The sequence below is a fragment of the Acipenser ruthenus genome, chromosome 2 (genome assembly GCF_902713425.1).
Source record: "Acipenser ruthenus chromosome 2, fAciRut3.2 maternal haplotype, whole genome shotgun sequence".
Taxonomy (NCBI): domain Eukaryota; kingdom Metazoa; phylum Chordata; class Actinopteri; order Acipenseriformes; family Acipenseridae; genus Acipenser; species Acipenser ruthenus.
The window spans coordinates 76240982-76313070 of NC_081190.1; the positions used below are offsets into that span (position 1 = coordinate 76240982).

Below are 72089 nucleotides of genomic sequence, written 5' to 3' on the forward strand. Positions count from 1 at the left end.
CCACCCTAGTGTATAGTGCACAGCTAAGCGTAGGATGGACACCCGAGCTGATGGGCATAGCTAAGAAAAGAAGAAATAATAGTGGCAGTGGGGGCACTGTATAAGCAGCACTTTTGTTTTGTAGTTTTATTACTGTGTTTTATTTTCCCTTTTTCATTTCGCCTTTGGTTTTCATTATTATTTTTGAGCACCTGTGAGCGCGCCTGCAATTACCTGTGTTGGTAACCTGTGGTCCTGATTACCGTTGCCGGTATACAGGCCACAGACAACAGCGCCCTCTGTGGGCTAAAATAAATCAAAAAGAAAATAAATATAACTGGGCACCTAGGCGGAGTTTGCAAATTAAATCTTCTGTCTCCTGTGTCAGCGAATACTCCCACCCTTCCACATGGAGTGACCGGGAGTAAATATTGAATAGCTGGCTTTGCGGGCTGAAGTGCCAAAAGGGATTATTATTGCAAAGCTGTTGCTGGAGTTTTGGAACTGTTCATGTCTGGAGCTGGAGAGCGGGTAGCCAGTCGAGTGCTGCGGTGAACCTGAGACAGCTTTTGAGCTGACCCGGAGCTGCACGTTGAACCAGATCTTAAGGATTGTGGAGACTCATGGAGGCCGAGAAAGCCAGGGTTGGAATTATTGCAGATCGAATCAGCTGGTTAACGAAATCAGGTTGCGTCGCAGGAGTTTTCTGTATTGGAGGAACAGCAAAAAATCTTTGTTGTCGGGTGAATCTTTCCATGGTGAATGCGAAAGAACAAATGCAAAAAGAAGGGTGAGTAAAAAAGTGATTATTTATGCTAGCGGTAATTATTCAATTTAGATTCAATTAAGCCCCTTGCACACTGGCCTGCTCTACCCGGGTCAGAACCTACCCCGGTCATGCAGGTCAGCTACACGATTTCACACTGATTTTGATAAAGAAGGGTTGACCTGAATGACATACTGTGGCCGTCTGGCTTGCAGTGGTGAGGTGGATGACGTCACGGACCAGGAAGTAACTGACACCAAAACAGTGGATGGGCGGGTGAAGCTGAATGCCATTGCACTCAGCGTGGATTTATTAAGTAAATAAACAGAAACAAAAGATTTAACAAAACACCAAACAAAAGGGCACGAGGGCCAAACGAATAAACAAACAAACAAGTAAGTGTTGTGCTGGATACTCCAGCACGTTTTAGCAATTGTTTTTAACTGTCCTTCTTTCTCTCCGCTCCCCGTACTCTCCTCTCTACACTCAACCCCGAGTGCAGAGAGCTGCAGGTTTATATACTCTGGCCGAGGGATTAACTAGTTGTTAATTATCTTAATATCCCTCGGCCAGAGTCTGCACGCGTTTGGTAAGGATGCATGACTGTCAGCTAGTTAAATAATCAGTAGCTGATCAGCCATGCATCCTCACGGGGTTTTTAAATATAATAAAAGACGCAGCGCTTTTATCCGCGCCGCAAACAAAAATACAAATAATAATAAATAGGGGCGGGACACTCCGCCACACATACACAAGGGTCATGGGTTCAATCCCCGGTCGGGGACACTGCTGTTGTACCCTTGAGCAAGGTACTTTACCTAGATTGCTCCAGTAAAAAAAAAAAAAAAAAAACAACTGTATAAATTGGTAATTGTATGTAAAAATAATGTGATATCTTGTAACAATTGTAAGTCGCCCTGGATAAGGGCGTCTGCTAAGAAATAAATAATAATAATAATAATAATAGATAGCAAGGCTGGGTGTATGGCCAAAATACCTTGACGCGTAACCACAGAGGCACAAAGAAAAGTAAAGTGAAATGTCTGTATTGTTTCGCTTGCATACACAGGGCTATGAAAAAGATAAGAACTACCATTCGAAGTAATAAGGATGTCAACGGTTTTAAGAGGGGGCTGCAGGCCAATTTAGCAAACCAGTTCAAACCAGTACTTAAGGTACAGTAAACAAATTAGGTGGTTCGGGGGTGGGGTGGGGTGCTGTCCCTCTGTGATTGGATAATTAAGAGGGAGCAGCAGGGATGTGCTTTGCCTTTTCGGCATAAATATGTAATGACTTACCAATTATATATTCTTATGTGAATTCATGTATCTTTAGAATACTTAGGTTTGTGCTTGAAATTAGTGTAATAAAAAATATATATGGTTCTATTAACATGGTCATCCGTTCAAACAAACTCCAATACTACTAAGAGTTAGAACATAAATAACAAGATACAGATTTTTTACTTTGGGTATGAAAAAAAAATGAAATATGTGCTAACCTTTATGTTAGATGGAATTGAGCTCAAATTACAAGATGGTTGCGTTCCAGACAGTAGAACACACATTTCAGTGTTAGTATCACCTGCCTGCACCATCTAGTGTCATAGTTATGAGCACTGTGACAACCAACCCCTTCTCCCTTACTGTACTGCTATTATGGCTTCCCGTAGACTTTTCTAATATAATTTTGTAGTTTCTTTGCTTAAATGATAGTAAATAAAAGATCTAAATTATGTTCGTGTAGGTTTTTTTTATGCCTCAATCCTAAATTTCTATGTACATATGTGCTGCATTGACCATGTAAATACCACCATATGACTGAAAAAAAAGTATGCGCTAGCTCATAAAATTTGCTCGAAAAGTATTTCAATTACATTTGTGCGCATCATTTACGCATGAGTTAGCGCCTAAAAAAAAGTTTAATGGAAACATAGCTAATGACCTTTCTATACATGAACTGTATAATTTGCCTTAGAGAGAAATATGAATGTTGATTAACATTTTCATTGGGTGGCTGGAGGTTTGCACACTGCAGCAAGGGCGGTGGCGAGTAAAGCTGAGACAAGTGCCAAATTCCAACTAAAGCTTTACTGAAGAAACCAAAACAATACACATGCAATAACAGGAACAATGCTCTTTTTATAAGCATACAGCACGTCAGCAATCCTAAACCAATAATAATATGCCATCAACACAACCCCCCCAAATCAGCCATTCAGAGCACAGAAAAACTGTAACATTTTATAACATTCATGCAAAATAAGCATCGAAACAGAACGCTTACAATTTAGTCAGTCCCCCGTGCCGCCCCCGCCCCCGCCCCCGCCCCCGCCAACACACACAGTCCCAAACCCCTATATGTTTTGCAGCTGTCTCTCAAATCATAGCGCCTCTCTGCTACAATACTTTTTAAAAGGTAATTTATGTAGAGTTGGATATGTACCTCTTTTAGGAAAATGTAACTACATAATGTCAGAACAATTATCATTATCGTTGCTTTTAAAGGTTTGTTTATTTCAACTGTATTCATTAGTTTTTTTCTTTATTACAAACAAAACTCCACACATTCCCACAAAAATGTGACAATACTGTATTTTAATTTAAACAGCAGCAGGTCCTTGATAACCTAAAACGTGTACCGTACAATATCCCCCTTGTGTTTATGACGTTTATTAGAAACGTTAATTTGACATGATCGTGTTGAGTTCCTATCTAATAGCACATGACCCAACACGGCTATTGAGGTTTTTTTTTTTTTTTACAAACTGTCACAACACTGCTGTGCAATTGCACAACACAAACACTCGCAGCTAAATATATATATATAATTGTTACTAAAACTTGGTGTGGCGCACAGAAAACACTAGTTCACAACCTACACCTTCCTTTCGTGGAACTTTTTGTTTAATTTTGCAGCTACCTTAGAAACGACTTGATTTGTGTTGATTGAACTTGTCGGAATACTGTTCTAATATTACATTAAATATGATAATAATAATTCTGCTTAAAAAAAACCCATAACATAAGATGCAAGCGCCTCGCTAGAACATCATCTGAAATGTACAGTCCATATAATAGTTTAAGACATATTTTGAGTTAAACTTTTGTCAGGTTTGTGACTTTGTTGCTTACATTTTTAACATGTATATACTTAAAAGAATGCTTACCTGATGTCTAATGCAGCTGTTCCTGGTAACGTGAACGTCTAAGTGGAATGTGTTGATTTCAAACTAGTTCTCTTTTTTCTCTCTCTCTCTCCTGCAACAGCAGCGTATTATTGGCCAATCTTAGTTTTGTGCTGGGGAGTGGCCCGCGATATGGATAATTTACTAAACAATTATTGACCTAACTAGTACTAATACACTTTCACCTCGTGTACTTACACAGTAACTTGTTAATCATTGAAATGCAAGTACTGTACAGATTTTTAAAAAAAAACAAATAACTGTTGCACCTTATGATAACAATGGATTATCAGTTTCGTATTTTCGACGCACTTAATTTGTAGTATGAAATGTCCATATTAGGTCTTGGGATGACGTACGGAGCCCGGGAGTGGAGTGGAGTGGGGGGAAGATTTTACGCACTGTGACGTGGCGGCTTGAACTGTGATGAGTTTGGTGATGTCTTGAGACTAGGGGGAGCGATCGTTCCCACGGGATACTTTGAGCAAGTTTCATTGAGCTCTGTATTCTATTCCTGTAGCTAACTAAAAGCAACAAACCTGTGCCAAGGAAATAAAGAAGATTGCTAGGAGGGACATGTCTTAGTTAAAGCTACACTGCAGTAGCATTAGCTGTTCAGTTCCAACGAATCATTTTTGCTGTATTAATTCTACACAAATAGCATTAATAAAATAATCTGAACAGTGCAAATACTATAACCTGGCCAAAACAACAGATTCCAACATTACAATAGCATCAGTAATAAAACCAACTTAAATGAGATGGATGCAGCGATTGTATCAATTAAATATGCGATTAAAACCAAGATAAACTGAATTATTCCTTTAAAATCTCAAAATCAATCATGATTATTATTTTTTTAATCACTTTACTGCCTAGTAATAATCTATTAAAATGTTTCTGTAAGTAAAAATTAACTACACTCCAAACTGGCTATATGTACTCAAAATCGCCCTATTAAGAACAGTGATGTTTACCTCACAATCATCCACCTACGCCACTGTCGTGCACGGCTCACTGGCCTCTAAACGTGTCGGTACCAAAATTTCTTAATAAGGGACATTTCAGGAAGGTTTAAGGAATATTTGTAATATACAAAACACTCCTTCCCACACTCCAGTTGAGGAAAAAAATACAGCAGGTTTTCACAATCCAGACGATCGACACAATTCAGACGGTTTTGCTTGTTATCTCCTCATTAACTGGTCATGTAGGAGTTCGAAGTGATATACGAAAGTTTTAGTACTGTTTAAGGAGGCTATTTTCTGCAAAAATTTACAGACAGGTCTGGTCTGCTCTAAAAGCATGTTAGCATAGCCTTCCCCATAGAAAGTGACATTTTGTCAGCATAAAACATGGATTTGTGCGTCTGTGTTGTGGCATGTGAGTCCATAAGAACATCTTGCTCCTTTGGTTGTTAGTAGCTTATTGATCCCAAAATCTCATCAAGCAGCTTCTTGAAGGATCCCAGGGTGTCAGCTTCAACAACATTACTCAGAAGTTGATTCCAGACCCTCACAATTCTGTGTAAAAAAGTGCCTCCTATTTTCTGTTCTGAATGCTCCGTTATCTAATCTCAATTTGTGAGCCTATCTATCTATCTATCTATCTATCTATCTATCTATCTATCTATCTATCTATCTATCTATCTATCTGCAATACCTGTGTTGGTCAGTTTCATTTTATACCTCCGAGTTAATTTTTAATTAATAAGTCGTCAGATAAATTAGTTGAAACCGGATTCAATACTAACGACAAGCCAACCCACCTGACGTTTGAAAAACAATTTGGTCAAGAGCAGTAAAACACATTATTAACCAAGCAGGCACAAGGTATTTTGCTTTATTACAGCAGCTTAGATTCACTCGTGTACCAGTTCTCTGCGCATGGAAACCACATTTTCACAAAATGTCACTAGTAAACTTCAAAAACAGCACGAGTACTTTACGCACAGCTAATTTACATATCAACCCCCACCTTTCCCATGCATTTGCATGACGTCGAGTGAAAAGCCCGGTTTACTCGAGTAAAATGAGCGAATGGAAACCCAAAAAAGCATTTTACACAAGACATTTTTCTCGTGTAAATGTCTCGAGTTAAAAAAAAAAACTTTTAGAATTATTAATGCTTGAATCAGATTGCCGCATAGTCTTCTTTGTTCTAGACTGAATAGATTCAATTCTTTAAGCCTGTCTGCATATGACATGCCTTTTAAACCAGCAATAATTCTGGTCGCTCTTCTTTGCACTCTTTCTAGAGCAGCAATATCCTTTTTCTAGCGAGGTGACCAGAATTGAACACAATATTCTAGATGAGGTCTTACTAATGCATTGTAGTTTTAACATTACTTCCCTTGATTTACAGTAAATTCAACACTTTTCGCTATATATGGGCAGCAGTGTGGAGTAGTGGTTAGGGCTCTGGACTCTTGACCGGAGGGTCGTGGGTTCAGTTCCTGGTGGGGGACACTGCTGCTGTACCCTTGAGCAAGGTACTTTACCTAGATTGCTCCAGTAAAAACTCAACTGTTTAAATGGGTAATTGTGTGTAAAAATAATGTGATATCTTGTAACAATTGTAAGTCACCCTGGATAAGGGCGTCTGCTAAGAAATTAATAATATATCTGAGCATGTTGTTGGCCTTTTTTATAGCTTCCACACATTGTCTAGGTCAGGGGTCTCCAACCCTGGTCCTGGAGAGCCCCTATCCAGCAGGTTTTATAGGTGTCTGTGTTCAGTTTGAGAATTAATATTTTATGCTGGACTTTGTCAAAAGCTTTCTGGAAATCTAAATAAACCATGTTGCATGCTTTGCAGTTATCCATTGTTGATGTTGCATCCTGAAAAAAATCAAGCAGGTTAGTTAGACACAATCTCCCTTTCCTAAAACCACGCTGACTGTCTCCCAGGATACTGTTACCATATAGCTAATTTTTCATTTTGGATCTTATTAGTTTCCATAAGTTTACATATAATAGAAGTCAGGCTTATTGGTCTGTAGTTACCTGGTTCGGTTTTGTCTCCCTTTTTGTGGATCGGTATTACGTTTGCAATTCTCCAGTCTGTCGGTACAACCCCTGTGTCAAGAGACCGTTGCATGATCTTGGTTAGCGGTTTGTAAATAGCTTCTTTCATTTCTTTGTGTACTATTGGGAGGATCTCATTTTATTTTAAGAGCTCCTAGTCCCTTTAACACTTCTGCCTCAGTTATGCTAAAGTCGTTTAAAACTGGATAGGAACAGGTCGACATTTGGGGCATGTTGCCTATGTATCCTCCTTTGTAAAAACTTGTGAAAAGTAATCATTTAATATATTTGCTATTGTTTTCCCTTCATCAATGATTTTGCCATTTGTATCAGACATTTTGCCTCCTCTCTTGAATGTTCTCTTGCTGTTATAATATTGGAAAAAACGTTTTGGAATTGGTTTTAGCCCCCTTAGCAATGAACATTTCTATCTCTCTCTTGGCCTTTCTTCCCATCTGACTTGTGCTTGCAGTTCCAAGTACTCTTTCTGTGTGCTTTGTTGTTGGTCCCTTTTAAACGCTCTGTAAAGTGCCTTTTTTCTCTGAATATTTTTTTAATTGCTCTATTAAACCATTTTGGCAATTTTGTTTTAGATTTAGATTTAGCATGATTGGTTAAAATGTTGTGACCTAAATGCTTAATTCTGGTGTAATTTTCTTTATCGTGCCTTGATTTGTGCCAGCATGACAATTAATCACTACATCAGCTTTCTCTGTCAACGCACTAATATTTTGACAGTACGGCCACAGCTTTGCAAACTGCCACAATTTTTTTTTCTTTTTCTTGGACAACACCAATGATCCAACTTGACCTAGAGAACCAGTAGGTCTTTATCATCTCTGACTACAATAAGACAGCCATCATAGGTCACTGGTCCAAGGGGTACCGTTACCAAAATATGGAGTTGCAATGTGAAATAGTTTGTCAGATACTGGTAGCTTCTGTTTAATGTTGGCAGGTTACTATAAATTATTACTATAGAGCATTACTTAATGGATTTCTTTTTCCAGTGTTTAAAGTAATGCACCATGTTGTTGCCAGTTGAGAGTTAATATTTGACAAAATATGTTGGTCCAGTACAGAAGGCTGTGTGGTCCTGTGGTTAAAGAAAAGGGCTTGTAACCAGGAGGTTCCCAGTTCAAATCCCACCTCAGCCACTGACTCATTGTGTGATCCTGAGCAAGTCACTTAACCTCCTTGTGCGCTGTCTTTCAGGTGAGACGTAATTGTAAGTGACTCTGCAGCTGATGCATAGTACACACACCCTAGTCTCTGTAAGTCGCCTTTGATAAAGGCGTCTGCTAAATAAACAAATAATAATAATATAATCAGTTAAGCATTCCACAGATTGCATTGTTAAAGTATATTTTGCAATAGGTGCTGTTACCTTTTTCACCATACATCTTGAGTCAACACTATAGAGGATATGCCAACAAAAAACAGGTGCAGTAACATACATAAAGTTTGTTTAAAAAGATACACAGTATGCTGACTGACAGAATGTATTTGCATTGCAGTGTCAAAATGGAAAGAAAATATCCAGTCACTAACTTTTCATGACATAACATAAAAAAGAACTCCTAGACATTTAGCCACATAGGGAGTATAAAATGTGTTTATTTATCAATACAATAATAAAACACTTTTGATGCTAAAGATTCACTCCTTTAAGAAATTTTAAATAACACAGAATCTGGGCTACCGAGTGCAGGATGCGCCCAATAGCCTGGAGATCACCGGTTTAAATCCAAGCTATGCCATGGCCGACCGTGGAAGGGAGTTCCCAGGAGGCGGCGCAGAATTGGCCAAGTGCTGCCTGGGTGGGGTAGGGGTTAGGTCGACTAGGGAGTCCTTGCAGAGTGAAAAAAAGAGGCCGGCTGACGGCACTCATTTCGGAGCCAGGTTGAATAATAATTGGACGGTCCAATAATTGGGAGAAAACTGGAAAATGAATACAAATAATTGATCATAAAAATAAATAAATAACACCAAATCTGTATCTAACAAGAACCAACACGCTCTCCACAAGTACAGTATCACACTCAATCAGTATATATTCTACATAACTTAAAAGGGCAGGGCTTAAATAGCAAATGGGAATGGGTATGAAATATCAGAGTTATCATTTTTTAACAATCAGAATGTGACGACTGAAACAGAAAATCCCACAAAGTGAATTTAAACAACCAGAAGAATACATTTGCTAAAATAACTGTTTCACACCCGTAACTGCTCTTGAACTAACATATTCTTCTCAGTGTTAAGAATCACTTTGTAGTCTGTTTGTCATCCTATCTGTGAGACATGTCCATTGGCATCAATAGAGCTCTCAGAATCATGGCTAACCCCCAAGAACATGTGGTACACCAGTGCAACCATTAACCTGTCCCCATGACTACCTTTAACCTGTCCTACCCTTAACCTAATGCATTCTGTATTGTTTACAAAAGGCCACAGCAAGGCTTAATAAATGTAGTTCATAGACAAGGGTAAACAATCTGTTACTATATGGCCACAATATTAATAAAGGAACTGTAAGGTTTACCTGTTACAACAAAGCGGTGGGGGTCAAGGTTGCCCCAATGGTTTCTTGAAACTTGGCTTGTGTTTTTGATATCTCCACTTGGCTGGGCACTTAGAATTTTTTCACATTTCTAATGTGTTTTTTCAGATATAATTTCTTTTTTCACTTAATGGACACACACACATTATGGGAATAGCAAAATTGTTCAATCTATATGGAGGCAATGTATTGCCATTTGGATAGGGTAAATGTAAATAGTAGCCTAGTTGTTGAAAGGGTTAAGATGTGAATCTGTGTAGCATAGCGGTTATGTAGTTGGAGTGAACGTATGACTAGTTACGGTTCAAATCCTGTCTTTTATATAAACACTGAGTGTACAACACATTAGGAACACCTGCTCTTTCCATGAAATAGACTGACGAGGTGAATCCAGGTGAAAGCTATGATCCCTTATTGATGTAACCTGTTAAATCCACTTCAATCAGTGTAGATGTAGGGGAGACAGGTTAAAGAAGGATTTTTAAGCCTTGACACAATTGAGACATGGATTGTGTATGTGTACCATTCAGAGGGTAAATGGGCAAGACAAAAGATTTACAGTAAGTGCCTTTGAACGGGGTATGGTAGTAGGTGCCAGGCCACATGAGTACATGCATCCATCATGCCACGTGTCAACATTGCAGGCTGGTGGTGGTGGTGTGATGGTGTGGGGTGTGTTTTCATGGCACGCATTGGGACCCTTGATAAAAGTGGAGCAACGTTTGAACGCCACAGGATATTTGAACATCATTGCCAATCTGGTGCGTCCCTTCATGGCAGCAGTGTATCCATCTCTTAATGGATTTTTTCAGCAGGCTAATGCCCCATGCCATGAACTGAGGCTGTTCTGAGGGCAAAAGGGGGTGCAACTTTAGGAAGGTATTTCTAATGTTTTGTACATGCAGTGTATATATATATATATATATATATATATATATATATATATATATATATATATATATATATATACAGTACTGTGCAAAAGTTTTAGGCAGGTGTGAAAAAATGCTGTAAAGTAAGAATGCTTTCAAAAATAGACATGTTAAAAGATTATATTTATCAATTAACAAAATGCAAAGTGAGTGAACAGAAGAAAAATCTACATCAAATCACTATTTGGTGTGACCACCCTTTGTCGTCAAAACAGCATCAATTCTTCTAGGTACACTTGCACACAGTTTTTGAAGGAACTCGGCAGGTAGGTTGGCCCAAACATCTTGGAGAACTAACCACAGTTCTTCTGTGGATTTAGGCAGCCTCAGTTGCTTCTCTCTCTTCATGTAATCCCAGACAGACTCGATGATGTTGAGATCAGGGCTCTGTGGGGGCCATACCATCACTTCCAGGACTCCCTGTTCTTCTTTACGCTGAAGATAGTTCTTAATGACTTTCGCTGTATGTTTGGGGTCGTTGTCATGCTGCAGAATAAATTTGGGACCAATCAGATGCCTCCCTGATGGTATTGCATGATGGATAAGTATCTGCCTGTACTTCTCAGCATTGAGGAGACCATTAATTCTGACCAAATCCCCAACTCCATTTGCAGAAATGCAGCCCCAAACTTGCAAGGAACCTCCACCATGCTTCACTGTTGCCTGCAGACACTCATTCGTGTACCGCTCTCCAGCCCTTCGGCGAACAAACTGCCTTCTGCTACAGCCAAATATTCAAATTTTGACTCATCAGTCCAGAGCACCTGCTGCCATTTTTCTGCACCCCAGTTCCTGTGTTTTCGTGCATAGTTGAGTCACTTGGCCTTGTTTCCACGTCGGAGGTATGGCTTTTTGGCCGCAAGTCTTCCATGAAGGCCACTTCTGACCAGACTTCTCCGGACAGTAGATGGGTGTACCAGGGTCCCACTGTTTTCTGCCAATTCTGAGCTGATGGCACTGCTGGACATCTTCCGATTGCGAAGGGAAGTAAGCATGATGTGTCTTTCATCTGCTGCAGTAAGTTTCCTTGGCCGACCACTGCGTCTACGGTCCTCAACGTTGCCCGTTGAGGACCGTAGATGCAGAAATGCTGAATTAGCAAGAACCACTGAGCTCAATGGAACGCGAGTAGTACTAGCAACATTCTTTTATAGTTCCATAGAGATGATAGTAGTATGATCTTCTGATTTCTGTCTCGCTATCATATTGTGCGGTTGTGTTTTAACTATTAACATTCTCTTAAACGGTTATTGAAAAATGAAACAAATGATACAAAACAGAAGCAGTCATCACTGGTGACTACTGGTCTGATTTTTTCTTTGTCACTGTCAAAAAACATGCGTAATTCGCGAGAGTGACGAGGGACAGTGAAAACACTGACTGCATTAAAATAAAATATACAATTTATTTTTAATATAGCCCTTCATAAATGAAATAAGCCACACAAATGCAGGCACTGAGTCAGATACATCTATTTTTTTTTCACCCAAAGGCATGTGTTTAAAACAAAATTTAAAATGTATATATGCATTCTTGGTATAAACAAGATATCTTGTTAAAGGCCGTGACATACTACATTTTTATGTTATTGCCACATGTGCCTGTGACAGAAAGATAATGATTCTTGGTGGCAAATCTTCCTCTCGACCTGTGAGGACACTAAGTAACGGGAACAGAATACTCTGGACTATGGAGATGGAGCTTCGGTACACTAACTCATTGAAATGATGTGGCAGCTGCAGATCATAAAAATCAGGTGCAATCGTTTACCAAGGGGCCATGAGTGACAGTATAACTAGGGGGTCAAAGCAAGGTTATCTGTTCCTTTGTTTTGGTTGTGTCATTTACCTGGAAGGACCTGTACTGTTGGTGAAATAAATCATGAGTGTTTGTTGGTGAAATAAAGCATTGAGTGTTTTCTCTAGACAGCTAACATGTTCCGGAATTGTCGCCAGAGGCCAGCACAAACCCGGAACAGCACTTCACTTGTACCACTGTAAAACTGTATTGCACCACAATCACTAATTCACGCACTAACCGGACTTGTGTATGTGTTTTGTGTTTAATGTGGAGATACAAGAACGGGACTATTATTTCAGGACCAGCTTGGGGAATTATAAATGTAAGTAATACACGCCGCTGTATTACTTACCAGCATTATTATTTCCTGTTTGTTTTTCGCCGTCAGGCACTGGACAAAAACAAGTAATAAAAACAAACCTTTTCACCTGGATTACAATTGTCTGTTTGTTCTTTAATCACCTGCACCTGTACACAATTAACCACTTTGCCACACTGCCCATGACAGAAATACCATATGTAATGGCTTTTCATGACTTATCTCTAAGGCCCAGGAAAATTCACGATATAATGAATTTCATGGAAATCGTGTATTTGACTGCCTACAGTGAAAAATATGCATTTTATTTTCCTTACAGTATTTTACATTACTCTTCACCTCCCCTGTTCATTTCATACTTTTATTAAGTAGAAGCAGCGCTACAGTACATGGTCCATGGTTACTATGGCAATGGGGTCAAACAAACACCAGCTTCGTGATTGGTGAATTCCTCATACTGTACAATGACATTTCTACATACTGCTAGAAATGTATGGGAGTGGGTAAAGGCCAGACGGAGACAAAAGTGCCCAGACAAGGCAGTAAAACTATCGTCATAAATCATGCATCAAATTATTACTCCCTCCCCATGCATTACGTACCAAAAGGAATTATCATTCTAGGATTTGTAGTTTTTGTTTTCTTCCAAGTACAGAACTTTTCCATAGATGTCCAATTCTACACATCCACAGCATTCAATGGATTTCACCAGATGCCTGGAAAACACACAGATATCTACGTCATTTTCTGTAACATTCACCATTGCTGTTCTGGTCAGGAGAATTCCATCAATGATGGCATCAGTTAGCCACCTATTGTTCAATAGGAATCCATGTATGCCACATTGATGGAAATGTTCTTCACTGTCACAGCTTTGAACTGTGGATATTCAGCTACACTTTTCCAAGGACCTTCTCTCCAGTGAATTTCATTGGTGTGTAAGTAAGAAGAGGTTCTTCAAAAGAATGAATCTCCTCTTTTCCCATTCCTGGCAATAAGGTTACACCCAATGTTTCATCCTGCTTCTCCAATGAGTCTGTCTCCAGTGTATCCTTTTGACGTGGTCTCTTTCTTCCTGGCTTAAACCTCCAGGCATTCATTTTAAGTTTAATCAAACTATACACTTTCTTTTGTGCCTTCTTCAGGCCAATTGACAATCTTGCAGCAAAAATATGGTAGCATGTCTGGATGCTGCTACATTAACATTTTTCATTAGGAAAAAGATTCACTACATAATCCTTATCTCTGAGCCCTTTAATAATAAAGTTAGCTGACTGTGCATGAAGAAATACGATGTTTTCTTTTAAAATCATCTCAGCTAATCCCTGTAACGTTTTCGATCTGCACTCTTTTATTTCTGGTTTCTCATCCTCACAGCTTGTTTTCCACTTGCCGTCTTGCAAGATTTTTATAATGTCCTTGAGTGCAACACAGTCATGAAGAAACTCAGTCTCTGCAGGGTCCATCTCCATATGGGCATGTTCGTTTCTTAGACAGTAGTTTCCACTTCCACAGCGTCCTCTTAAAACTTCCCTGTGATAAAACATTTGCAGAAAATAGAACGCATGAACAATGGCATCAATGTTGATTTCCTTCCACTGCGTGAGTCCTTTGAGCACAGCATTCATGCTTTCTGACACGTTTGTTGTTACACCACTAGTTGCAGTGTAAACACCCAAATCATCCAGCAACCACCTTCTACATTTTCCAATTCTTTAAGTTCTTTTCAAAGTACTGTAGAAAGCCTAAACTCCATTTCTTATCCAGTTGCTCCAAAAGGTTTACAAAGGGTTTCCAGTGGGCAAAGAACATTTTTTAAATATACAGCTCTGTCTGCCTTTGCTCCTTTGTGTGTTGTAACCCAGTGCTCCACGTCCTTCAATAAATGGTTCTAACAAATTCAATGTTTTGTATCTGGAAGTGCATTTGTTATGGCCTTCACAATTCCAATCTCTCTGTCAGTTACCACAACACAATTGCGCAGCTCAGGGATAGCATCCAACATTGTAGAGAACAATAACCTGTGCACTCCTTGACTCCTTTTTTCATTGAAAGTGTACCTGGCTGCTATATCTGCGTCCCACATCAAAAGTGACTGTGTCTCCCTGACCTCATTTTTTGGCAATGCAGTTTTTAAAAGGGGCTAGGTGGCTCTGTCCTCTCCTTAAAATATGGTTCCTTCCTGGCATCTGGACTTCGTACCAGAGGCTCTTATGAAGGCTCCCTTCGAACCTCTCCAATCATTGGACCCTAAATACTTGTCTTTTAAGCCAGCGTTTCTCCTGTTTGTGCTTTGCCAGCGGTGGTGATAAGGTTACTTTGTGTACTAACCCGGCTTTTCTGCCTGTGGTTGTTTCACAGTTTCACTTGATCCAGTCAGTGGAATTGGAGGCATTCCACCCGCCCCCCTTCTCTTCTGAAGCAGATCAAAGACTTAACACACTCTGCCCTGTCAAGGAGCTGAGCTGTTACATTGACAGGTCTCAATCATGGCGACGGACAACGCAGTTATTTGTGTTATGGGTTGCGTACTCAAGGTAAGGCACTTTCAAAGCAGCAATTGTTGCATTGTATAGTGGATACGATCCTGCTGGCTTACGAGCTGGCTAACCTACCCTCTCAAATTGATGTTACAGCTCACTCCACTAGAGGGACTATGACATCTTGGGAAGTGTTTCATGGGGCATCCCTGCCTCACATATGTAACGATGTGGCGTGGTCCACACCGCACACGTTTATAAGGTTTTACCGACTGAAAGTGGCTACTTCAGTGGCACCTTCTGTGAGGTCCAGAGTCCTTGATGCAGCTTGCCCTCTTGCAGAGCAGCCTTCCAGTTTGGCTCGAGCCACAAGGCTTGTGGCTGCTTTGGCTCACTGTACAGATTGGGTATACATTTCCTAACACGTAATGGCTGATATTTCGAGATTGAAAGGGAACGTTAGGTTACTTTCCGTAACCCTGGTTCCCTGAAAAAGAAATGTCAACCATTCATTTTGTGAGGTCGCTAGCTCGCCCTCATTGCCATTCAGAATCAAATGGCGAAGGTTGCTGTGTGACGTAGTGTCTTGTTCCCAGAATGTAACAGACAGGTGGTTACACCGGGCCTATCAGACAGCTTTTTAAATATGTGCTCAGGTCATGTGACACGAGGGTCATTTCCCAACTCGTAATGGCTGACATTTCTTTTCAGGGAACCAGGGTTACGGTAAGTAACCTAACGTTATTTATGCAACCAGAGTTGGGTTAAAGTGGAAGGGAATTTGCATGTAAATGTAATCAAGAAAAACACACTGCATCTGTTTGCAAATGCATTTGAATAATCTATCAAATGCATTTAGCAAGTGTTAGTATTTAACCAAATCCAAGTGCAATTAATTATACAGCTGTTAGTAATACATTGTCAAAGTAATCGCAGGGTTAATTGAGAACTTACAAGTGTTTGAAGTAATTTCAGAACACATAATTAATTACATGAGGAACATGATTAAATGAGTTTTTTTATAATGGGGAGCAGTTTGAATTAATAGAGAAAAGCTTCCATGTTTGCAATTATTGATGAGGAGTTTCAGTATATACAGTTGTAGTCAAAAGTTTACATACCCCAATGGAAATTTATAATTTCTAGAAATTTCTCGAAAACAAAGAATTTTAGGAAAAATCTTTTGTAGCAAAAGTTTTGCTTTTGTGGATGAGGAAAAAAAGTTAAAATAAATAGATGTCTTCAATTATTTATTTCAACAATTTTTTTGCAAAACTCCAAAAAATGCTAATTCAAAAGTATTTATACCCTTTGATGCTATGATAGTATTGTCTACAAGGTGCTAGAAAATGCAGAACCTAACTCTAGAAAAGTCTAGAAAATGCTCGATTGAAAGTGAACATTCTTAGAGAGTATAAAAGGGTTAGGCATAGGATGATTGCTGTCATTACCAATAAGTCAATATGGGAAAAAGTAAAGAGTTACCTTAGGCAGAAAATTATTTACTATCACAAAGTTGGAGAAGAATACAAGAAGATTTCCAAGTATTTGAGTGTCCCAATTTATAGTGAGTGAGACGGGTAAATTAATCTAGCCATCCCTTCTGGTTTTGATAAAAGAATATGACCAAAGACAGATACATCTCTCTGTAACCAAAAGCTTAGTAATAAGTTTGTTTTATCCAGTCTGTTGTTAAAATTCAAGAACTCTCTATTTTTTAGATTTTTGGTCATAATAATTCCCAAATACTTAACTTCATTTTTTATTGGAATAGAATCAATATTATTAAGAACACAATTATGAATAGGCAGAAGTTCAATTTTTTTAAGTTGAGACACCTTAGTGAAAGTTACAATTTTCTTAATAACTATAGATACTTGTGACCCGTTATTTATAAAAAGGGTAGTATCATCTGCAAACTGGCTAATGCTAAAAGTTCTATCTAGAATATTTAATCCTTGAATATCAGGAGAATGTTTAATTAGAATAGCCAGTAATTCAACAGCTAATATTAGTAAAAGATGGGAAATTGGACAGCCCTGTCTTATACCCCTAGATATTTCAAATCGAGGGGAGGTTCCAGAACTTAGAGAAATAGAACTATTAATCTTTGCATACATTAGTTCAATTGTTTTAATGACATTTTCCCCAAACCCAAAAGATTTTAAAGTTCTGAACAGAAATAAATGTCCCAGTAGTCAAAGGCTTTAAAAAAAATCCAAAAATAAAATGAAACCATCCTTCTTTATTAAATCATTATAATCTAAAATATCCAGAACTAGTCGTATGTGATTATAAATTTGTTTACCTTTTATAAAAGCTGAATGGGATTCACTAATAATATTATGTATGCCTTTTTTTAGTCTATTAGCCTTAACAAGGGCTAACATCTTATAATCCGAACATAAAAAAGTGATTGGACGCCAGTTATCCAATAATAAAGGGTTTTTACCTGGCTTAGGAAGTAAGGTCATAAGACCTTGTTTCATAGTACATGACAAGGAATTATTATCGATACATTCCTTAAAGGCCAAAAATAAAAGTTCTCTAATATCAGACCAAAAATGTTTATAAAATTTGGCATTTAATCCATCAGGGCCAGGTGACTTACCAATAGGTATCTGCTTAATAGCTTGATCTAATTCCCAAATTTCAAGATCTGCTTCAATTAGATTTTTAAAGTTTTCATCAATTTATGGTATAGTACCATTGATGACATTAAAATAAAATATCAGTATCAGTTAAGGAAAGATTTGAATTATATAAGTTTTTATAAAAATTTAAGATTTCATTGTCGACTTTATGTTCATTTATTACTTGTTTATCAATAAGGAGAGAATTTATTGATTTCTTATTTTGCCTTTGTCTTTCTAAATTAAAGAAATATACAACTTTATCACCCCATTGAGACCCCATTGAAAATTATACTGTATGTATGTATATTATACCTTAAATCAAAGCAGTAATACGTTTTTAACATTTTGAAGTAACCTATGAAACAAACAAAAAATAACAACAACAACTTGAAGTTCAAAGTTCTTATATCTTAGATCTTCTGAGTATTTCTGAGTTCTTCAATGTTGAACCTTACCGGAGGATGCTATCTAATGATCATCAATTGTTATATATATATATCCGCAGCCTCCTCAAAAAAAGGCTTTTTGACCCTTCTTCCTGGCTTAGCAATCCGTGGCCACAGTCTGGCTTGCTGTGGCAGGGCGAGGAGCCCTGCACATGAAAAGGGGGCAGGGCAAAGCCCTGCCATAAATGTGCAATTTGTTTTGTTGTATTATTATTGTTATTGTTATTGTTATTATTATTGTTATTGTTGTTATGATTTATTTATTTATAAATATGACAGCGTAGCCTTGTTTTGTTATTGTTTTATAAATGTGACGGCGGAGCCGTATATTTTGTTATTGTTTCGCACGATGGATGGAAAGCCCGGCATCGCCTGCGGTTGCCTGCTGCTCCGCGTCGCCTGGGGTTGCCTGCTGCTCCGCGTCGCCTGGGGTTGCCTGCTGCTCCGCGTCACCTGGGGTTGCCTGCTGCTCTGCATCGCCTGGGGTTGCCTGCTGCTCCGCGTCGCCTGGGGTTGCCTGCTGCTCCGCATCGCCTGCGGTTGCCTGCTGCTCCGCGTCGCCTGGGGTTGCCTGCTGCTCCGCATCGCCTGGGGTTGCCTGTTGCTCCGCATCGCCTGGGGTTGCCTGCTGCTCCACATCGCCTGGGGTTGCCTGCTGCTCCACATCGCCTGGGGTTGCCTGCTGCTCCGCGTCGCCTGGGGTTGCCTGCTGCTCCACATCGCCTGGGGTTGCCTGCTGCTCCACATCGCCTGGGGTTGCCTGCTGCTCCGCGTCGCCTGGGGTTGCCTGCTGCTCCGCATCGCCTGGGGTTGCCTGCTGCTGTGCATCGCCTTGGAGAGCTGTTTCTTTTATGTCTCGCTGATGGTCCCGCCTCGCCTGGGGTCGCTGACGGTCCCGCTTTGCCGACGGTCACTGACAGTCTCACTTCGCCTGGGGTCGCTGACAGTCCCACTTCACCTGGGGTCACTGACAGTCCCGCTTCACCTGGGGTCACTGACAGTCCCACTTCACCTGGGGTCGCTGACAGTCCCGCTTCACCTGGGGTCGCTGACGGTCCCGCTTTGCCGGGGGTCACTGACAGTCCTGCTTTGCCGGGGGTCACTGACAGTCCAGCTTCACCTGGGGTCGCTGACAGTCCCGCTTCACCTGGGGTCGCTGACAGTCCCGCTTCACCTGGGGTCGCTGAAAGTCCCACTTCACCTGGGGTCGCTGACGGTCCCGCTTTGCCGGGGGTCACTGACAGTCCCGCTTCACCTGGGGTCGCTGACAGTCCTGCTTTGCCGGGGGTCACTGACAGTCCCGCTTCACCTGGGGTCGCTGACAGTCCCGCTTCACCTGGGGTCGCTGACGGTCCCGCTTTGCAGGGGGTCACTGACAGTCCTGCTTTGCCGGGGGTCACTGACAGTCCCGCTTCACCTGGGGTCACTGACAGTCTCGCTTCGCCTGGGGTCACTGACAGTCCCGCTTCACCTGGGGTCGCTGACAGTCCCGCTTCACCTGGGGTCGCTGACGGTCCCGCTTCACCTGGGGTTGCTGACGGTCCTGCTTCGCATGGCAGCAGGAAATGCTGTGGCCAGAGCCCCACAGAGAGGAGCTGCCGGCCATGAAGAAGGGGGGGGGGGGGGGTCAAGAGACCTGCTCCCCCCGCAGTATTTTCGCTGCCCGATGGAGTGTGGCTGGAGCCCAGGAAGAGGGAGCTGCCAGCCACGAGAAATGGGGGGTGGAGGACATCCCACCATGGGCACCCCCATAAACACCTTGCTTCCCCCTCTTCCGGGACTTTGAGACTGAGGGGGGAAGCGGCCATTGGGCCAAGTGTGCGTTGCACAAGGGGGGGGGGGGGGGGGGGATATGTGGCAGGGCAAGGAGCCCTGTACATGAAAAGGGGGCAGGGCAAAGCCCTGCCATAAATGTATTTATTTATAGAACAGGGTACCCCTCTGCCCCTGTGCAATTTATTATTTTGTATTTGTTTTGTTGTATTATTATTGTTATTGTTATTATTATTATTGTTATGATTTATAAATATGACGGCGTAGTCTTGTTTTGTTATTGTTTTATAAATGTGATGGCTAAGCCGTATATTTTGTTATTATTTTGCAGCGTGGATGGGAAGCCCCATCTCCCGAGTTAATTAATTGTTTAATTGTTTATTTGCAATCTGAGTGAAGTATCCCATTATGAAAATAAATATTTATACCTATCAACACTAGTTGCTGTTTCCCACTTTCTAAATACCTCCGTGTTCTTACAAGAATAATGTGATTGTGGGTGGGGGTAAGCTCGGACCGTCACCCTGTTACACACCATAACAGTAAGTCAAAATAGTCAATATGTTTTTTTTTTTAAATATATACACTAAAATTGCTTCTGTGTTGCATTTAAAAAAAAACTATTAACAAACATCTGCTACAAAAGGATTACTGTATATCCCTGTAGCACTTCCGTTCTGAATGCAGACTATCATTCCATAAAAATAAAAAAAGCAGTTCGCCACATTTTAGACCTGCTTTTAAGTCACATATGTGAACGCGCAAAGGCGCCTTAAAAACGCAAATGTGAACGGGGTTGCAGACCTAAATATGCAGTGGCCTTGGGCCAGCCCAGTGCTAGCCGGTAGTGTGAACGGGGTCATAGTAGTGGAAAGTCAAGGCTTCAGAACTCTTTTGCTTCGGTTCGGAGAAGTTCAGCTGTCTCGCCTTCTCCATAGTTTGTTTTGTTTTTTCCGGGTATAAAAAAAGCTTGTGATACAGAGGGTTTGGTCACAGGTTTCTTTTGTTTAAGCGTCAGGTGAAAATATTAGAAATGGAAGTATGCTGTGATATACTGCGTACGACACGCACCTGGGATAATAAAAAAATAAAATAAAAATGAAAGTAACGCAAAAGAAAAGGAAAAAAAGAAAAACAATAAGGTCAAGATTTGATTACACCATTACTTGCTGCAATTTGTTTATATTGTAGACCTAATTATTTCCCAATTAGGGCTTATTAGAGAAAAAAAAATAGCAGTTACCGCTTAGTGCTGCTGCTCACTCCGCCATCTTGTCCCCCCTTCAAGGTTACATAAACTGAAATGCTTAAAAAAATAAAAGTAAAACTGTAATGAGTTACCAGCAGATGGCACTGCAGAAGCTTTTTATTTGAAAATGAGACATAATAATGGAGGTGCAGAATCCAAAACCATTAACAAAAGCTGTCTTTCACTCCCCACAATGTAATATATAATGAGATAAAAGCTGGCACTTAACAAGTATTGAAATACATGATTATCTCTTTTTTAAAATTCTTAATGCATTCTATTCTTGTGAAATAGCAAAATGTAATATTGTATTCAGGGTCAATGCTACATACATGATCACCACCATACACGATGCAAGAAAAGAAAAAAACACCTAATATTACTGATATGAGCTACATTTTAACCGTTTCAGGACCAAGCATTTTTCAGTGGGATGCTCCCCAAGAACCAGGCGTCTTTTGGCTATAGAAACCATAAACTTGTTTAAACTGAGTGATTGCAAAGACAACATTTATTCTCAGGGTCTTTATAAGCAATAATGGACACTACTCTCAATTTATTTAATCAAAATAAAAATTATAGTTATTCATTCCATTGTTATCAGTAATAAGGAAAAAAAAAACGTACCAGATACATTTAGTTCATGAAATAGTATATGCTTATGTCCACTCGTTTCTTGATATTTATAAATATTGTAAAAATATATATAAAAACACGAGACAGAATAAATGTTCAAATATAATTCAATCAAATACATCAGATTTACAGTGTTTCCTCTGTACTAGGAAACTCTACTAATTAGATAGATGTTTTAATTACTCCAGTATAATTTGAATATTAAACCACAAAAACAATATCTTGATCCATAAAAATATACAGTACAACATCAAATAGCCAGATTACTGGGGCATAATCAGTCTGTTAAACTGATATTCTGGATAACTGCTTTAAAAGCACATTCTGACTATGATCCAGCAAAACGTATATTATTGTATTACACTTTGAATAACATTCATAGTACAGTGTGTTACCACTGGCATGTATACACTGGTAAAAAAAATGTAAAAAAATGTCTTTAGAATTTCTTCTTTAATATTATTAATATGGGAATCTTCCATGGCTCTCAAGTATGTATTTTGCTTAAATGGTCTTACATATTTGAATGTATTTCTGTTTTAAAGACAGCATAGTGGATAATCTGAACAATGGATTTACAGTGTAGTTTTAAATAAAAACTAATGTACATATATACAGATTAATTATGACTCAAAATACTTATTTAACTCCAACCTGTGACATGTTTATATTTGACTTGGCAGCTCAGACAAAGAGAAACAAAATTCTGATCATGTGCTGATTGAACGGGAATTACATCAAATAGAACCATTTTCCTTCTGAAGGGTTGCAATCATCACAGCAGTGGATTGACTACAATCAAATCACAAAGCTGTTAATCACATTAATTAAGTTTGAAAGAAGAAAAGAGTTTGACCAAGGGCACCCTGGCACAGATCTTTAAAGTCAGTTTGAGTTGGCTATTTACAAAAACTGTATTTATTTTTTACTATGCTTTAGGAGGCATGGTTAATTTACTGGTTTCATATTCATCTGGCCTGAGGTGGTTTATGTGTATATTTACTTATTTATTTAATGTCATAAGTAATTGAGTATAAGTAAGGTTGGCAAACTTTTTTTTTTTGTTTTGCTTGGAAGGTCCACTGTCTACTTCATTAGGACCTATACTAGCAGGTAAAAACATGATGGAAGTATTTTTCATCAACATATATTACAAATACATACAAAATGAACTGTGGTACATTACAGCAAGTATTGGGTCAGTATTGAATTGGTATACAACACAATTCAGACTAGTAGCCATACTAGTACCCAAGGTTGTGTCCTGTAGGTGGATAAATGTATACCAACGTCTAATCAGGTGTGCTGTGATACCAGTCCACAAAATCTTTCGTCTTTAAGCTTATTTAAATTTCAGGCTACTGTAAACATACAAATAAGATGTGCCTTATTTTGTCATTTCTGATATTGATGATTTTGTCTCAGTTGTCTCTTAAGCACTTGACAGAAACAGACCAGAATAAAAACATACCAATTGAAAGGTGCCAATAGGGACGATGCTGAAGTTGGCTTCTTATTCGCCAGCTTCTTTTTCGGTCAGCTTCTTATTTGCTTTTTGGGCCGGGATAAATACATATGGATGACACAGAGGGATTATTATTATAGTATCCCTCAGTACTCAAATGAGGCTTGACAGCTATTTTTGCTTATGGAAGAAGAATGCTCACTGTTCCTATTAACTGTACCATTAAAAACAAATAATAATAATAATAATAATAATAATAATAATAATAATAATAATAATAAATAATAATAATAATAATAAAAGCCATGAAGATAGAAGATTAACATTTGCTTCTCTGTCACTGTACTGTAAGGTAACTTCATTATAGCTCCCGAGGTGGCGCGCGCTCTAAGATTTGGTGCCGCTTGTTACAATACTCAATCAGAACTGGATGTATTCATGCGACCAGCGAGTGAAGATACTTTCTCTCTGAAAAAACACGAAAAACAAAACCAAAAAACAACAATTACTCTCAACAGCAAGTTAAAATATGCTGCGTCTGAAGCGTGATACTAGACTGTTTCTACTGGTAAGTGCTTGCAAAAATCTATTTGCCACCACCTATTTGTCAGTTGTTCTAACTATGAAATTGTTTTATGTAGACAGTAGTGAAAGTTTTTTTTTAATCGTTTTGATTGTTACTTTATAAACCATTTATCTTTTACTTCACGTATGTTAGATCACATTGTAAATTATCTAGGATTGTTTAGGTGCATTGAATTGTTGAAAGCGTTTTAAAAGAAAAACGGTTTTTTTTATCTTTCTTCAGACACTTTTTCTAAGAGCTGCTTTTGGATGGCATGATTTAGATAATAGCGAGTATGACTGCTGGCCATTAGAAAAACCAGATGAATTTAACATGATAGACTGTGGAGGTAAGCCCCTTTATCTTATATTACCTCTGTCTCCTTCGTCACAATAATCTTAAAAACAAACAGTAATAATAATAATAAAATAATAATAATAATAATAATAATAATAATAATAATAATAATAATAATAATAATAATAATAATAATAATAATTGCGTATAAATCCAAGATAACGACTAAATGTTATAGTGAATGACGAAATAACTAGTGTGACATTGGTCGTTAGGGAAATCTACCAAATATTGCTTTGTGAATATTATATCTTAACATAAATTATATTTTAGTAAATCATACAACATATGTATAAACCATTTATGTGCATACTTACTGCAAACTATTTGAATAGAAACAACAAAGTATATATTTGTATTGTACAGTATAGAAATTAAGAACACATGACCACTTTATATTTTATATATGTATTCACATACCATATATGGTTTCTTTTACATACTGTACAACATATTTGTTATTATTTTAAACATGTTCTAATATATTTGAACTCATATACTGTATATATTGCATTTCCAAAAGTTATCCAAGAAGGGAAAGCTATATAATGTGGAAAATTATTCAGTGTAATATATGTATAATTTTAATGAAATTGCCTTAAAAAGAGCCTTCAGTTCACAGCATTACATTACATGCAGTTTGCATCCTTATAGGGGGCAGTGTATCATATGAAAACAGGGGGAAAGGCAGTTCATTTCAGTGCTCATGGCTAACCAAAGTGGCAGATTTTAGCAGAAAGATCACTGTTATGTGTGTGTTTCTTCCTTTCTTATCGTTTCTTACAGTTTGTTGCTGTACTGATTGATTTTTGATTTGTTTGTATTCATTTTGAACTTCGATGCAATATCTAGTTCTTTCTATGGGTTCCACTACAGAAAGAGGCATCTGGCATATTGCTTGTGTCGATGATTCCCCTGTTATTTAACCCTTATTTTGAAAGGTTATTGGCAAACTCCAAATACATTCAACTATGCTTATTGTCAGTTTTTGCTTTTTATCAAAAGGGGTTTGGCTGTACATATATATTCATTTACTGCTTTCTTAGCACCAGCCTCAATATGTTTTGGTAGTTTCCTTTGGGGAAGTTACAAAGAAAGTACTTTTTATTTTAATATAGCCAATGTTTCCAATGTTATTATCGTTTTAAATAATAAAGGCCATCACACCAGCATATACTGTAGACAGCAATGCCCTTATGAGCCCAATGCTGTGTCACAGTGAACTGTCCTACTCGCAAACCTTGTAATGGAAATTATACAGCACTATCAACTGCAAGAATATGCCACAATAGGGCACTTATAAGATGGATGGATGACCAATTAGATTGTAAGTAATAATTCAGTGGCTGTTAAAGCTGTTTACCAGCAGCTGTCTATATGTCATGTTATAATTAACAGTGTATTCTAAGGAACAGTGATGTCTTCTGTTTGAGGTCTGGAGATGGCTTGGGTACACAGACCACCAGAGAAAATTATGAGTGGAGAAGAATTCAACGTCACCTATGCAGTAACCACATCGGATGAGTTTTATCACTGGGCAGTAGAAAATGGTATCTTCTCCCACAGGTATTGAATGGGCTTAAAGGAGGGGGGGGGGGGGGGGGGGTAACAAAATATAAAAGTATACACTAGATATTAACTAGTGATTATTTGAAAAATGCTTACATTGATGTTTGGAGTAATATATTTAAAAAAAAATAAATCAAGAATTCGTCTCTCCCTCTTACTGAATGTTGACAGTAAATTGTACAAGCACTTCACTAATTCACATTGTTCAGTATTTCACTTATATTTGATGTGTAAGTCAGACATATATTAGTGTTAGGTTGCTTAGTGGGTTATTGCACATCACACAGGATGCTTTGTTTATGTTCACAAAAACACAACTTTCTTTGAGTTATGAATTCGGTAACAAATGATAAAGACTGAAAGGTTGAGTCTATCTTTCTGTTGCCAGTAATGCAGCATCTGCAAAAAAGTTCTGTGAAGAGCAAGACTGTCCTCCAAATTGGAAAGATGCAAATGGACAGAACTGCTGTGTACATCATGCAAACATACATTCCTGTCCACTGGGGTTTATGGTAAGAAATATCTTTTTTTTTCTGTGGCCCCTTTCCAATTTAAGCGATGCTTCAGTTAGGGATCAAAGGTAATATGTTGCATTGTGATATACTTTAACATTCCTTAACAGAGTAGAAAGTCTTTAAAATACCAATTTTTTAATGGGCTGTTATGCTTAGTGTATATGGGCATAAGGAAAACATCACCTATCTCTCCAACCTGCTGACCCGCTACTTCCCTGCATGCAAGCTGAGGTCCTCTGACTCTGGCTTGCTTGTTATACCCAAGCAAAAGTGCACCACACTCGGGGAGCGCTCTTTTAGCTTCAAAGCCCTGACTCTCTGGAACTCTCTCCCAGCTTTAGTGCTGTAGCTCCCACAGTCGCTTCCTTCAAATCAACTCTCAAGACCCACTTGTTCTCTCTTGCTTTCAATGCTCTTTAGCCTGATATCAGTTATTAGCTGTTGTCTAAATTGTTATTTCAGGTTTTTCACTCCCTCTTATTTGTATGATTCTGTATGACACACGCATCCACAATGTTTAGAATTCACATCCTAGCCCTGTATTTAATGTATTATACATGTATTTAATGCATTTGCATTGTTTTTTTACTGTTTGTATTTAATGTACTATGCCCTGTCTTTCACTGTATTTAATGTATTATGCATTGTTCCTCACTGTCTTGTAAAGCTATTTGTGATGGTGGTCCACTATGAAAGGCGCTATATAAAATAAATATTGATTGATATCTTAAAATGGGAGAAGCGAGGCATTTGGTTTAAGATGTTTTGTATCTTTGTTTTTTTTTATTTATTTATTTCCACTGAAACTACTGTACTACTGTACTGTGGCCTCAAAATGGTTCTCAAACAAGTATCCTCTCAAAGTTAAGCTGGTACAACAAAGTTTAATCATTACCCATTTTTAAGTGGTATTTCTTACCCATATATTTCTTACATATCGCAGGGGGACAAGTTAATTGTTACACTCCACCAGCTGAAATATCAGTGAGGACATTTTGAGAGGCCTTCTGAGGCCTCAGAGATGTTTAAAATGTCTGATTTTCTGAAAGTCACCAGTATGTAATGACTGATACAGAAAGTGTTATGCATAGTGACCCTAAGCAACAAGAAGAATATATTAGTAATACCTGTGAAATAGATATTTCAGACCATGTTTCTGTTTAGGTGAGTTAACCTCTGTATGTTTTGGATTTAGTATTTCTCTCAAGTGATTCTTTCCATCCAATCCAATGTTATGATTTTAAAGTTGTGTTTTTCTTTCACCATGCCCATAAATAAGTAAAACAATATATTGGCATTGACTCTGCATTTTATGAATGGAATAAATGTGCTCACCTGAGGGATAACATATTAGATATGAACTTCACAATCATTGACTTCATTTCTTTATGGCACTCAGCGTGAATGTGTCATTTTAATTGTCTCCTTCTTTGTTGTTTCTATGAAGAATAAAGGTGGAATATGTGGGCCGTGGATCCCAGATGATGGCCGGATATTTACTCACACCCTCTCTACAGCTGGAAAAATGACTCAAAGGAATTGGACTGCAAAGGTATAATAGTTGAATTCACTCAGATGTTTTTACTTATTTAACGTTTTTAATTAAGCATCCCTGTATGGGATGCTTGTCATATAACTAATTTTTAGCAACTTAATTTTTTCAGTGGACAAAATTTAACAGCACCCTGACACGTGTCTAAGATGGCCACCATGTGATGTTTTTTAGCAATGCTGCTCCTGCCACAGTGTCAAATCCTTCAATCTCAATAACTATGTGTTGTTGACCATGATATTGACCTCTGACCTAATATGTCTGCCATAGTGATTTGGATTCATCAGGATTTCAGTGGAGGTTCTGAACTCCAGCACAAACACATAAACAGTGTGCGTGTGTTTCACAAACACACCTGCTTTCCAGCCTTATTTCAATGCAAATTATTTAATTGATCCATTTGTAGGAGTATCTAAATACTGTACTACCCTCCCTGGCATTTTACATACAATATTTTTCACATGTATTCTTATTATCTAATAAATGGCAGCAGTACTGGCATTATTGTTTATTACATTAAACTAATGTAATAAATAATGAACGTGTATTGCATGCAATCACTTTCAAAGTACTGAAAAGAAAGGAAACTTAATGAATCTGTTAAGAAAATACAGTGAGAATTACAAGAACATTGAAACGAATAAGAAACGTACTCAAACGTTTAGTAGTTTATTTATAGTTGTATATGTCATATTTTTCTAAGAACAGCATGTGGATAACAACAAGATGGTGAAAAAACAGATGTTATATAAAAAAGAAAAAGGTTACACATTGGAAAGAAAAGGTTACAGAAATATTTAGCCAAATTAAGGGCCAAATTAGAGATTATTTTTTTTACTATGATTAGTTTACAAAAGATTAGTGTACAAACACCTAGACTCTTGGAGTTGCTAATTAAATAGAGACCTTTACAAAATAATAGTGATTAATGCATCGAAGTACAAAGGTTGATGTATCCCTGAACTAGATTAACTGTTTCAGAGTCCTGAACATTGTCCAGTTTGCTGTATCTATCACTTGTGCTATCATGAGCTTACTGTATTGATAACATTGTTGGATAAAAGTCTAAATTCTACAAATATTGAATTTTATTGGCTCTCATTTCTATTATTCCTGTAATCAACTGGATTTTAGACAGTTCTGACTTTGTATATCATATCTATTTTTTTTTTTTTCCATTCTGTTGTTATTCACGTATTGATGAAGGAAGGACAGTTCGTCCGGACGTCTATGGTAAATAATGTTTTACCTCAGTGATTATTTAACTTAGTATTTGAATCGTTATCCCAAACTGAAATTATGTCATTACTTTGATTAGACAGTAACGTAATGACAAGCAAATTAGATTGATTGGCTCAAGCTGTTTTTTCTTTAAAACATATGTGCGTGCATGACTGTGTGGTTATTAGCAATATGTGATGTTGCTAGGTTACTATCATTCTTTAGATTCTGTTTATGCTTGTTTCCAAGCTGACAAGTTATCCCTGTGGCCTGGAAACATAACCGTTCCCATGCTGCTCTTTTGTCTAGGACATACATTTCTTTCAAGGGGAGACTACTATGATACAATTTCAAAGGTTATTGGTCTAAACTGTTAATGAGGTAGACTGTTATAATCAGAGGGTTGATTTTAGCATTTTACAGCAACAGGGTATCCACCTGGAAAGCATCACTTTTGTTTAGGGCTAATCCTGGGATAACCACAGTCAGGTGGTTTGATGCAATACAGGGTGATTCTCCAGTGTTTTAAAGTGATCTAACAATACAGCTGTGATTTATCCGGGTGAGGTATAGGTTGATCAAGTGAACCCCACGTATTGATAACACATATGCAGTTGCCACCAAGCCCACAGATCTCACAAAGTGAGATAGATATGATCTATAATAACACCAGTTGTATAACTGGCATGAAGTTTCCAAAAATTATTTGTAGAAATCTGATTGTAGTAATAAAGTAATTTTACAAAAACAAATAAATAAATAAACAAATACATACATACATACATAAATTAAAGACTGAGTTACATTTGATTATCGGTTTGTACCAAAGAAATGTCAAAAGAAACAACATTAAGGTTTAAAATATATCTGGGGTACGTTCATAATCTAATAGGCCATATTTGGGTAGTGTTTACACCATTGTTTTATAAGATATAACTATTATAAACATTACACAAAATAACAAAAAACTGTTTTATAAGTACATAACAGCTATCAGAAGCTTTTGGGTTGCTTTGCCAATAACTGGCATAAGTTAGCAATCAACTGTATTAGAGGCTGCTATCTCACAGTTCCTTTTTCCTGTCTTGCCAGGTGGTCCTGGTTCACGTAGGGGTGACTTCCCTGATTGCTCATATCAGGGTAGGGAAGATGCAGGTTGCTCTGGAGGCCAAGACCACAGTCTTACCTGCTATAGGTACAGGTTCATTTTAATTGAAATAATTCCTGCTTGTGTTTCCCGTCTGTGTTATTTATTGACCCAAACTGCAACTGCATTAATCACAAACTTGAACCATTAATCACAAACTTGAACCAAGAAGTCAAAAAGACTCAGGGCCAGTCCAGTATAATTTAGACATATGGGGGAAGGAGAGAATGCTTTCAGTGTTTCATGACGGGTTTTTTTTTTTCTCACTTTTTTGCCAGTTCAGATTTTGTTCTTGCTGCAAATAATCGTCAATCAATCCATTGCAGTAGCACTCCCAGCTAGTTCAATTAATTCAGAACAGCTCTCAAATGGAATAGCTCTTTCATGCTTTGAAAGAATATTTGCTGCTGAATTTATTCATTGTATACAAATGGTTGTTTGAGCAGTAGCGCAGTAAAATTAAACCTTTTGTAACAAACATACTTTGTGAAGACAATAATTGAATGTATGTATTCTACCATAACAGTGCTCTCTAATTATAATAATACCCTTTATAAGGTGAAACTGGTTCTAAGGTGGTATTGCCATGGCTCTCATTTTCCACAAGAAGCAATGTCATTTGAATTCTCATTATTATGCAGCACACCAAGCTCCGCCACTTATCTACTTCTCCAAACTACCACATTGTAACGAGGGAGCACTGCACCTTGTTTTTGACCCTTTTAACAATCATCTGGATTGGATTACAAAACACTTATAACTATCATGTTATTGTTACATATTTCTGAAACTCAGAAGGCACCCGATGAGGATTTTATATTTTTTTCATATATAATATATATATATATATTAAACGCTATTTATATTATGCTGACTAGGAACAGAAACCTACCTGGATCACACAGAGAGCTCATTTTGAACCCGAAGTCAAATAAAGGCACAAGTGTATTATGTGTATTGTAAATGCCCTTTTTACAGAATTCCTGTAATAACCTCATTCTTCCTTCACCGTCAGTGTGTGGAGACGGAGTTTGTGATGCAGGGGAGATGTGTTCCACATGCCCTGCTGATTGTGGTGAATGTCCAATGACTGCAGCAATCAAGGTTGCAATATGCCTCCCAATTAGCTTTGTCTTCACTGGCTTCATCCTTACAGTAGTGGTAAGTTGTTGTTGGTTTTTTAACAGGAAAGACAAAAAAAAACTAAAACGTTCCCCTTTCTCCCCTGTCAAGAAAACGTTTGACTGGCAAATGTATCCAAAAACTAATAGGCAGCTCATTTGTCAGTATATTGTAGCGAACACCAAAACAGTTAAACAGCTCCCATATTTCCCTTTTCATTTCTGGGATTCTTATATGATAATTAATTTGGCAATCTTTTGTTTTGTTACATGGTTAGAACATGTTGACCAATTGACTTCTGATTTATAAAACAAAATGGTTACCATATTGTGACATATTTAAAATATTTTGTAACGATCAGTGCATTATTTTGACCCACAAGTTTAAATGTATGGTGATCATAAAGTCGGAATTTTATATAAAAACGGTGAGATGAAATGATAGGAACATTGACTAAGCTTACATCCTTCCATTTGCTTTGTGTTTTCCAGTGGTTTCAATATCAAAAACAAAAGATGTTTTGGGATGAGAGCTGGATAATTGACTTCAGTCAGATAAAACAAGGTCTGTAAGTATTTTGTTTCTTAATTTTCAATTATATTTCTGGAAGATTTGTTTTTTATACATAGATCTGTAACAATACAAATTGATGCATGACAGTGGTTCATATTTCTATCAGTATTTGATATATTGTTTTAGGAAATGTATAATTATGATTGTTGTGTAAATTAAGTTTATCAGGATACTGTATTCAAGATGTCTAATGAAAGGCTTGGAAATATTTAATAGAAAAACAAATACAAATGTGTGGAAATGGTTCTGAGACACCCATTTACAAGACAATAGAAATACTGTGTGCTATACAAAACCTATTTTGTACCTGGTTGACCAATGTCTTTATGTATTTCCAGTTACGACAGATGTAATCCAGTACATTGTGAATGCTTATTAAAATGTTATCTTGAAACACTAGTTTAATTGTAATTAGAGCATCTACAAAAATTGCCAATAATACATTTAAGGGCAAGTCTCGTTTTGATCGCATTTATCTTACTTGAATTCTGGTCCACTGGTTAACTATGTCCCTTTTTTATCTCTTAGTACCCACCTCCCATTTTTTTTTGTAGTAGTAGTAATAGTTCACTGGCATGAGTAAGAGCCGCAGCTTCTTCTTCCCAGAATCCTACAGGAAAATGACATTGTAGTGTAGCCTTAGTAGAGTTTACCTGCTTATTGGTGGGAGTGGGAGCCAGGTGCCATAAAACAAATTCAAGAGATGAAACAAGTTGGTTTGAACCGATTCAGGATACCGTACCCTTGTAACTGGAGTTTTTCACAGCTATCCCTATTGTCTATAATGGTCTATTCTAAAGCATTGGCTCACCACATAGTTGTAGCAAAATACTTAAATCTGATATGAGGCTTGACACCAGATGAATTCATGAGAAGTTGGTTTTGTCACGGGTTTTAGGTAAGAAAGAAACATATCTGTGCTGGCAGTTTTCCTTGTTTCTACTGCACTGCTAAATAATTTTGCGTGCAACATGAGACCACAGAGGTACAAGATCTCAAATGCCTGCAGTACCACACAGAACAGGAAGATATCTTTATATTAATAGAGTACTCATTAATTGGGTAAGTGCTGTAGTCTGTCCACCTACCAATCCTAAATGTTGCAATAATGATTTCTTTACATTAGTACATTAGAGTTTCAAAATCAATATCAGCCAGTGTAAAAACAAAAACAAGTTTAACATTCTTGTGTTCCCTGTGACAGCATACATTGCTCGGACCACCATGGGAAGCATCATGAGTGTCCCAATCGGAAACAGCGACTCCAATGCCAGCTGTATTACAGCTCTCAGCTCCTGCACAGGAGCTCTCAACACATCCCGAAAACAGCACTTCACCCAGACCGGGATATAGTATGTGATCATCTTTTTATTTTGTCAACAAAATGGAATACATTCACTCTTTTAACACATTCTCATTTTGTTGATCATTAATGAACATTTCTGTACTGTGGGTGTTGTCGAGTGATTGAAAACGAGACATTTTGTGTTTGAATTGAAAGTGATGGTCTCGAGGAGTCAAATGGGTCAAAGTTCAAGTATATTTTCCTCTAGAGGAATTATCACTTTTTGACATCACTACTGTGATATTATGCCTTTTTTTTTCGAATGGCTTAGGATGCAAATATAGCTTTCATCCTCAGGAAGTTCAATCTCCTATCCTCCTCTGAAGAAAACAGAGGTGGATGGAAAGACACCAGTTCCACAGACTGATTCATGTGGAAGGCTGTGATCACCTTGGGGAGGAAAGCAGGGTTTGTACGCAGTGACACCCTGCTGCCATCATCTCAAATATGAATACAGGAGCTGTGCACCGACGGCACCTGCAGCTCACTGACACGCTTTGCGGAGGCGATAGCCAAGAGGAAGGCTGTCTTCATAGACAGATGCTTCAACTCTATGGAATGTATGGGATCAAACGGGGCCTTCGTGAGAGCCTCCAGTACAACATCAAGGCTCCATTCGGGGAGAATGGCCCTCCTGGGAGGGTGTAACCACCGAGCGCCTTTGAGAAACCGGGTAGCCAAAAAATGCGCACCCGGAGATACCGAATCTACAGGAACATGGCATGCAGAGATAGCTGTAAATACACCGTCAATGTGAATGGTGACCTACCAGTATCAAGCAGTTCTTGCAGAAACTGCAAGATAACTGGCATGGGGCAAGAAACTGGGTCATGACTTTTAGTAAGACACCAATTCTGAAAATACTTCCACTTATAGGCATACAGCGAATCTGTGGATGGAGTACAACACAATAAAAACAATACGAGTGGGGAAAAACACTGCTGTTGTTGTTGTTTGATTTTTCAAAGGCCTGATGCACCGAGGTGGGAGGGCCGAGGCAGCTGGCAAGGTCTACTCTACAGTGGGTCTAGTAAAAATACAGTCCCATGGAGGACAAGGCCTGCTGTTTTTTTTTTCTCACTGTTGCACAACACAGGCAAACGGGTGTATCGCGTGTGCACTGCAGTTGTGCCAGCAAAAGTATTTGGTCAACAACAATAACGAATATATATATATATATATATATATATATATATATATATATATATATATATATATATATATATATATATATTTCAAAGAATGACTTCTTATTTAATAGGAATACATCAGAGCACTATGTCACAGTCTTTACATCAAGTTACAACAGCCTTACTTAGACACCACGAAGAATTCATTCAGTTTCCTAAGACTGCTGAATGTATCAGAGAAGCTAAGAGTACATTTTACTCAATTGCAGGATTCCCAAATGTTATAGGGGCTATTGACTGCAAACACGTTCCGATTAAAGCACCCCCTGGAGACAGCTTTGCTTTTATAAATAGAAAGAACTTCCACAGTGTAAACTGTCAGGTTATGTGTGATACTCAAGGAATAATAACTGATGTCATTGCTAAATACCCTGGATCTTGTCACGCTGCCTTTATTACAAGGCAGTATGGATTGTGGGAGTATATGGAGAATGCGGTTGTTGCCCCTTGATTAATTTTAGGTGCATATTTTAATATGGTTCTGAGTTATTACAGTTACAGTTCTGATTTTTTAATACTATAATATTGTTCGTATTCTATTGTAGGTGACACTGGCTACCCTTTGCATTCATGGTTAATGACTCCAGTTATTAACCCAGACAGTGAAGCAGCACAAAAATACAATGATGCACATAGTAAAACTAGAAATGTGATAGAACGCACCTTTGGAATTTAAAAAATAAGATTTAGGTGTCTGGATAAATTTGGGGGATTTTTGCAATACTCTCCTCAGAAAGTCTGTCACATTTTCGTAGTCTGCTGCATGCTTCACAACCTTGCTGTAAGAAAAGCAATACTTAATATGATCGAGGAGATTCAGGGTGAAGATGAACATGAAAATCATTGGAACCAAGATGACATTCATGCTGGAAGTGAAACATGAAACGAAATAATTGCAGAGTTCTTTAATTAAACACAAATTCATTTTTTTTTCCTATCACTAATTATGTACTCCATAGACAACTGAAATACGCAGAAAAGTATTTACTTGCATAGACTACTGTATGTCGGCTACTTTTTTTTTCTTTACACAACTAAAATATACATAAAATAAGTTCTGCGATATTCCTAAATATAATTAAATCAATGAAAGTATAGGGAAGCAAAGAGTACAAACATGGTAAACTGTAGAATTACCGTGCAAATTACCATGGTAAGCCTCAATACGGTGGGGTTCAAAAATTAGGGGTACATCGTATATATAGAAACAATCTTTTGTTTATTTCTGCTTTCTGTTTTTGGGAAACCTTTCTTTCAGATCTACATTTTTGTTTGTTATCGCTGTGCCCATGGTCTTGCACTACATTTAACACATCGCATTCAGTTTGACACAATACATTGTAATGTTTCTGTATTACATTCTTCATTGCATTTTAACACTGGCTCATTTGATGTAGGAATCTGAACAGGAATGATGCTTGTTAAATGTCTAACAGCAGAGGTTAAATCATTTATTGAATCTCAAATGTCTTTCAGATAATCACATTTTGCACTGATTTCACAGAAACACTCAAGACATTTGTCTTGATTAGCTGCAAAGTTAGCAACTGACTCATTGACATTGGACATAGACTTTAATATTAGGTTGGCATTCGTGTTTTGTGTTGGCTTTTTGTTTCCATTTACATTGGGAGTACATGTGCTTGTGTGATTGCATTCATTAATTTGATTGTTGTCCTGTGCTTCTCCGATAGAAGGCTCTCTAAATTCCTCGGGAAGTAACACCACTAAATCCATCAAAGAAATATCTTCCATGGGAGACGAAGTTTTTGAAATTGTCATAAAAAAAATAACATATGAGTAGTTACAGCTGTTTAAAATCAGATTTATAAAGGGAGTAGGTTATCAAAGGTGCCATATGCAAACTTTTTTTGAATATATGTTCAAATGCTAATGTAGTGCTACTGTTTTCTATTTGCTTTAAACACTCCAAAGTGTCTCGTCAATTTTATTGAGAAAACGTTGATAAATCCGCCCCTTATACAGTGTCATCATCAGAAAACGACACATGATTTACTATACTCTAGGGAAATACAGCCTTTACTTATGGGGCAAATCTGCCTTCTTGAAGGAATCAACACCTCCCACAACACCTTCCACAGTACGAATGTGGATATTTGTGGATAAAACAAAAGTTTCTGTAGGTGTTAGTTGGCTTTTGGACGATGGGCCACCTCCAGTTTGTTCTGTGTGCTTTTTTTATTGTCTGCTGCTTTCTTTTTTGTAATCCTTCTATGGTCATGCCATTTTTTTTTGAATGTCAAGTGTCTATTGCTTACAGTGTCCCAGTGAGTTAATTTTGTTAGTTATTTCATGCCATGTTTCTTTTAGATAATGCAAACTGTTAAATAATATTTCCTGAATGTTTTGTATTTCACTAACTAACAGGTCAATTTCGTCTTTGTGGAAATTTGTTTTCCTTTTTTTTTTTTTTTTGCCCGGCGCATAGTTGCATCAATGTCAGAGTCTGCAGAAGCCATCGCTCGATCCTATATTTGTATATTTGCCAACTACTGGCACTTCTATTTGTTCACTTTCCGGAAGGAAGTTCTAAATTGTGACTTTCGGCGTTGCAAATCCATTTATAATGAAATGCAAACTCCGATCTCTGCTGTATAATGAGCTGCTTAGTACATTGCATGCAAAAATTATATGAAGGACAGAGGCTACGAATTTGCAGCATTTACGAACACGTAGCCAGTATTAGTACATAGAGCCTGTAGTCTTGAAGTCAATTATCAATGGTGTTATTCTGTTCCCATTTAGAATATCTCAAGCAGTCTGTCTTTATCAGCCTTTCATTAGTAGTTGTATTCCAATGTAAAGGTGAATTTCATATTATCTGGTTGTGTTTATGCTATGCTTTGAGGATGACAATACAACACACTACCTGAAGACTCAGAGCCTGTGACTATGAGCTTGTTAGATTAAAGCATGTAGCGGTAATAGATGTGGTGTTAATGAGTTGAAACCCCATTATTTAAGTCATGTATATAAGAGGATCATATTAGAAATAACAGCTGTCTCTGGTCCTAAGGCATTACAGGAAGTTATATTTCACCAGCCATGTTTGTAAACTACTTTGTTAAAACTGCGAACAGTAGGTGTAACTGGTTAGATCTGTACCTTGTCAAAAGACACAGAGGATTATGAATCTAACTGGTTTTGAAAGTCAACCGTGACATTTTTAGAAACAAGATGCTCTCAAAAAGACTTCACCATAATATTTTATGATCTAAAAATGATTTACTTTAAAAACATGGAAACATGGTGGTTTGCTTGGGCAGGAGTGATAAACTATATGAAATGGTTTTCATACATTGTTTAAAATGTCACCTTTCATACAACAAATATCATTGAACCATGAACAAAAGTACAGGTGGTCCTTGACCTTGATTATAATAGTTGTTAGCAGCACATATCACTGTGGTATGGTAACAAGGATTCACTGCATTGTGAGCACACAAACCTCTGCATAACTGACATGATTTATTTGATATTTGTTACTGCAGATCCTGTGTGGGATGATCCAGCATTATTGTAGCCCCTGAAGGTGTATATGCTCATTTTTACATGCCAGTATCTTAACCAGAGAATAATTGTTTATTACAGTGATGCACGCACAGTAGCTATTAAGAAAATAAAGAAGAAAACCTTTTCTCTTACAAAAACTATCCGGAGAGAAGTAAAGCAAGTTAGGTATGTGGAGCTTTTTAAAATCAAAATGATATATTATCATTGTTAGTTTTGTTTGTTTGTTTAGTCTTTGTGTCAAGGCAGTGTTATATGTATGACAGTTATATTAGCTGTATTATAATACTGAATGAGATCTGAAAGGTTGAGCAGTGACAGTGTCACAGTCTAGCTGTCTCACTGGTTGCTGATTCATCTGGTGGGAAGTGCTCCTAGAACATCTGCGTCTTCAAGAGTACTTTTTTAAACTGCTTTTCTACAGAAAAAAAACTCATGTTAGCTGCAATAAAGTACAACTCTTTCCTTAGGATGCTTCTGGTATATATTTTCTCTTTACAATTGTGACAAATATGCAGAAGGCTCCTGGAATAGCCTCAGTTTAAATATTAACCAAGGTTATTTTCTGATAGCACTACGTTAATTTACACCATTCTGTATTTGAAAGGATTCTTGTAGAACTGAGTTACAGTGTTAGTGTTTTCTCTGTGGCAGAGAGCTTGATCATCCAAACCTGTGCAAGTTTTTTGGTGGCTGCATAGAGGTGCCAAATGTAGCCATAGTAACTGAGTACTGTCCGAAGGGGAGTCTTAATGATGTTCTACTAAATGAAGAAATTCCTCTCAACTGGGGCTTCAGGTAGGAGATCATTGCATCTCTTGTCTGTGTCTTACTTTCTTTCTTTACATCCATGCATAGGAAATGGGAGCTAAAAACTGTCATTCTATTTAGAAACATTAACAGTACTGGTATGTTTCTAGTGCTGTCATCTGTCCCAATTTTGCAACCATTAATGGCCCTTGGCCTAATCTCATCAACATTTACTTCTCTGGTATATTTTTTACTCTTCTTAAAATGACTATATTCTATTTCAGATTTTCTTTTGCTACTGACATTGCAAGAGGAATGGCTTACCTTCATCAACAGAAAATTTGTCATGGACGATTAAAGTCAATGAACTGTGTTATTGATGACCGTTGGGTCTGCAAACTCTCAGGCATGTACATATTGAAGTCAGTTTTCCTTAAAGTTCTTCTTAAGCCTTCATTTTGGTAGCTAAAAAACTGCCAAATTAAATAGATTAGAAATTATGTATTCTTCCAAATATGTTAACACCTTAGGCTATATTTTCTCCTTTGCAGGCAAATTGCCCCCACCATGTAAATGTATAACATGAGCAATTTGATTAAAATTTGGGCAGCAGTGTAGAAGATATAGAAAGGATTTCACTGAGGTGACACAAGTGGCACATTTTATTTTGTACATGAACACAATTAACAAACCCTTTCATTTCTCACAACCCAGATTATGGTCTGTCAACGTACCGAAAAGAAGACTCAAATGAAGTCATTAGCACATACCAGCTGAGGCTGCTGCAGGTTTACATACCACCTGAAGCCCAGTCTCCAGAATTTGAGCCCACGCTTGCAGCTGATGTGTTCAGGTAACTAAACAAGGCTCTAAGGTACATTTAATTTGATATGCAGTGTTTCATTTTCAAGTAATAATAACATTTTTGTTTAATCTTGATGTACATTATTAAATAAATAATGACATATGTTTTATTGTAGCTATTCAATAATATTACTGGAAATAGCAACTAGAAGTGACCCCGTTCCGGTAAGCACTACAGTTTGTTTGTTATTTTTTTAAAGGTATTATCATAACTTATAATTAATGTGGTCACTTGACTAAAAAGCTTACTTTGGTTTATTTCAGGCGGAGGACAATTCACTGGAATGTGCTTGGTGCCCACCTCTGCCCGAATTAATTACTGGCAAGACAGAGAATACCTGCCCCTGCCCCTCAGAGTATGTGGAGGTAAGATCATGTGCCACTGTTATGATATGCCATATACTGAAAGTATGTACTGAAATAAAAAAAAACATACATCACTATTATTTTTTTTAATATCAGTAAAGCTTGTATACAGTGCACTTTACAACAATCACAGAAAATATGGGAAGTGGAGCTATCGTTATGGTTCAATGTGCTTTTAGACTGTTGCAGATATTACACTAGAAAAGCTATGTCCTTAACCACAATGCATGTGTTATAGAATCTGATGCAATGAATAATTATAATTATATAATAATAATTACATCTATTTTTCCTGTTTTAGTTAAAATTGAATAAGCTTCATCTCAAAAGCCCAAATCGGTACTCCTTCTTGCATACCATGTAGTTTAAATATATATATATATATATATATATATATATATATATATATATATATATATATATATATATATATATATATATAATTGTGTGTGTGTGCTTGTGTTTATTATGTATTTGTGTTGTGTTATTATTATTTAAATGTATGTTATGGTCGCACTGTTGTTTTAGTTCGGCAGGGAAAGGTTAATTACCTTCCCTGCCAAATCACGTCACATGCAGAATGTGCCTGAGCTCGATTGAATTAACAAGCAATTGTGCTCAGGCACAGCTGTATAAAAGAGCGGATCAGCCACTCGTCATGTGGTTGGGTGTTCAGAGGTGGAACCAGAGACGTGAGTTAAAAGAGGAAAACAATTGCTACTCATGCTGGCTACAAACCAGCACGTTACTTTTTGTTTTGTGGCAAAGTGTTTTGTTTTGTTTTGTCTCAATCTTCTATTTAATAAAAGAAACAAGCCCATTTGCATCTCGCCCTGCAGTGCTTGCCTGTGTGTCCATTCTCTTCCTGGTCTGACGTCCCCACCAAGCCATCCCTGTCATAGTGCTCATATAAGGTTTTCTTCTGCTTGCTTCACCAGCTGATCAGAAAGTGTCGGGCACATAACCAAGCCCACCGGCCTACCTTTGAACAAATAAAGAAGTTCTTGTATAAAATCAATCCAAGCAAAGTCAGCCCTGTGGACATGATGATGAACTTGGTAAGTCATGGGTTAAAGGGTCACAGAATAGTGTTTACAAGAAAAGTATTACTTTACCATTTTTCTACACAATTGTCTTTGATATTCACACATCCTGGGTAATAAATCACATGATCATCACTGTGTATCCAGATCATGTTCCCTCTTGTAACAACCCTGCGTGGTTTTGATTCCCACAGTAGCCAATCATGTTCAATAATTTCAGTCAGAGCATGTGTGTAGTTACAGGAGGGAGTATAATAAACCATGATGCTCATAAGACTAATCATCCTGGCAAACGCTACAGAGTGAAAGTTGAGGAATGCTTTCTTTTATTCCCCAACTAATTTATGTTGGCCCATAATGTACCTATTATGTGTGTTTGTGGCAAAGTGGTTAACAGTGTGCAGGTGCAGGTAATGCAGCAGTGATCAATGAACAGACAGACAATGATAATCCAGGTGCAATGGTGTTTTATTTGTACAATCCAATGGTCTGATGACACAAAACACAGTAAATAATAATAATGATAACAAGCAATACAGCAGCGTGTATTGCTTCGTTGTAATCCACGGGTTGGTCCTGAAATTATAACAGTCCTGTTCTTTTTACACCGACACGTAACACAAACACAATCACCAGTCCACAGTTTGTGCTATAGTGCTCGTGGTGCAAATACAGTTTATTGTGAAACAAAGTGCGGTGTAGTCCGGGTTTGTGCTGGCCTTTGGCGACAGCTCCGGATCGTGTTAGCCGTCTAAATAACAACAAACAGTATATTTAGGCACGACAAAACAAACAAAACACTCACTTTTGTACCTTCAGTCGTGACCCCTTGGTTAACTAGTGCAACCGCTCCTTCAATCCGTGGCTGCCACGTCGTTTCCCTTCCGGGTCGATGATTTAGTGTATTGTAGCTCTGCCCCCTTTCTAGATGACCGGCTTCCTTCTAACCCTGGGAATGAATTATCTGGCCATCCAGTCCAAGGCACTCTGTTTCCTTTACACCGCGCCCTCACAGGTCTGGAGAGAGATTTATCACCAAGAATCATTCTGTCTCTGTTACAGTGTACCAATAAGATTATTTTAAAATGTATATTGCATCGATATATACAACACATGAAGGAGCATAGATAAACTAATATGTTACTTATATAAATTACAGGGTGTTCACAGACCCTAATTGCTAAAACCCAACCTAATTGTTAACAGATGTGGACAAATGACTGTAGTACTAGTTGTTTAAAATAACATATCTTCATTTGATCTTTTTCTTTTTAAGTTGTAACTGGATCAAAATGGGTCTGTTGGGGTTTTGCTGTAGTTTTCCAAATGCTACACCACAATAAAGCATTTCCTTGAACGTGAAGGGAAGATGGGCATGTGTGTCAGCATTGAACCCAAATAAATGGTACATTACTGCTTTCCACCCTGCACCCACCAGAAACACACATTTGCTGGGCCCTTCTGTCTATATCTGGTTGTTATTGTAACGTTTTTTGTAGATGGAAAAATACAGCAAACATCTGGAGGTGCTGGTAGCTGAAAGAACCCAGGACTTGATGCATGAGAAACAGAAAACTGATCGTCTGTTGTACAGTGAGTTACTAAATTACTGTCATATTGTACATGTTGTTTGTGCCAAGACACCAGAATCAATCATGATATTCAGAACCAACACTTGATTGCTAGTGGTCACTGCTCACATAAGGGTTCTTTTTCAATATGAGCAACCATTAACTTCTTAAAAGAGTACTAATAATCAAGTGCTGGTTATGAATCTACAAATACAAAACATGTTTTATGTACTGGCATGTATTTATTTAACAAAAACAAATTCTATGATGAAGCTTTTCATGTAGCAAAATTGTGTTTTTAGTTGTCTTCAGCCATCGCCAAAAAAGAATGATCTCTTAAAGAAACAGCTGCCATAAACCATATACATAAACTCACCTTGTGATTACTGAACCTGGAACTGTAGAAGCAGTGTTCAGAACCAAAGAAGGAGGTTTCTTTAATTGTATAAGAATATGACATACAATTACTTGTCAACAGGTATGCTCCCCAAACAGGTAGCTGATGATCTAAGACAAGGAAAACCATCACAAGCCCAGAGCTATGGAAGTGCAACGGTATTTTTCAGGTACGTTGAACTGGAGAAAACAGTTGAGATAAAAACCTGCAGTCGATGTGATATTTATACTATGATGCCCTATATTATTAGGCCCTGTCACTGATTATTTAAAAATTGTATTTTGCATTGGGTCAATGTGAATTGAATTTTGAAGTTAAGTTTTCTAGTCTAGACATTTTTCTAGACCGTTGAAGAAGCCAACAACAGACTTGAAAAGTTGAATGGATATCAAACCTTTTTCTTTTTTCAATTCAGCTAAACGTATGTAAATGCTTCAGTCTAAATGCTCTTTTAATACAATATTATTCATGAGTTAAGCTTTGTGAATGTATTGAAACCTGGACCACCGCTCCTCCATCTTATGAAAATGATATATGACACCTTTGAAAATATAATGTTGTTTATATTAATATACAACTTTACATACAATATTCTTTTTTTTCTTGAAGTTTAACTGTTTTTTTTCCCTTGACAGTGATATTGTTGGCTTCACACAGCTGTCAAGCACTAGCACACCATATCAAGTTGTAGAATTCTTAAATAAGCTTTACACAACCTTTGATGACATTATAGACAACTATGATGTCTACAAAGTTGAGACCATTGGAGATGCATGTAAGTATTATTTCTATATGTAACATATTGGTTGATAATGTACCAAGTGTATGCTATTGCAGCCTGGTACTGCAGTTTAGTGTTGCATGAAGACATAGTAGAAGCTACCAGCAAATGTCATTCATTTATTCTTCTTATTTTGTTATTTTAAAGTCTGTTTTGATTAGTGGAGTTTTGAAACTGTTCTAGAATATATAGCACTTCATTTTAAATGGCTTCCTCATTCAAGTCATGTGACAATGTAACCTTCCAACTCTGTTCTGTTCTGGCCCCACCAATTTTCTCTCTTTAAATATGTAGAATACTGTAGGTGGGAAATAACAGTTGAAAGTTCACAATGTCAATGCCAAACAGACAGGATTGTCTGAGGAGGGGCTAAAAGCAGGTAAAGATCCAGGTAGAGACAGATGAAAATCTTAAATAACTCATTACTGGAACAATAGAAAAAGAATGATTGCCATTTGAAGCTTCTTAACTTTCAAGAGGAAACCTTGTATTTCAGATATGGTGGTGTCGGGAGTGCCTAAAGAAAACGGCATCCTCCATGCCAGTGAAATAGCCAGCATGGCTCTGGATCTTGTAGCTGTCTGTAGGACTTTCAGAATTCCTCACAAACCAAACAACCAGCTGCAGATTCGAGCAGGCATTCATTCAGGTAATCTCTGAAAGTATCTGTTTTTCTTCTTTAAATAAATATTTTTTTGCCAACTGCAATTGCCACGAACACCGTACAGCATTTTAAGAATGTAATACCGGAATAGAATTTACTGTTGGGTACCAATTTACAGTTAAAGTTCACCTAAACTGTGTCTGAGAAAGCAGACAACAATTATAGGCAACATATTAAAAAATAAATAAAAGCATATTGGAATTGGATGCAACTTTAAAGAGTAAGTAGCGGGGTTCTGAAAATTATAGCGTTATACGTCCCCACATGTTGCTACAACTGTTTAAATAACATACCTGGAATTTTTCTTTTCATTGTTAACATCCTGATAACTGTTTACATGTATAACTTTAAAGGCTGTTTCGAAGCTCTTTTCAAAATGTCTTCTCTAGTGCACTGGGGTTTGAGATCTGTCCTCTAAATCGATTGAAAGAAAACCATAACATAACAATGTACTCTGGCTTTTCTGTTCCATACCACATCATGGATCGGTATTGCTGTGTTGCCTGTTTGACAACGTTGGCGATAATCCTTACACTGTCAGTGCACTAGAGCGGACACTTTGAAAAGAGCTTTGAAACAGACTTTAAAGTTATACTGTAAACAGTTGTCAGGATGTAAAACAATGAAAAGAAAAATTACAGGCATGTTATTTAAACAGTTGTAGCAACACGTGGGGATGTGTAATGCTATATTTTTCAGAACCCCACTATTTACTCTTTAAGTGGGACCACTCTCTGGAAATCTGTCTGTATCTTTCAGTCATTTTATAAACGATAATGATATGTTGCAGGTTCAGTTGTAGCAGGGGTGGTTGGGACAAAAATGCCCCGGTACTGTTTGTTTGGGGATACAGTAAACACAGCCTCAAGAATGGAATCGACAAGTGAAGGTAACAGCCCGATATATCACTTATTATTCTAGAAAATCATAAATCTAAAGAAATGTCATGGAACGTATGCTTGTTATTTTGAAAACCATAATAACAACTAATTACTTTAAGGAATTGTAAAAAATAAGCTATCTATTTCAAAAGCAGGCTGCTATATAACAATACCAACATGCATGTCTGTTTTAAAAGCAACCTATAAACTGTAGAATCTGCCTAAGAGATTTTTTTTTATATATATATGGTGATGTTTCATTTCACAAGCACTGAGGCACCACACTATTGTGTTCAGAAATAAAATAATTGTAATTTGGTAATCATCTTGTGTGTGGGACAGCAAGTTGTCTATTAGCAAAAATTGTGTTGTTTCATGGGGCGGGTTAAATGGTCACTCTCTCCAAAAACTACAATATTGTCCAATTGGTAGGTACCAGAAAGTATAGCAGTTAATGTGTGTGGTCACCCACTAAAGAGGTACCTGACAACATGAAAAAAAAATTAGCATAGAGACTATGAGCACTTCCGTTATATAAAATATTGGATTCGTTTTACAGAGATGTAACAAGCTTGTTTATTCTGGGCCACATATGTACTGTGAAATGTCTTTGAAATCTGCACTGGTGAAAACAGAATACATAGAGAAAGACTTCTCGTGGAAACGTTTGCCATTGTATTACTAAAAATAAACTTCTCTGAGACAAGCTGAATCGTCAAAGTACTTTCTTTTCTTTATATACACTCTTTATAAACAAATATCATTTTAATGTTTTGTAGCCCTGAAAATTCAGTGCAGTTCGGGTTCTTACTATCTCCTGGAGGAGATTAAAGGATATGTGTTAACTTGTCGAGGAACACTGCAAGTAAAGGTAAGAAATATTGAATTTCAAATTTACAAAAGATAACAGCTGTACGTAAAGCTAACAATCAAGGGCTAAAATGTAGAATGCAATGTATGCCGCATTTCCATCAGCACTGTAAACCAGTCTGTAAATCTCATCTCATCTTGTTCCAGTATAAAACTGTGACTGCTATGGGCTCCATCTGCACTCCACAATGTGGTCTGCAACCAGATGTTAATTAAAGTTAAAAGATTTCCATAGGTATTATGATTTCATATAAATCCAATTTAGAAATCCCTTTATCCGTGTTAAATATTTCCCTCATAGTATACATAATTTGCAGTCAATTTTATTTTATTTTATTTTTTTCAGTTTAAGGTTTAACACCTTGCTTCTAATTGGTAACCTTTTCCACCACAGTGATAGAACACTGCCCCCAACCTTACCTTAGCATGCTGATGCTTTCTCTTATCATCCCACACTGCCAAATTCACATATACCTTTACAGTGTTCTTGTAGATCACACTTTGCTTCCTATTACAGAAATATGCCCAATAATGTTATTTTTTTGCCATGATTTAAAAAAAAAAAAAAAAAATATATATATATATATATATATATATATATATATATATATATATTGATAGAAAATCTATGAGATATGTCCGAATCAGAGCCTGGTCTGCAAGGGACATTTCAGCAAAATATTGTTAAAAGTAAAAGCCAGATACTCAAAACATAAAACGCTATTACCTTGCCAAAGTAAGTGTTAGTGTGGTAATGCTGGGTGATAAGAAAGAACAGGAGCAAGCTACGACATCAGTGATCATGATCATTTAACATGTTGTAATGCTTGGTAAACAGGACCCCTAATGTTTTTTTTTCTTCATATTATCATTTACAGTTGATGGAAAAGACAGAAAATGATGAAAAAATAAATTTCAAACTCTAAAATGCCTCTGAGATTTCTAGTACTTTTTAAACCTTGTTTGTCATCTACTATTACAAATAGTGGATAACTCAAACAAATATATTACGCCAAATGTAGGGAGTTTTGGGTGAATTCACTATTATTCCCACGAAAAAAAAAAAACTAATAAATTAAATATATTCAATAAAATGTGCAGCAAGTTTAAATGGATAGGTGTCACCAAAATTGTGCCCTTCATTTATAGTTACACATCTTATTAAACTTCATTGGCCGTCTCATGTGTGATTCTTCCTTTGTAGGGAAAGGGGGACATGGTTACCTACTGGCTGGAGGGGAAGCAAACAGTGCCTGTAAATAAGGAATCTTCACACCAAACTTCAGCTGTCCTAGAAAGTGAGAGGGACAATTACACTGCAATTCCAGGTGTTCTCAATGACGACCTTCAAATAAACCCAGCCTAAAGTTAACTTAGAACTTTAGTTTTGTCATTCAGAGCACATTAAAGGCAAATGTATCTGTGTTATTGTCATAGATGGAGGCCTACTTTTCCCATTTGTATGGGGGGAAACAAGGATTATCTAACTTTTGTTATGCTTCCAAAGAAAATAATAATAGAAACTTGGCAACCCAGCAATCAAAATACAAATCAAGAAAACATGTTATGCTGTTCTGGTCTACGGTGCATATCATAATCAACATGGATTTCCTCTAGATACCAGAACTTCCTTTGAACTTCAGTGAAGCATTTGTGAGAGAAAATTAAAGGCTGGTTCATACTTCAGTCCGACATAATTTCTGGTTGGAGTCAACGGTCTCCGACACTGTGCGACAGGTTGGAATTACGTCATCCACACTCTTTGCAACATGCGTCTTTTTTAGAAAGTACCATTTCTCTTGCTTCTGCGACCTGAAATCTATGGAAGGCCACCCGGGTACAAAACAAGTTATTTAGAACACGTTTCAAATATTTAGTACACGTTCTAATTTGACTTTAGTACGTGTTGTAATTCTAATTACTACGCGTACTAATGTGGACTTTAGTACGTGTTGTAAGTACTAATTGGGCCAATCAGATCACTGAAAATGAAACGAGAACCAATAAATTTAAAGAAAATAGTATGTGCAATAAATTATCCAATTAAAAGTCGCCTTACATCTGCCATTCCCCTCCAATTCGTGGCGGTATATGGACTTAGCACTGGGTAAAGTGAAGTGAAAGATGGATAGACCCGGACCCTCTGAGACGAGCATCAACAGGTGGTTTCAGAGCCTTAGAAATCGCTTTAATTTAGTGGTAACCCCACCGTAACTAATATGTGTTGAATCTAATATTAGCTATGGTAACTCAATATTTGAGTGTAATACAGAAATATAATTAGAAAATAAAAAAACGATTGTGTACATTGCTAATACAAACTAAACCGTATCACGGTCAACATGGTCTGTCTTAAGAAGTCACCAGCACTCTATATTTGCACCACAAAAGAAAATCTCTCGCCGCCATGATTTACAATTTTCATTATTCTTGATTTATTTAAAGCGTATTTCATGTCTGAAATTTAAAAAATGTTATCCCGAAGGTGATTGGTTCTTACAACCATTGGTTACTCTTGTAATTACGCTGCATGACTGAAAAATGATCAGTCCCTACATAGGCACTACTGTAAATGACCAGCCACTCTGTAGGTACTACTGTAAAATGACCAGTCCCTGCGTAGAAAATGTGTAGTTCATTTACATTTATTTAAAACACGTAGTATTTTATGTATTCTGATTGGTCAAAATCAATATGTGTACTAAGTTTTTGAAACACGTACTAAATAAAGCGTTTTTGACTCGGATGGCCTTCCATAGAAATCGCATGGGGTCGGATTGTAGCGGATATTTACTTAATTTAGTTATCTAGGGAATTAATCCCAACTACTAATTTTGTTTTTACTTGTATTCCAATTATTGCCCCCAAATGGAAATAATCGCAATAGGAATATACACACAATGGACTTTATAAAGTAATATCCATTGAGTTCAGATCCATCAATCCCGGTGAAAATTTAACATTGATACAATATTAGACTGGATTATTAATTAGTACAGTGCATAGTAACAGATCAAAAACAAACTCAAACACTGGTTTAAAAGTATAACTACATCAATTTATTCATAGCACAGACTAACAACACAAAATAGAGAATTCCTAAATACTAGTGGTCAAACTAGCTTAATGTGAGAAGAAAGGAGATTTAACAGTCAGTATTGCATATCACATCTGAATTCTTAACATAACAGTCAGAAATGCTTTCACATAACCTTTGAATTTAGAATATGTAATAACTTGGATTAATATACATTTCAACAAACATTACTTAGATAAGGAATCATATGCTTCATCTATGCGCCAACTGAAATAATATGAAAAGTAGAGTTTATATTTAATAGTTACACGACAAGGTTCCCAGTGCTGCAGGCAGCAGGGTTGCAGCTGGTTGTCTTGTGGTGACGTCAGCAGCGGGAAGTTTAAACAGAACCGTAATCTTGCGAGCAGGAACAGGATACTTTAGTTGATGCACAGTCATCTGGAGATACAAGACCACGAGTACCCAATTCTTATGGATCTCGGAAGGAGCACTCAATTACTTGAGTGGAGAAAAGGCAGTTTCTAGAACAAAGTACTTGATCTCACTCACATTTCATTCAGGTAGGCAGGCAGGCAGGCACGTTACTTGGAAGATCGTATCAGATGGGCCATTAGTGATGGGCCTGAAGCCTCAGCTGATTCGACCCCACATGAACCAATTGAAGCAAACTCTGTTATGAAGCAAAGCTTCATGTGGTTCTTGTGAACAATTAGGTCATGTGACCCATGAACTGTGTTTAGCAGTAGCTGATAGGAAGGAAATTATTAACCCTATACTTACTCTTTTTGTCAATAGTGCTCACAGTGTGGTGTTTCAGTCAAGCTGAAATGAACAATTATTATTTTTTTAAATCAAGATGCTGCTTTTTGTTTTATAGTTCATAAACATTTACGTATTTTCAAATTAACAAAAAAGCATTTAGTATGTACAAACAGCTCTTTATGAACATTACTGGTAAAAAAATCCTCCGATCTATTATACGTGTATAAAGGATACAGAGTACACAATTTCTTTAAAAATGGAAACGACACGGATTCAAACCCACTATTTTCCACCTCTCTACTTTATAGCTAGAGCTATGCTACGTGCGCCACCAAAGAATCTGCTTGTAAGCATGAATCAAAATATCCTACTTATCACACCATCTTACACACTACGGTTGTTGAAGTCTCATCAAATTACGTTGTCTTTTATTTCAAGCAACAAGAACTTGTTTTTGATTGGACAACACTTTTATATTCCTAGTATCATTATTTAAGAGGTTTTTACTAGTTAATCGCATGTGTGGTTGATATGTAAAATAAATATTCCAGGCAATTTCGATAAAAACAACGGCCGAGCTCTGACTTTAGAAAAAACACTGAAATGTTGCTTTACACTGAAACGATTGTTTAAATTATAGATGCCCATTAACTGAGAAAATAAAAAATGCAATTGCTTGATGTTGTATGTCAAAAGTGTATGAAATGTCACTATATAACACATTGCCTTCTCTGAGCATTAGTGCAATTGTCCACTTTACTAAATGCCTTCTTCTCTGGAGATAGGGGGCTGTCTTTACTCTCAATGTATTGAGTTGTGCAGATCTACAAAGAGATGGCATTCAAGAGCATGGAGCGCTTCATGTGCTTCAGCTCAGTGAATCTTTTTTGTGAACCAAATGATTCAGAGAGTTCAGTGGTTCAGGAGGTTTCACCTTTCCTATCACTAGTTTCCATATCAACGGGTACTTCACTCAGGCTGTGACGTAGACTTCTTCTTCGTAGGAGAGCATATTCCTTGAAGTGATCACATCTTGGATGGATGAGAGAGAATGTCCTGGATGAGTGAGAAACCACCTCTTGGATGGGAGAGAGCACCGAGAAAATAGGACAAACACAAGCTTAAATGCACTTAGGATAACCAATCAGAGAGGCTCTTGGCAACCTCTTAGGATTGGTTAATTCGATAAAGAGGACGAACGTACCTCCATTGGACTCTGTGTTGGGCGGATTTCAAATAAGATGGTATTTATGACCACACCTCAATTAGCATTCTTACAACCATTGAGGAAAGCATGTTTAAAACCAAAACTCTCATAGTAAGATAACTCTTTCTTAGTATCTTGGAATTAACTACGGCTTTTAGTTTCATCTTCACCATGAAATACGCATTCGGTACATACTAAACATTTGAGTGTTTGCAGTAAAATAGCTGTATAAAACACTTATATGAATGTTGTCCAATATGGTTTTACATACAAGAATATTTCATGCCTATGTGCATTTATATTGTATTAGATTTAATACAAAATAACAACAAATATCTTTTTTAGACATATCAAGTTTCTTTCATCTCAGACCACTAATACTATTACCGCTTTATCCACTGGATGTCGCTATAGCCCATTAACCCTTAAAATGCCAAGCCTTTTAAATTCCAGGTTCCTGGAAGTCTCTTTCCAGTATAATACATTCATCAAGTTCCTTTGAAGCTTGGAGAGGGTGACATTTCCCTGTGATCTGGCAGATAGATCTGTTTGTTTCTTCACATCAACAAATGCAAGTTAAGTGTTTTAAGGTGGAGGGAAGATTTTGGACTATAAAACACATAATGGTTTCCAGTATTAGGTTTCATTAAGCTCAATCCCAATTAAATATAAAGCTCCAAAATATCATCACAGGATGATGTTGAAAAATGTCAGCATTTGCTGCATGGCTGTACGCTGGTAACCACCAAGACTTCGAGGAACTATTAATAGAAGAAGTCTGTAAATATCCACATTTATAAAACCCCTCACTTAAGGAATATACTTAAAGGGAAGGCCGAGTATCAATCACATTCCATTGTTTAAACCTGTATCAAAGCGTTTCATGCAATGCAAATCCTAGAGAGGGTCATAGTCCCTGAAACTGCAGTCAGACAACAGTCTCGTGGCTCCAGCTGAAATCCCCTGAGTTGATGTAGCAGCAATACCCTCCATAGGGAGTGCTGTCCCTGTGTGTGTAGACCACAATGCTGTCTCTAGGTAGATATACCACACTGTTACGAGCAGCAATGTAGGCAACGCTGTCTCTGGGGTCACACATGCGATCTAGAACACAGTAAGAGGTGACATCCCGGACCCTGGTGAAGACACTGGAAGGATAGCAAGCCTCAAGGTAACGTATCACCTCTTCTTGGTCCACCCTTCGGATCAGACTCCGGGATTCCCCAACAGTGGTTGTTGTGGAAACAGAGTCCTCCCCTGATCTCGGATGCCTATCTTTGTCATCGCAGCCCCCTTTCCCAGACTCCAGGTCCCAAGGGACTTCCAGCAACTCCAAGTCTTCCTTATTCTTTCCTTTTTTCCTGCGACAACACTGTGAGTAACACGAGCATTTTGTACACCCGTCAGTCTTTTTCGCCAACATGATTGCACCAATTCCAGGCAAGAATAGAGCTAACCCAATGACCAACAAGGGAATGTCTCCCAACATCTCACCCTTTATTCCCGAGACTGTAAACATAAACCCAAAAACCAAGAAGATGCTGCAAAACGCCACCACCAATCCAGTCCGGGGGTTAATGTCATCGGGTCTCATGATGGCAGCATCTAGACCATGGACAACCGATAATATTCAGTTTGGTCTGTGAGAAGCTTCCTGGAGGTGTAGTGTGCTTTAAAAAGGCTTCATTCCTCCAGCGCAGAGAATATGCTGGTATATAGTTATATATAAAAGGTGTCCTCTCACTCAGTTCTGAATTGTATTTTTCATATGCTTATACTTACAGTAGGACACATGGTTTATTGGCACCATTTCTTTAAAAGTTCAAAAACACTTACCATTAATCAGTCATTTAAGTAATTCAATTCCACATATTTCCAGGTTGTCCAGTTGATTTGTTTTCATTACTGAAAAAATGTTCAATTCCAAGTGAAGAAAAGGTAGAATAGCCTAATTGTTCTATATTCCAAATACAGCAGTCCCTCAAAAAAAGTATGGAAATGTAAAGTCCCAAAGGAATCTTGTTGCTGTGCTTGACTGCATCAGCTTTAGATGTAGTAAATGGTGATGTGGAAAGAGAGAAAGCAGGGGAGGGGTATACAGACCCTGAAAAAGAGAGTGCCTTTATAGTATCCGTGCCACATCCTGGTAAATACATTTTTAGAAATATGAGATATGGTCAGGAGGTTGCTGGCAGCCAGTTAGAACCTTCCTATGGTACTGTAGTCTAACAAAGAGGATTTATAAGGCAGTTAGTACTCAATTATCAGGTTTTAACACCACCTCTGCCTTTAGGTGTTAATCAGTAAAAGCATGTGGCTCAAGGCAATCATTTGATCTGTTTGTTTTAAGAGTGTATTGTACCCTAATGATACATACAAACATACATTAGAGATAAACAGTTCATAACTTGCTTGACAATACCATATTATTACATTTTACAATGTGTTTAAACATCTAAAAAATGGTAATACAATATTTCAGATTTATCAGTTGTGTAATGGTGGAGATGTGGAAACACATAAAAAAAGGCAGATAAAGGAAAATATATATATATATATATATATTGGAACCAAAATATTAAATGTATATACTTCTGTTGTCATTAAGGAGGATGCTATGACAAGAATGAGTATTTATGCTAATGTTAAAAAATGTCTAAAATTACTTTGGGTTAAATATGGAGCAGTGCTACAACAACAACAGGAAATGAAACAATAAGTTAGTTTTCAAGATTGCAGAGCCCTCCACCTGTTAAATACAACTTAACATACATTAAATAAACGCGCACGCACAGACAGACAGACAGATAGATAGATAGATAGATAGATAGATAGATAGATAGATAGATAGATAGATATTGGTTTACTGTAAATGTGTTACACATTTTTGGATGGCTATGTTGTTTCCTGCTGTCCATTTAAAGCTCGTATTGGATTTTAGGCGGTGTTATGTTGGTGTTCTGTCCAAAAGAACAGGACTGGAGTTTCATCAGGAGAATCACTGCTATTCTAAACACTTCCGTTAGTAAATCCAGCAATGAGGCATTGAAATAAATAACAGCATTTGCACTGCCCAAACCACACACCTGCTATATATAGGAAAGAGGACATCTCCAATCTCCTACAGCTGGGAATTAAAATACCTTGTAGGAATCAGATTCAAACCTTGTGGGTTAATGGCTAGCTTCAGTGTGCTGTGTATGAGACGTCTTTCTGACAGACTGCCCAGGTCACAGATTCCCAAAACTAATTGATGCACGGTTTAATTTATTCACCAGTTTTGTGTTTGGAAAATGTGCAGATTCCAAGTTCCTTATGAACACGAGCCAACAAATGAATTGTAAATGAACTCAGAATAAATAAAGTTTAATTGTCAAAAAAATGATTGACAGTATACTGTAGATTCTGTCTTTATACAGGAGAAGACAAAATCACATTATGAATAATGAAATGTAAAACTGTCCCAACTAGAGACACAGAAAATACTTGAATGCAACTTAATTGGCTTAGAGGAAGCTGCGCTGTATTGTTGTAACGTCTTACCCCTTAATCTTATTGATACTTGCTGCAATTAGCTAACTACAATCTAATGTGATCTTTCAAAATCTATGTTGTATTATAGATACCAAGCTTAGTAATGACCAATCAGTACTGTACGGTTATATTTCGACAATAGGAATTAATTTGTGCCGGTGGACATCATATTTCTACTTTCAATACTGAGGGCATAGTCCTTAAAAGTTATAGCAATGGTTTATATTTTAAAAAACAAAATGTGTTTCAAACTGATAGAAATTATTTCTGAATATAAATGTAGCTCTACCATTATTATTATTATTATTATTATTATTATTATTATTATTATTATTATTATTATTATTATTTATTTCTTAGCAGACGCCCTTATCCAGGGCGACTTACAATCGCAAGCAAATACAAATACATTCAAGTGTTACAATACAAGTAATACAATAACAACAAAAAAAGATTAACAGTATCATGTAAATCGACATAAAGACAGACTGACACATGTCCCCATATACAATCTTGTATCTTTTTAAATAACTTTTTGCTTAAGAATGTACATACATTCAGACAGACATTGTATGGCCACCTCCACTATATCCCCCAGGAGCAATAACATAACTGAAATGTTGTTGTTTTTCTGCTGCAATTGGTATAAAATATATTTCTTTCATTACAGCATTGTTCGATTTCTGGGTTTGAATTACTGAAATGTTTCTAGAAGAAATCTAGCTGCAGTAGAGAGTGACTGGAACATGTTCTGATTGCTTTATAGTGTGTGTTAAACCTCCATGAAGCATAATCTCCAAACTGATGATTATCAACAATATTGAATTCCTATTATAAAACTGTTTAATATGGAATGTTCTTTTAATTTGACATCATAACTCAAAATGAATTTATAATTCACGCATGGCTAAACATTATTTAACATTGCAATGGAATAAGCCTCCAGTTCTAGTGCAGTTCTAGTGCACTGGATTTTGAGATCTGTCCTCTAGATCTCTGCAGAAAGAGCGATTAAAAAAAAAAAAAGCAATACCAAGTGCTCTGGCTTTTCTGTTCTGTACCACATCATGGATCATTATTGCTGTGTTCCTGTTTGACAATGTGGGCAGTACTCCTAACACTATCAGTGCACTAGAGCGGACATTTTGAAAAGAGCTTTGAAACAGACTTTAAGACTATAAGTGTAAAAAGTTGTCAGGGTGTTAACAGTGAAAATAAAAACAGGTACGTTATTTAAACAGTTGTAGCAATATGTGTGGACGTGTAACGCTATATTTTTCGGAACCCCACTACTTACTCTTCAAATGCAGGACATTAAGCAAATGAGAATGTATCACATGTATGGCGGAATCATTATCCCTTAGTTGCCTCACTCTTCCAAGTCTATTATGTATGTCTGCAAATATTTTAAAAGAAAACTTTAACCCAAATGAAAATGCCTCTTGATCTCTACTTTGCTGAAATAGTTCTAATGTACAGAATTCTGCTACTTGGTACCCTTATAAAAGTTTGCCACAGTTTTTGATATGGTAATTCTGAAGTTTTCCCATGCATTTCCCATGGTTATACTATGCATTTTCTATGGTCAGTCATGTTTTTTTGTTATATGCTTTATCATACAGTACCTCTCAGCTTTATAATGCTTACCTATGCTTTACCAAGATTTCATTATGTTTTATTTAACATTAATATGCTTTGACGCAGGTAAACGTTTATGAGAGTGTGGCAGCATGGCACGGTGAAAGCCCTGCCAGTGCGTGGGTGTGTATAGGTGTGGAGAGTGTGGCAGCATGGCACGGTGAAAGCCCTGCCAGTGCGTGGGTGTGTATAGGTGTGGAGAGTGTGGCAGCATGGCACGGTGAAAGCCCTGCCAGTGCGTGGGTGTGTATAGGTGTGGAGAGTGTGGCAGCATGGCACGGTGAAAGCCCTGCCAGTGCGTGGGTGTGTATAGGTGTGGAGAGTGTGGCAGCATGGCACGGTGAAAGCCCTGCCAGTGCGTGGGTGTGTATAGGTGTGGAGAGTGTGGCAGCATGGCACGGTGAAAGCCCTGCCAGTGCGTGGGTGTGTATAGGTGTGGAGAGTGTGGCAGCATGGCACGGTGAAAGCCCTGCCAGTGCGTGGGTGTGTATAGGTGTGGAGAGTGTGGCAGCATGGCACGGTGAAAGCCCTGCCAGTGCGTGGGTGTGTATAGGTGTGGAGAGTGTGGCAGCATGGCACGGTGAAAGCCCTGCCAGTGCGTGGGTGTGTATAGGTGTGGAGAGTGTGGCAGCATGGCACGGTGAAAGCCCTGCCAGTGCGTGGGTGTGTATAGGTGTGGAGAGTGTGGCAGCATGGCACGGTGAAAGCCCTGCCAGTGCGTGGGTGTGTATAGGTGTGGAGAGTGTGGCAGCATGGCACGGTGAAAGCCCTGCCAGTGCGTGGGTGTGTATAGGTGTGGAGAGTGTGGCAGCATGGCACGGTGAAAGCCCTGCCAGTGCGTGGGTGTGTATAGGTGTGGGGAGTATTGGGTGGCAGGGAGGGAGTTAAAATCCTCCCTGCAAACACATGTGGCAATGTGGCTGGACAGCATTGCTCAATCAAGTTTAAGAGGTAAGTGAAAAGAAGACAGTATCAAAGATAAAACGTATCTGTTGAGAAGCATGGCAAAATACACTATATTTCCCAGACGTGCAAAAAGCTGGCACGTGCTATGACGAGTCATCTTCAAACCAGTTTACTTATAAGATGATATAACACCCTTTCACTTCATTTCAACAGCAAAAAAAAAGAAACTTCCCATCTCTGGTCACTGATATGTTGTGCCGCCATGTTGTGAACTCTGAAATCTACAGCTATGGCCAAAAGTTTTGCATCACCTAGAATCTTAGGCTTGAGACATAATTTAAAAAAGAAACGATATTGCAAATGTCTACCGGAAGCCATAATAGTAGTACAGTATTTCATATTAGGTTTTGAAATGTCACATTTTTCAATTTTGGTCAGTTTTTTCGTTAAGTATATACGGAAAACTACAAAGCTGAATGTAATTCAATATGCTAACGTAACATTATTCAGCAGGTTTCATTCGATATTATGGAGCAAAATGTGTTAATTCTATAGGGTGATGCAAAACTTGTGCACATAGCTGTACTCTATTTACGCATAAGCCTGCTGTGTGCGGCAGCTGGCAGGTGTTAGTAGGTATTTGTAATGTGCATCGAGCCTGTGATATTTCCTGTACAAGACAGCTCACTCAGACACTGTTTCACCAGTGGCTGTAAATCCAAGCTTGGAATTCCAGCACACTGCTCGAGTTTCACTGAACAGGGTGCTCATGTGGCTCTATTGGCCTCTATTTATAAGGCCTCTTAGTGCCAATCCCTAGGGACTCACATTAGATTGAAAGACACACTGTGTTGTTGCTGTAGATTAGCAGGTGTTATAGTGAGTCAGGGGAGCATCATATATATATATATATATATATATATATATATATATATATATATATATATATATATATATATATATATATACTGTATCTGAAAGATCATTTGTGTTTTTCTTTGGCTTAATCTTTTGAAAACTGAAAAATAACCTATGACTTATTACATGTACTGATAACCAGTAGAGGTTTATAAACCAAGATAAAACGAAATAGCCTTCTGCTATTTAAATACTAGACGTGTAAATGCTGACATATCCATAGAATGCAGTGCTGTTCCATGGTGTGAGCTGCTGTCACTTACTTTCACTTTATGCCAACTTCCTGTCTTAAAATTAGCTCTCACTCAAACTGCAACACAAAAATCTTTTCATACCACTGTTAACCACTGTTAAATGTAGCTACAGTAAAGGGTAGCACTTTTTAATACAGCATCACTGAACATTAGCTATGAAAAACACAAAAGTCACTTTCAAAGAAAAACTAATACATTATAATTATAGGCTATTTGACCTGATTTTCAAACATTCCTGTCGATAAATGGACAACAATGTCAACTGCAAAAATGGTCAAGTCATTTTTTTGTCCACTCTCAGGCCTGCCAACAAAATTTTAAAAAATGGGATACACTACCATTATACACAGGTACAATAAATAACAGTTACACTGGGCTATGTTTACAAAGAATTTACCAGCGTGCTAGCGTGCACATTTTCTTATTTGAAGCATTTACACACAAACATTTCCATATGAATAGTTTGATATACTGCACTGATTATTAATTATCTAGTCAAAACATCTGTTAAAACTTGTGGTTGAATACATATATGATTAACCCCAAACTTCACCCTCAACCAAAGCTCAGGATAACTGTTTTCTGTTTGATAACTAAAGAAATGTAATTACAAAAGCAGAGCAACGTGCACTCCTTACTATTTTATTTACTCAGAAGTCTGTTGGTATTGATACTGAAAAACATACTGTAACCCTGCCTTCCTTATCGGTTCCAGAGTACTGAATGGTTTAATGCATAGGGAAAGTAGTGGTAAAGGCTAAATATATTTAATTACTACTGACAAGACATACCTGATTTTGACTCACTGAGCTTGTGGCTTTACATTAACTTGATTCTCAGCAGCTAGTTGGTGTAATTTGACAGTCCAACCCATCAGAAATACACACATATATTTATATTTATCAACAATGTTGCAACCTTTATGTTGTTACTCAATATATTTAAGAAATACATGTAATAATGTGCTGGGCAATTATGTGGCAGATGATAGACCAATATACTTGCTATACTCAAAACTACATTTCACACCTATTGTACAACATGCTTTCAGCTCTCCAGTAACCCTGGGCCCTATTCACAAAATGTTAAAGACTTTAAAGGAATATTTTTGTAATGACTTTTTAAAAAGAATTTATAAACATTCTGAAAAAGTTATTTGAAAAATCTGAATAAACTAATGAACCCGATGTGGCAGGGCTGTATTGTTTTTTTAAATGGTGTATTTTTGGATTTTGTTTGGGTTTTTGTAAGTAAACTTTATTGAAATATTTAAGTTTATGTTAAATATGGCAGGACTGGTTTAGAATACTTAATTAGGACAAGTGTGGAAGGTGGGCAGATGTTAATTGATTTATTGATTATCAATTAACCCTGACCATCTGCTATAAAAATGAGCTGGAAAGCCAATTCCTTTGTTCTTGACAAGCCGGAGGTCAAAGGCTGTGAATCTGTGGAGATCCCTGGAAGGCTGTGTGTATTGCCAGGGTGAGTGAACCAACTACTTGACCACTGCCTTTGTCAAACCGGGGTTGTGAGCAGCCACTGATGATGGCTGCATGTATACCAGCATCCTTGGCATTGATATTGGCACATGGTTATTGTATCCTCTCCTGTCTGTCAGAGGATAACCACACCCTTATTACCCCCCTGATACACCCTAATAAAGGGTAATTTGACACAGTTGAGGTATAAATAGTTAAATGGGGTGACTAGTTATGATTTAATAAATCATGTATTTGATAGTGTCTGTTGCTATGTTTTGTGAATGTAGTTTTTATTTTAAACAATTTTTATTCTGAAATGCCATTTAAATGTTCTCTGATCATTGGTACTATTAATGTAATCAATTATATTAAGAAGCGGCTAATGTAAAGTGTCCTGGAGCACATAATAACTGATTGCAACTAAATACAAAGAAGATTTTCAAATTAAATACACCCTCCATGCATTTATAGAAAGAGGGTAATTGAACATGTCAAGTAGACACTCAGTAGAGGATTGTGATTACTTGAATGTTATGCTTTTTCAAAAGGAAGGCTGATGGTCGAGCTGCAATCAAACCATATTACCTACAACACAGGCCCAAGGGTACAGTTGTTTATCTGTTGCATTTGGAATATTTTGCATGCATTACAAAAAGTGAAGAAACCGTGTTTTTTTTATCACAATAAAAGATTTGAAAACACCAGTTAGCACTTAAACACAGTAAAAACAATTGTTTGTATATATATATATATATTTTTTTTTTTAACACGCAGCATTCATTAACTGATTATCTTACCAGATTTGTTAATTCTAGGAGGATTAGTGGTTGCTTTCTGGAAAACAGACTGGCGCCAAAGACCAATATAGTTGAGCTCTTCAGGTTTGGTCAGATATTTTATGTGTAGTGACAGTACATCTATACTTGGAGTAGGATTATATGACTGCACAAGCTCAGCGACGCACATGCAATTTTATTTCATTTGACAGCTTGTTTGATACTTTCATCCTACTGAATCCATACACTTTACAATTACTGTCTGTCTCAAATGAAATGGCTGAATACAATTAAAATACAGCCATTGCTAGTTTTGTTACTAGTATAAACTTGAAACACACACAAAAAAAACATTATTTCTGTTAAGTTTGTAGTTTTGCTGGTCGTAAATTGCTGCTGCTTTGAAACTGAAGCGCTTCTGCCACCAACCAGTTATTTGCTTTGTTTCAACAGAGAGGTAGCGCTTGTCAAATAATGACATTTAATGATGTGTGATTAGTTGACTACCGGTACTCATTTCTGAGGTTGACTGTCTCTTTTTTTTTATTTTTTATAAAGACCTGTATTTAGAGGTCACTTTCACTCTAATTTAAGATGGGCTATAATGAGTAGGATGTGGACCTCTCTGAGTAGAGGATGCCCCATAAACAGTTGTGAGTAGGAGCCAACCTTTAATTCCATGCAGAGACCTCCATCAACCTCAAATGAGGGGTGGGTACCACTTCAATCATGACCGTACGTGATACCTTCATTGTGGTAAACCTGTTGAACTGCAACTTCTGATATCCTTGCAATTTTCTGATACTGGATTGTTTAATAGCCTGTAGGGATATACCTGTATGTGTGCGTAACGTCTCATGCATGAATACAGACCCGGGGGATGTCTTGTAATGTTTGTGACAGTACGAAAAAACACCTTCAGTTTGCATTTCATGAAATCACAAAACATTAGTTTTGTTTATATGACTTATTTATACACTCTACTATTTTCCAGATTTTAATGTAATTCTCAGAAATGTGATGTGATACAAAAAATATGTATATATGCCTGTATAAATATATGAAGACATCCCTGTGTTTGTAAGATTGCCCACCTGTACTTGCTCCCAAATAGTTTGGACTTCTGTGTGGCTGACTGCATTGTCTGTTTTTTTCGTAAATACATTTTCACACTACCATTAACACAAGTATGTGATGCTGCTAGTATCCATAGGCCAATATTGATAAACTTGTCTGACTTTTTGCTTGCAGCTTTTAACATGGACAAACGCAAACCCCTCTGGCATTTAAGATAAACAGGACAAGGATATTTGGGAGACACTGACCCACCATTTAAGTATGCAAATAGCTTGTTGTTAAACTAACATATCACAACAAATCATCATAAACCTTAACAGGATTCGTTATTTGACTGCGTTTTGATACTCAATCTTTAAATATCTAGTATTTAAAAAAAAAAATCCAATTCCCCTTTATTTGTATTTCATCAAATCCTGCCAACTTTGAAGCTCCAAATAGAAGGGTGAAGATAAATTCTGAGCAAGGAAGTGTGCTGTCAGCAACATCCTTTGACAGCTAATATTATAACAATTATGGTTTCATGAGCTTAGGAGTACTTTACAGTTTATTTTTGTACGTAGTTATATTTGTCCTTCATAGCGAGAACATTTACAGCATTACAAGTAGAATCAAACGTGAGATATCATGTAGTGTCTAACAGATAGCAATGTACAGTGCATCTCTGAGTAAGGATTTTTCGAATGCATTCAGGCTTCGGGGCATTCATCTGAAAGGCCTGCATGAAATTAAGCATACTTTACAGGTGCTCATTAAGGGCAATGGGGGGGGGGGGGGTGGTAGGGCGGAGATCTGTCGGTCGAGATCACAAGATAAATTCTGAGGATCTCGACATTTCAAATTGTTCCGCTCAGATCACAAGATAATTTATCTAAGGATATAGAGAACACATTTTTTTTGTGTGTACAAAGCATGGAAGTTATCTAAAGAAAATGAACTTGTGGGTTATCAGTTTTATTCAGGACACCCCTCCCCTGATATTAGGAGGTGTGGCTTACACTCAGTGCTTCACAGAGAGAGGGTTCTAAAAAGTGAGCCAAGAATCAGAACTTTAACTGAAAAACACAATATTATATTTAATAAAAAAACCATGGTATTTATAAATGGGGGAAAATATTGCCTTATATGCTTTATGAGCTGTTCCCAAAGAGAAATTATAAACCTTAAATGTAAAGAATTGGTTAATCTCTTAGCAGTTTCCAGTGCAAGAATTGTTTTGGTTGTTATATTTCCAGTAATTTCCTGAAACTTTACATTTGAGAAATAACATTTTAGGTTTAAGAATGCAAATGTTTAATTATCAATTAGTCACAACATTCAGCCAAGAACTTTCCTTATCAAATTGTATATTGGGGCTACTTGTGGTGTACGGTTTTATTTGTGCAATACAGAATTTGGTAGGCATGTAGCTGGTTCCACCACAGAGGGGATAGGGAAGAGACAGAGCCGGAATGGGAGTTCTGGAGCGTGGAGGGCAGTGTGGTGAAGAGCGCGGTAGGGGGGGTCTTGAATTGATTGTGGGCAGAGATAGGTAACCAGTGAAGGGTGCGAAGCAGAGGGGTTAGGAGAATACAAGACGAGCAGCAGAATTTTGAGTGAGCTGAAGGGGGCAGATAGCCAAAGCAGGGAGACCAGCAAGGAGAGAGTGACAGTAGTCTAATCTGGAGAGTACAAGAGCTTGGACCAGGAGTTGACTGGAAAAAGTAGTGAGAAAAGGATAGATTCGGTAGATTTTGCTGAGCATGAAGCAGCAAGTGTGTGACAGAAAGGAGATGTGTTGAGAGAAGAAGAGGGAGGGGTCAATAATAATGCCTAGGATTTTAGCAAAAGGAGATGGAGAGAGTGAGGGATACTGAGATGGAGAGGTCAGAGGAAGCAAAAGGAAAGTAGAGGTCAAATTTAGAGAGGTTGAGTTTGAGGTGGTGAGAATGCATCCAGGTTGAGATAGCTGAGAGGCATTCTGAGATGCGGGAGAGAAAGGAGAGGAAGATCTGGGCATAATCAGCGTAAATGTGGTAGGAGAAGCAGGTCTTTTTGTGTTTAATACGTTAAGATTAATACATACAGCACTGTTTAATACGTAGCGTTTTCCTGTTCCACAGGTAGATATTTTGCACAAATAAGGTACATCCACGACAGTAAATGACACGGTGGCATTTGTGACGTCAGTTGCTGTTTACTTTTATTCTTCTATGTTTTTGTTGGCGCAGTCATTGTACAGTTTAAAAGTATAACGTCAACAATTTTAATTACATTTAGTGAAAATATTAATTCGTAAAATGGTACTACTTATTACATTGCACAGCCCACAGTGACGTGTTTTGTTCAAATAATAAACTCCCGTTCTTTGGCTGTTAAACTTTCTTGTATTTATATTTAAGGTACTTCTGTTTGCAGTTAGCTACAGCATTTTGAATTGTGTTTACTACGTACTTCGTTTATAAAGTACTGATTTCCATTGTCGCTTGGAGTCCATTATAAATGGTGTGCATCAGTGTTAAATCTCAGATACAGTCGGGTCTTTCCTCTTGACTGTAAACTGAATTTGACTTTTATTCCAAATTAATTACACATGAATGTTACCTCATGACATGACTGTTCTCAAAATTTAAGTTAAGCAAAGCTATTGTGTAAGGATCCTTCTTGTAAGTGATCAAATGGATTTATTTGGATCTCTGGATGCCTGCCTCTACACAAACAAGAGAATATGATACATAAGGTATAAGTTGGGAAGGAAATAACTGAGATTTCATTTTGATTCCATATACTCTATGCAGACATGCTATATGTCACCATAAATGTGTGCCTTTTGAATTGTAAGTGAGAGGCGCAAGGGCTATAGTGAGTAACACAGGACAATGATAGTGTTAAAACAGGAGCAGGTGCCTTTGAAGGCTGATGACAGGATCAGGGTTGAAATTCTCAAGAAAAAAGTGCAGGTACTCGCATTTCCAGCCAGGTATAAACATTAAAATTTTTTTTTAAAAATGAGCAAATGTAGTGTCAATGAATAAATACTTTTAAAATGTATAGATACCAGTAGACGATATTTTAATACAAAATAAGCCAATTCACCATAAACAAAAAAGCTGAAAAAATACTGAAAGCTTTGTACCCTCTGCATGTAACAATTTTACAAACTTTGAAATGTCATTTGGGATGTTGTTTTTTCATTGTTGGTAAAAGAGACTATTTTATTTTTATTTTAGGAAATATACTGTATATGCCTATAATTCATCCAGTCAAAACGCTTTATTATTCAGAGAGATAGCAGACAAAATTCTTAATATGAAGTCTAAATTTCCTAACGCTGAATTGATTATTGGGGGGGAGGGGGTCTTTATTGAAGTCCCATCGCCCTCTGTGGACAGTCACCCAAGCAGAAACAATGGCGGTGTTTACATGCAAGTTTTAATCTTGCTACTATAGTGCATTCATGACGTGTCACGCGCAAATGACACATGATTGTGCTCGTTCCAAAAGTGCACGGCAAAAAAAGTGTGTGACTTAAGTGTCATTACACTTTGGTAAAGCACGGTAAAGTGCACGCTAATGGGCCTAATTAGTACCATAGCAACAAACTCCACAGTCGTGCAAAATACTTAACAATAGACTTTCATGAAATAACACGATACCTCCTCCACTTCCCTTATGTAAAAGAACACTCTTCTCTGGGATACGGTCTTTCTGTCCTCTGTAGCGTAAGTAAGATTTTCCTTATCCCAGTCTTAATAATACAAATCAGTTAAATATCCATCCATCCATTATTATCAATCCGCTTCTCCTGATGAGGGTCGCGGCTAAATTATATATAGATTGCATATAGAGATGTTGATTTATACTATTATTTATTCATTTCAGTGTATTATGAACGATGCATGAGAACTACTAGATCGTTATGACCAGCATTATTATCATCATAATAATAATACTATGAATAATGTAGTTTTTTTTCCCGCAGGATGTTTCAAGCTTCCACCCCTTCTGACAGCACGCAACACCAGGTCCGCTGGACGGATGAGGAAACTCGCTCCCTCCTCCAAATTATTGCGGACCTGGGGGTTATGGATGAACTGGATCGACCTCGCCAAAGAAATGCCACCATTTTCACCAGTATTACCGGTGCTCTGGCTGAACTTGGTATAAATAGAACGCTCCTGCAGGTACGAGATAAATTCAAGAAACTGAAATATCTGTACCTGCAGGAGAGACAACGCTGGCAGTCCTGCGGTCAAAGCTCGAGGTCAATTTCGGTTCTGGGAGGAAATGCACCGGTTAGGGTGACCGGCCAGGGGCATCGACCATTTGTTGGAATCCTCATCCTCCCAAACGTCCTGTGAAATACCAGCCCCATCAATACAATATGGTAATTGCGCCAGCCACCATTTGCTTTTTTAAACTAAAATATGCTACCGCGGTAAAGTTTGATATAACTTGACGATTGATATTCGACTCAAGCTAACCCGACATGAATGAAAATGGCTGTATCTCACCAACCACAGAAGCTAGAGTGCTCAAACCAACTTGAATTTAAAGGACACCAATTGTGAATTGTTTCACAGTCTGTGTTTTACCTGTGAAGCCTAAGAATAATTGTGTGAATACAATAACATATCGCATATACACACCACCGTCCCAGCGTCAATTAATAGTGCTTGATCTCCCCAACCACAGCAGCTATTTTCAAAACTTCTTTAATTTAAAGACCAGTTGTGAATTGTTTCACAGCTTCTGTTTTACATGTGAATCCTAATAATAATTTGTGAAAAAACAAATGGTTGGGGATATCAAGCAATTTTACGCATGTCAGGTTAAGTGTGAGCGCATATGCGATATGCTTTGTTTTTCACATATTATTCTTAGGATTCACATGTAAAACAAAAGCTGTGAAGCAATTCACAACTGGTCTTTAAGTTAAAGTTGGTTTGAACGCTGTAGCTGCTGTAGTTGCTGATCCAGGTGCATCGTCTGATGCGCCTGGAGTACAGAAGGATGTACCGTCTCACTGCACGCACCGCTGCCAGGCAGGATCGGCAATACAGCCACCTTTTGGAAATCCTGGACCACGCTGATCAACAGCACCAAGAGGTGGTTGCGTTGCACGCCGAATTTCTGCACACAATAACAAGAGAACTGCAGGTGCCTACCCCAGCTCCTGCTGAGGTGGGCACCCGTTCTGCTGTGTGCAGTCCTGCCGAATCAGCGGTCCGAGAAGTTTGTACAGAGCAATACCCACTCGCTTCTGCAGCGCACAGGTGTATGAACATGTATTGGTGACGGCTCCATGTCCACCCGTACAAGTTCCACCAGTTGGTCAAACGTAGCTCGGATGACCCGAAATGTTTCAATACATTGTTCGTCAGAGAAAGACTCATGAAGCACAACCTCCTTCCACCAAACAGAGGGACGATGATGCGCCCGCATTCGTCTTTCCTGCCGATACACAAATAGAGGTTTGTACATAGGAACGAACTGGATGAGGGTGTCTGCTGGAAAGAAAGCTCTAGATAACAAAGCAATAGATTCATGATTCCTTTCCTGCAAACCCATTGCATGGGACTGAAGGAGTTCTTCCCATACAAGACTTAAACTAGCCAGTGTTTGACTGCGTCTTCTCCATCCATTCATTTCTGTCACTCTAGCTACTGTGCTTGGAGGAGATAAAGCCCTTTTACGCGTGGCATGTTATCTTCCAGAAATTATTCTTAGGATTCACATATAAAACAGAGACTGAAACAATTCACAATCGGTCTCCTTTAAATTAAAGTTGGTTTGAGCACTCTAGCTTCTGTGGTTGGCGAGCTACAGCCATTTTCATTCATGTCGGGTTAGCTTGAGTCGAATATCAAACGTCAAGCTTATATCAAACTTTACCGCGGTAGCATATTTTGATGGCTGGCGCAATTACCATATTGTATTGATGGGGCTGGTATTTCACAGGACATCTGGGAGGATGAGGATTCCTCGAGCTTTGACCACAGGACTGCAAGCGTTTTCCCTCCTGCATGTACAGATATTTCAGTTTCGTGAATTTATCTCGTACCTGCAGGAGCGTTCTATTTATACCAAGTTCAGCCAGAGCACCGGTAATACTGGTGAAAATGGTGGCATTTCTTTGGCGAGGTCGATCCAGTTCAACCTGGTGTTGTGTGTTGTCAGAAGGGGTGGAAGCTTGAAACATCCTGCGGGAAAAAAGCTACATTATTCATAGTATTATTATTTTGATAATAATGCTGGTCATAATGATCTAGTAGTTCTCATGCATCGTTCATAATACACTGAAATGAATAAATAATGGTATAAATCAACAGCTCTATATGCAATCTATATATAATTTAGCCGCGACCCTCATCAGGAGAAGTGGATTGATAATAATGGATGGATATTTAACTGATAAGGATATTTAACTGATAAGGAAAATCTTACTTGCGCTACAGAGGAGGACAGAAAGACCGTATCCCAGAGAAGAGCGTTCTTTTACATAGGGGACTAATTAGGCCAATTAGCGCGCACTTTACTGTGCTTTACCAAAGTTAATGACACATGACTCGCACACTTTTTTTTGCTGTGCACTTTTGGAACGAGCACAATCATGCGTCATTTGCGCGTGACATATCATGAATGCACTATAGTAGCGCGATTAAAACTTGCATGTAAACACCACCAATGATTCTCATCCTGTCTTAATGTGTTTTTTGGTGATCTTTCACTAACCGATATATGGAGATACCTTCACAATAATTATATAAAATATACATTGGTAAATAATAACCAAAACCTTACATCCCATATTGGTTTTTGGTTAGTTAAATCTAACATGATAATATTTTGTGTGGATGCAGAAAGAAGTACCTGCATTCTTGCAGACCATTCAGTTATTTTACTCAAATTCAGGAGCAAAAATGGTTCAAGATCTAAAGGGTACTGGAAGTTTAACAATTCTTTGCTAGAGAGTGATGAATTTTGTTATAAAACTGAAGTCATTATTAAGGAGTATTTGACTGAGGTGGCAGATGCAGAATCTCCATCTTCAGTATGGGAGATGATTTAGAAGTCATGTTATATTGTTCAGCAAAAATATATCTAAATAACAATGTGACCACATTAACATTGTGAGAAATTAATAATCTTTCTGAAAAGGTATCTGTGTCGGGTAATAACGCAAAATTATCAGAGCTACAATGTAAATTTGATAATATCTATAAATTTAAAGAAAGGGAGCCTTTCTCCGATCCCGAGCAAAATGGATGGAACAAGGCGAAGTCAACTCCGCTTATTTTTTTGGTCTAGAAAAAAGAAATTGTATAAGTAATTCTATAAGTTCTTTTAGTATAAATGATTGTATATGTTCTGATGAGAACAAAATTAAGGATTTTGTAACCAGATTTTTATAAAAGTTTTCCCAATATACTGACTACTTGGAATTTTTAAATAAAATTCCAAATTATCCCACAAAAGGTTGGTTCTTATTGGTCCCCTAAAATGTGGGGGTTTAAATATGATTGAATTCTAAATAAATCATTAGATTGTTTGGATGTGAACGTATTTGGTTAACAATCTAAATATATGGTATTCAGTTATTAATGCTGTACTAAATAGTGGGAGGTATCCAGTTCTTGTTGCAATGTAACTTTGAGGTTAAAAAGTTACCCATTTGTTTATCACCCTTTCATAAGCAAATTTTATAGATATGGTGTCAAGCAAGAAACTATAATACTTATTTCTCACAAACTATAATTTAGAATAATAAAAACATTTTAAATAAGAGAATCTATTTTCCTTGATGGCTGGTTTAATTCAGGTAAAATACACCACTGACATTTTGGATGTTGATGGGAACTTCCTTGCATAGAACAGCCTAATAGAAAAGACCAAAGCCATATTATATCAAAGGGAATATGAAATGATTAAGAAAGCTATTCCAATCAGTTTGCGAAGTCATGTAAAAAAATGAAATATGCTATAATACTAACGATAACATAATCAAGGAAATTGAACCTAAAATTCACTGGGCGTGAGCTGGGGGGGAAAGATAAGGCAGAAGAAGCAGCAAGGAGCAGTTAGTAGGACAGAATGTGGTCACCGACTGGGGCCGACGCTGTCGACATCCCAGGGGCGGAGGACCCGGCAACCGGAAACGGGATAGAAAAGAGGTCGTCGACTGGGGCCGACGCTGTCGACATCCCAGGGGCGGAGGACCCGGCAACCTGAAAACACATATGAGGGTTAGACTTGAAAAGCCACCCCTCGGGAGGAGATGAGAGAGGTACCCAGCATTTGAGACTTATGTAAGGGGTGCTCGTAAAACCCCTGATTGGCCGAGACATCACGCTGCCTGGGACCTGAAAATAAGGACAGAGCATTGAGGTTAGTATAGGACTCGGCACGAGTGACCACGTCCTGAAGAGAGGCAGAATAGAAGAGAGCCTCGAGTGAGATGAGCGCAGGAGCTGCGACAGGACAGAGTTTGGCCGGGGGTCCGCTCTGACTCACGCGGTGAGAACCCCTGAAGGTAAGGGAGGCGGCTGCCTAGCCCTGAGGTCGGGGAAGTGAGCCTCACTTGCCCCCCAAAGGATGGACCCCCGGCACCTACGAAAATTCCCACACCGTGAGACAAACAAGACAGAACATGCCAACGCATAACATAAACAAACAAACAAAAGACCAGAAGGACGAACAAAGGGGAATTAGTAAATTTGTTAATGGGATGTGACTGTGTATACCTGACTATGTGTATACCTGCCGCTCAGTGGAGAGGAAAAAACCCCTCGAAGCGAATTTAGGGGAAAACCTCAGGTGGCCCCGGCGAACAGGTAGCCCCCACTCCGGGCATGCTAGCAATTTTAAAATGGGCTGCTGCTATATCGAAGGGAGATGAATGGACGTAATAGTCTACTGCGGAAGAGGACCAGCGGCCCATGGTCTTGATCAGACTGTGGTTGATGTTGGCTCTTGCAGCGGAGGTAGCTGCACCTATACGAAATGAATGGGGAGAATACAGCTGAGGAGGGAGGCCTGTTCTAGAAAGGAGGGAGGAGAGCTGGGCTGATTAGGAGATTTTCGTCTCTGCAGGGAAGCTTGAAGCTGAAGAAACTGTGTATTCTGAGCTTCCGAGGAAGCCGAAGAAGGCTGTGAGTGATGTTGGCCCTCGCAACAGAGGGGGCTGTGCCTACGGAATGATTGGGGGGGGAGGCCCGCTCTGGAGGCAAGGTAGGTTGGAATCCAGTGACGAGTGATCCTAGGAGCGAGAGAAATCAATGAGGGGGTGAAGTAGAGGAGGGAGGCTTGCTCTGGAGGGTGGAAGGAGGGGCGATGAGTGATGATAGGAGCGAGAGGAATCAATGAACCGAGGGTCCTGGGGGGGGGGTTCTTGCTGGGGAGATACCTTGATGATGAAAAGGGGCAGATAGGGGACTCTACTTGACAGCTGAATGGACTAACCACGTTGAAATTGATCCCTCTTGGAGGTACGACCGAATGGTGAAGTAAATCAGAAGCAGAAGAAACTGCGAGTTCTGAACGTAATAATCTACTGCGGAAGAGGACCAGCGGCCCATGGTCTTGATCAGACTGTGGTTGATGTTATTATTTTTATTATTATTTATTTCTTAGCAGACGCCCCTATCCAGGGCGACTTACAATTGCAAGCAAAAACATTTCAAGCGCTACAATACAAGCAATACAACAAGAGCAAGAAATACAACAACCTTTGTTCAAGTAAAGTACAAGTTTGACAAACCACAATTCGCAGCGGAGGTAGCTGCACCTATACGAAATGAATGGGGAGAATACAGCTGAGGAAGGAGGCCTGCTCTAGAAAGGAGGGTGGAGAGGTTGGCTGATTAGGAGATCTTCGTCGCTGCAGGGAAGCTTGAAGCTGAGGGAACTGTGAAGTCTGAGCTTCTGAGGAAGCCGAAGAAGGCCGAGAAGCAGATGAGATACCTTGACGTTGAAAATAAGGGGCAGATAGGGGAATCTGCTTGACAGCTGAATTAACTGACCGCGCTGAAATGGATCCGTCTGGAGGTACACAACTGAATGATGGCGTAAATTACAACTGTGAATTCTGAGCTCCTAAGGAGACCGAAGAGGGCTCAGATGCAGATGATCTCCATAGGTAGATCCTTGTATGGGGAGAAGCGGCGTTTCAGAAGAGTAGAATGAGCAAACTGAGAATGGTCATTGATGCGGACAGCGGGAAGGTGAGGCAGAAGGGAAGGCTCTTAAGAATCAGCTGTTAGGCAGATGGTCTCCATGAGGAGATCTTCGTAAGGGGACAAGCAAACTTTCCAAAGAGTAGAGATAAGTGAATGGAGAATGTCTATTGATATAGGCAGGCTGGAAGGTGCAGCAGGGGGGGGG

General features: G+C 38.0%; 3 protein-coding genes across 3 annotated transcripts in view; 1 reads left to right on the plus strand and 2 right to left on the minus strand.

Moving 5' to 3' along the window:
* The window catches only part of LOC117970409 (prostaglandin reductase 1-like), an 18046-nt gene extending 13789 nt beyond the window's left edge, over nucleotides 1–4257 (minus strand). The window contains exon 1 of the mRNA XM_034918198.2: nucleotides 3915–4257. The gene's annotated coding sequence lies outside the window, so the exon portion shown is untranslated. The remainder of the gene's footprint in view (nucleotides 1–3914) is intronic.
* A 19371-nt stretch (nucleotides 4258–23628) lies between these two features.
* Nucleotides 23629–50986, plus strand: LOC117970475 (atrial natriuretic peptide receptor 1-like). Its single transcript, XM_034918260.2, has 23 exons — nucleotides 23629–23825; nucleotides 24066–24171; nucleotides 25613–25745; nucleotides 26137–26260; nucleotides 27711–27815; nucleotides 30129–30231; nucleotides 31199–31344; nucleotides 31797–31869; nucleotides 33083–33230; nucleotides 38026–38112; nucleotides 38599–38742; nucleotides 38979–39100; nucleotides 39409–39547; nucleotides 39675–39723; nucleotides 39823–39924; nucleotides 40863–40982; nucleotides 42467–42560; nucleotides 43017–43104; nucleotides 43571–43710; nucleotides 44213–44365; nucleotides 45171–45269; nucleotides 46041–46132; nucleotides 47336–50986. The coding sequence occupies exons 1-23, from the start codon at nucleotides 23787–23789 to the stop codon at nucleotides 47495–47497; spliced, it is 2568 nt and encodes an 855-aa protein (XP_034774151.2). The 5' UTR covers nucleotides 23629–23786; the 3' UTR covers nucleotides 47498–50986.
* Nucleotides 50987–51465: 479 nt separating this feature from the next.
* On the minus strand, nucleotides 51466–52753 carry LOC117970477 (transmembrane protein 215-like). The gene has a single exon (XM_034918262.2). It carries the CDS (start codon nucleotides 52732–52734, stop codon nucleotides 52069–52071), a length of 666 nt encoding a protein of 221 aa, XP_034774153.1. The 5' UTR covers nucleotides 52735–52753; the 3' UTR covers nucleotides 51466–52068.
* Between the last annotated feature and the right edge of the window lie 19336 nt (nucleotides 52754–72089).

Bases quoted from the DNA above. Each gene is read 5' to 3' on its own strand.
- LOC117970475 (XM_034918260.2), top strand. From the start codon at position 23,787: ATGCTGCGTCTGAAGCGTGATACTAGACTGTTTCTACTG. The intron at 39,925-40,862 runs GTAAGATCATGT...TTGCTTCACCAG, and splicing joins GCCCCTCAGAGTATGTGGAG to CTGATCAGAAAGTGTCGGGC. The intron at 45,270-46,040 runs GTAACAGCCCGA...AATGTTTTGTAG, and splicing joins AATGGAATCGACAAGTGAAG to CCCTGAAAATTCAGTGCAGT.
- LOC117970477 (XM_034918262.2), bottom strand. From the start codon at position 52,734: ATGAGACCCGATGACATTAACCCCCGGACTGGATTGGTGGTGGCGTTT.